Source organism: Lytechinus variegatus, chromosome 18 (genome assembly GCF_018143015.1).
Source record: "Lytechinus variegatus isolate NC3 chromosome 18, Lvar_3.0, whole genome shotgun sequence".
Taxonomy (NCBI): Eukaryota; Metazoa; Echinodermata; class Echinoidea; order Temnopleuroida; family Toxopneustidae; genus Lytechinus; species Lytechinus variegatus.
In genome coordinates, this window is record NC_054757.1 from 9,677,743 (window position 1) to 9,749,831 (window position 72,089).

Here is a 72,089-nt window from a genome sequence, read left to right on the forward strand (position 1 = left end):
TTTCATTAGAAAAATACACTAATAACTTTAGCTGCACTGAGCTGTGTCATTTGATAGAGAAGTTTAACCAAAGTTGTTTTTTTTATATAAAAACGGAAAAATAACAAAGCATTCATTAAGGTAAGGATATAATCCATTAATGTTTACAAATAATTATTTCTATTTTGTGACGTCACATGCGAGAAGCGGTTTGTGACGTCACATGCGAGAAGCGGTTCCATTGTTATGTAATATATATTCCATCACCTTTGTGATGTTTGAGAAATATTTGTTCTTATAATAAGTGAATGAAGATATGCTTCATAGTACACTTAATGTCCATCAATGGTATTTGATTTTCTGAGTAAAATAACATTAAATTTATATCACCTAATATTTGTATTTATTTGTGCATGTAACGTCACAAAATAACACATTAAAACCACCACAACTCTGTTGTACTTTGATGGATGTTTGCCAAATCTTATTATTAATATGTTTCTCTTGTTTTTCTTATTTTTTACAATAAACTTGATCGATATGAAGGTGAACTTTACCTCTAAGGAGGAATCTAATCTTGATCATAAAAATGGTGAAAGTTTGGGGGAAAATTCGGAAAAGCAATAAGAAAGTTATCGCTGTTTAAAAATGGAGATCCCTATTCAAATTGGCAACTGGGTAAGTAAATAATGAATAATGGTAGCCCATAGGCCATGTAGTTAATTATCAGGGATTTGTGGTTTTCTCCTTTTTCTCTGGGGCAGTAATGAAAATATAACCAAAGTAGTATATTGTTTTATGCCCTTATGAAAGAAAATTACAATTTGAAGTAAAACTTTTAAAGAAAAAAATAAATTTTGCCACTTTATGTATTGGAGTAAATGGAAGAGTAATCCTTGACCATATATATATATATACCATATATATATATATAAATATATATATATATATATATATATATATATATATATATATATATATATATATATATATATATATACATATATTTATGTACATATATATTTATATCCTTGACATACATCACTTTGTCCGATATTGTTAAAACTTTCACCCATGTGACATATCTACTCGTCTTATTTTTCTCATTCCTCTTAAAATGACTTTTTAGTTGGGTAGGATACCGCTTTAAATAACATATCCACATGTAGATGAGATCCTCCACATATCCACTCTCGTTTTAAACGGTTACCATGGTTACTGCATTATGATACTCAAATTAATTCTGACTCCTTTATACAAGCAAAGTTATTAGAAGAAAAATCACAGTATGATCAGCTAGATCATACATTTATAAAAACTAAGCTCAGTTTCTTCAAAATTTTAATATGTACAACAAATTATATCTTCAACTTGCAGCCAATTATGTTAAGCATTAATCAAGACGAAAAAAATCAAAGTATATAGTAAATTTTGATATGGGCATTGGGAGCATTGAGGCTTTGAATATTTATGCAATCGCATGGAGTCTAAAATATTGCTGGATTATTCTATCCGATTTGATATTTTCTCCTTGATTTATACGGTTATTTCTTTCATGAAATTAGGCTGAAAAGCATTCTTATAAAAATAAATATGTATTTCATAACAAGTTATGCGTGTATATGAACAAATCATTTTTTTTACTTCAATCAATAAGAGCATATGATGATAAAATATCATAATGAGAATAATCTCTGTTCTTCCACCATTTCCTTTAATTCATCATTATTTGTCAAAATATAACTTCAACAAATTCAGAAGGGGGAAGGGTGTGGATCGGTTCGTTCCAAACCTTCTATTCTAGTGTGTAGAAAATGGGTCATTTACTACTAGAAATTTAATATTTTGATCTATATTATGGCGAACCTGCTTTTGGGATGGTATTGCTCGTCCGCTATAGGCTCCTTAGTCCTTAGCATTCATGAAACATCAAGAAGTTTCAAATGAGGGTGGGGCATCCCTTTGCACACCTGGGCCGCCACTGACTAGTCTCCAAGCGCAGACTCATATTTGTCACTTAACCCAAAACCACATACATTCGTAATTCCGAAACTTCGTTATTCCGAAGGTTCGGATATTACGAAGCTTCGTATTTCCGAAGGATCGTAATTCCGAAGGTTCGTTAGTCCAAAAACAAAATGAGGTTCGTAATTCCGAAGGTTCATTAGTCCGAAAACGATATGATTAACGAACCTTCGGAACAACGAACCTTCTTTCGTTTTCGGAATAACGAACCATCGGAACAATGAACCTTATTTCGTTTTCGCATAATCGAACCTTCGGAATAACGCCACTAATGAACCCTTTTACGTTTTGGGATTAACGAACATCGAGGTATAGGCAATTTACGTGTTTCGGAATTACGAACCTTCGGAATAACGCCACAAATATTCGGATTAACGAACCCTTTTACGTTTTAGGATTAACTAACATCGAGGTATATAGGCAATTTACGTGTTTCGGAATAAAGAACCTTTGGAATTACGAAGTGTAACCACCAAAACCATGTCTAGAGTGAGGACTATAGACTCCAAACTCTGTGTAAGACAATACATAGTAAATCTAGTCTTACTACTTCAGACTCTACACTATGCAGTAGGCAAATTTGCAAAATTCAAGGGTCTGCGCCTGCAGTCTAGCTATTGACACCAATTAATTTGGGGTCTTAATTTCTTTTGAAGTCATATATATTTTGATTTGGAAATTCACTATGAATTTATTTGAGCTTGGGCATCCTTCGTAGCTGGATGTACGCCAGCGCCATGAAGCCCATTCCCATTAATATCAAAGCCATGATGTTCTGCCATTTACCCCACGTGGTGTAGTTGATTCCTTGATCTTCCAAGTACAAATAACCCGGAGTGCTGCATGGAAAATAAAAAAAAATAATTATATAAAATGATAGTAAACTGTTAGAAACAAAGGGCCAATGCATGTACTATTATTATCATTCTTCCTGCTATTTAAAACGATACAATGGAAAGGGTTGTGGTAGTATAAGTAGTTGGAGTGGTAGTGGTGGTGGTGGTGGTAGTAGTATATAGTAGTAGTAGTAGTAGTAGTAGAGGTAGTAGTAGTAGTACTACTAGTAGTAATAGTATATGGTGGTAGTGGTGGTGATGGTGACAGTAGTCGTAGTAGTAGTAGGAGGAGGAGGAGGAGGAGTAGTAGTAGTAGTAGTAGTAGTAGTAGTAGTAGTAGTAGTAGTAGTAGTAGTAGTAGTAGTAGTAGTAGTAGTAGTAGTAGTAGTAGTAGTAGTAGTAGTAGTAGTAGTAGTAGTAGTAGTAGTAGTAGTAGTAGTAGTAGAACGTTGTGGCCCAGTGGATTAGTCTTCGGACTTTGAAACAGAGGGTCTTGGGTTTGAATCCCAGCCATGGCGTAATTTCCTTCAGCAAGAAACTGATCCACAATGTGCTGCACTCAACCCAGGTGAGGTAAATGGGTACCGGTAGGAAGTAATTCCTTAAAAGCTGTGTGCGCTATGAACGCCTAGCTTAGCCGGGTAATATAGGAGCGCCTTGAGCACCTAACAGGATGGATATGTGCGCAATATAAATACCCTATATTATTATTATATTATTATTAGTAGTAGTAGTAGTAGTAGTAGTAGTAGTAGTAGTAGTAGAAGTAGTAGTAGTAGTAGTAGTAGTAGTAGTAGTAGTAGTAGTAGTAGTAGTAATAGTAGTAGTATTAGTAGTAGTATATTGCCTGCAGTCTCATGGTGATGATGATGTTGAAAACTGAAATTTTCAAATAGAATCAACGAATAAACCCTTTTTCGGATACTCACCAAAGTGTCCTATTACGTACTGTATCACATAATGTCAAATCGGCCATCTCATTAATCAGTAGTGCCTGAGGTAAACAGAGAAATATATTTTATTGTAATTCAAGCACGACATATGTTATAAGACTTATAAGATAAAATACACAGAGATATACATCCAATAAGATCCTGATTGCTTCCTAAAACACCGAGTTAAAATCAATAAACAACAAATATTTTGACTACCCCCCCCCCAAAAAAAATCCAATTTCGATCTCTGTCTTTCTGTTTTCACCGTTCACCCCATTTTCTTCCTAATTTGTGTACCTCTTTGAAATGGTTTAAATGCGACGATTCCATTTAATTCATCATATATCAATATTTCTTGCAAAGCACCACTCGCTACGATGATGATGAAGCCATTATAAGTCACGGGGCGCTTTTCACTTACGTTGATCCCATATCTGAAGATACTGAGGTACTGAATCCATTGAAGCCAGACCGGAAGCGATGCGATGTTTACGAACAAACCACCAAATAACTAGATTTAAGGAAAGAATGAATCAATAAAACAATTTGCAAATCTACGTGATTTTAAAACTATATAATTATTTTTTTTCAATGGTATGAATTAACCAAGTCAACGATATGTATTCCAAAGTCAATAATAGATTTCTTAATGGAGAAAGAAGAGAATGCTTCCTAATTACAGATTAAGTTTTTTCGTTGCTGTTTTTTTTATTATAACGAAAATATTGCAATTGTTCCTCTCATGCAGGACACACAAACAAAAATATCATGTACTGAATGTGCGAAATAGTGATATTCCATTTATAATAATAAAGTGATGTAATATAAACATTGTAAATATGATATGATATATTGCAACTTTCAGATCTTAAACATAAAATGCCTTTTGCAATTGCAATTCTATCTATCTATCCATCTCTCTATCTATCAATCTATCCAGCTATCTATCTATCTATCTATCTAGCTAGCTATAAACCAATCTAGCTAGCTAGCTATCTATCTAGCTATTTATCTATCTAGCTATCTATCTAGCTCGCTATATATCTAGCTATCTTCTATCTATCTATCTATCTATCTACCTATCTATCTATCTAGCTAGCTATCAATCTGTCTATCTAGCTAGCTAGTGTTGTAGTTATCTATCTAGCTATCTTCTATCTATCTATCTATCTAGCTAGCTATCAATCTGTCTATCTAGCTCACTAGTGTTGTAGCTATCTATCTAGCTATCTTCTATCTATCTATCTATCTAACTATCTATTTCTATCTATCTATCCAATTACCTATTTCTATCTATCTATCTATCAATCAATATATCCATCTATCTAGCTAGCTAGCTATCTCCTATCTATCTATCTAGCTGCCTAGCTATCCATCTATCTATCCAACTATCTATTTCTATCTAGATAGCTATCTATCCATCTATCTATCTAACTGTCTAGCTATAAATCAATCTATCTACCTAGCTATCTATATATCTGTCTAGCTATAAACCAATCTAGCTATCTATCTAGCTAGCTGGCTATCTATATAGTTATCTATCTAGCTATCTATCTAGCTAGCTGGCTATCTATATAGGTATCTATCTAGCTATCTACCTAGCTAGCTAACTATCTATCTAGCTAGCTAGCTATCAATCAATCTGTCTATCTAGCTACCTAGCTCATGTACTGAATGTGCGAAATAGTGATATTCCATTTATAATAATAGTGATGTGATATAAACATTGTAAACAGGATATGATATATTGCAACTTTCAGATCTTAAACATAAAATGCATTTTGCAATTGTTATTCTATCTATCCATCTATCTATCCAGTTATCTATCTATCCATATATCTATCTAGCTATCTTCTATCTATCTGTCTAGCTATAAATCAATCTATCTATCTAGCTATCTATCTACCTATCTATCTATCTATCCAGCTAGCTAGCTATCAATGAATCTGTCTATCTAGCTAGCTAGCTAGTGTTGTAGTTATCTATCTAGCTATCTTCTATCTAGCTAGCTAGCTATCCATCCATCTATCTATCTATCTATCCATCTATCTATCCAACTATCTATTTCTATCTAGATAGCTATCTATCTATCAATCTATCCATCTATCTATCTATCTGTCTATCTATATATCTAACTGTCTAGCTATAAATCAATCTATCTAGCTAGCTGGCTATCTATATAGGTATCTATCTAGCTATCTACCTAGCTAGCTAACTATCTATCTACCTATCTAGCTAGCTAGCTAGCTATCAATCAATATGTCTATAGTGTTGTAGTTATCCATCTAGCTATCTATCTAGCTAGCTATCTATCAATCCATCCATCTATCTATCCATCTATCTATGTATCCAACTATCTTTCTATCTATCTATCCAACTATCTATTTCTATCTATCTGTCTGTCTGTCTATCTATCTTTCTATCTATCTATCCATCCATCCATCTACGTATGTATCTATCTATCCAACTATCTATTTCTTTCTATCTATCCAACTATCTATTTCTATTTATCTAACTATATATCTGTCTATCTATTTAGCTATCTATCTATCGTTCCAACTATCTATTTCTATATATCTATCTGTCTATCTGTCTGTCTATCTATCTATCTTTCTATCTGAGTGTGTTCTCTCTTTCTTTTTCACTTATGACGTAAATTTAGTTAGCAACCGTAACATGAAAACTGCTTTACAAGAGGGTCTTGCACAATGAAAACACGATTCAAGTACGATATTCCGATTTTCTTTCCTCTAGAATTACGGAGAAGCAGGATGAAATGTGTTCTTACCATCATGAGGACAAAGCACATGGCAAGCATGAGGGTTGCGATGCTGACAATATCTGCAGATGAACTGATAGCAACAGACAAAGAACTAGATGCGAAGGATATCGATAGGAGACTGAGTAAATAGAAGAAATATTTGCCGACATCCACCTGAAGTCCTGCAATTAGAATAGAAAAATATATTAAATAAATGAATAAGTTAATTTAATAATATTCATCAGACAAATATATTAAGTGAATAAATGAATCAAATGAATAAATTAAATAGATAAATTAGATAAATAAAATGAATGAATAAAAAATCAACTAAATAAATCAATTGAATAGATGAATGAAATTATTAAATTAAGTAGATGAATTTAATGAATAAATTAATCAAATAAATCAAATGAATGGATTGAATAGAAGAATGAAAAAGATAAATTAGGTAATTAAATCAAATGAATTAAGCTACATAAATTGAAAATATATGAATTTAGAGTAATTAATTAAATGAACTATATAAAATCATTTATTTGAAATAAACAAATTAAAACAAATGAATTGAAATATCAATATATCTCTATCTATCTATCTACCTACCTATCTATCTATTTATCTATCTATCTACCTACCTATCTATCTATCTACCTATCTATCTATCTACCTACCTACCTATCTATCTATCTATCTACCTATCTATCTATCCATTTATATATTTATATGTATCTATATCTATCCACCTGTACTTTCGTACATACACAGCAAAAACTGTGGTGTTAACCGGTGTACATAGGTGACCACAACACTTATTTTACACCGGTGTTAAATTGGTGGTGTTAGTTTTACACCTATATGTGTTATTACAACACCTTTGGTTGTTACATTTATACTCTTTGGTGTTATATTCAATCTTTAGGATGTAATTTTAAGTTTTTAACACCTCAGGGTGTGGTCCTCTATTAACACCAATTGGTGTCAGTTTTAACACCACAGTTTTACAGTGTATATATAATATATTTTTTTTACTTCACATTAGCAATCTAGATACTTGAAATTTTGTCTGTTGATTGAGTAATCTATCTATTGCATTTATGTGCATGTACATATTTATTTATTCATTCATCTATTCATTCATTCATTTATTTGCTTATTATTTATTCATTCATTCATTCATTTATTTATTGTTTCTTTCATTTGTGTATTTTCTCCAATTGATTAATTAATTCATTTATATATGTATTTATTTGTTTATTCATTCAATCATTCATAATGCAAGGTTTATTCCTCTCGATCCTTAATTGCATATAGATCAGCCCTCATTCTTACCTATCATGAAGTATGTAATAACGGAGTAGAACAGAGACGGTATGAGACGTAAAACGACGTAATCAACAAAACACTTGGCGAAGAAGTACACCGACACTCGATAAAAGCCACTCGCCGTTTCATGTCTGTGACGTCATAAAAGAAAACAAAAGCGAAAGTAATCAGTATCGTGAGACTTTCAGCTCGAAATTCATCCTCATGAAAATATCCTTGAATAAACCTCATTTTTAAGTAACATTTTTACGTCATGTTTTACCCAATTGATATTAAGCTGTAGATTTTGATAAATTCAATAACGCTTTATTTTTCATGCAGATTTTTTTTTATTTGGGGTATAGTATTTCAATTTTCCACTGCGTTTTTCACTCTCATATACTTTTCGTAATTTTGATCCATATTATGCATTTTTTCTACATTCTTTAAAAAATGAATGAAAAAGTAAGAAAAGGACAAAACAACTCACATGAACATCACTCTCTCGTGAATGAAGACCTCGATGGAATTGATATTAGAAAACACCATGTTCATGCAGATGAAGAATGTAGCTCCAGCTCTAAGTTTGCAAGAAGAGAGAGAGGACAATAACATGATTTTTTAACATGACCTTGAAATGATCATAAAAAGACGTGACAGAAGCTTTAAATCAAACAATTAAACAATAAATGCCTATTTTATTTTACAGGCAATAATATATATACCAAAAAGTGGTATACAGTTAATAAATGTTGAAGCCATGTACTGTGCATTTACATCGATGCCATACTAAAATGATTACACGCTGATATTGGCTTAAAATAGTAATTACCGGTATAAGAGCTCGACTCAATAAGAGAATGATGGACAAAGTGAGAGAGCGATGGGAGAAGAGAGATGGAGAGAGAGAGAGGGGGGGGGGACCAAAGAGGGAGAGGGGAAAGTACGCGAGAAATTGGGAGAGGAGAAGATAAGCGAATGCTAAAAGTGGAATTTGAATGTTTCCCGCTCAAATAATAAATGTTGAGATTTTGTCATTAAATCGCTAATTGCGATTGGAATTTGATTGCTTATGTTGCTGTTTTTATAGCTTATGTTGTTCTTAATAATGCGATTATCCTTTTTTTTAATCCTTTACGTATGCTTCAATATTCTTTCTATCCTTAGTATTTCAGGGGTCCACATTTTACAAGCTTTGCTTTTCAGTGGACCCCTCCATTCTTCTCATGATATATAATTATACTAATTTAATTATATTTAATCATATTTAATTATACTGATTTAAATTTGACATGTATGTTAATTTCTATTTGAATCACTTATTGAATATGTATATCATTTATTCAATGTTGAAATTTGTTCATGCTTTTATTTAAATTGAATTAATTTATCTTGTACTTATTCGTATTATGTTGAAGAATGAAAAGTAAATTGAATTGAATCAATAATCGACACATTGTTTTTATTTGAATTGAGAATCGATACCTGTTTTGAACACCCGCCGAAGTTGTGAGGTCCATGTCGAAATAAAGAAGTCCAACGAGGAGAGACATGACAATCAGAACGACGTACTGCAATAAAACAGATGGTTTACTTGAGAGAAAGTGGGAGGAAGATGGGGATGGGCATGGGGGTGGAGAGGGCAGATACGGGCACATGGGAGTAATTCATCTGCGCGCAAAGCGGGCAAAGATCACATGACTTTATTGATTATAATAATAAAAAAATAGATCAAAATGTTTGTTTATCAAAAGAAAACGATAAAGATCATGCTATGTTCACACCTTTTCATAATTAAGGCGTTTGGGGAGGCTAGACTGCATTTTTGTATTTCATTTTAATTATTATTACCCACAATGCAGTTCTGGTTTTTTCTGGCAATGAACTGGCCGAAATTATGGTTAGTCTTATTTCAGGCCATTTAACTTTTGATTGAGCTGGACAAGTACCTGATTAACATATCAAGTCTTAATGTACTGTTGATTGTGACTAATGTCAGTGAATTAAAGCAAAATCTATCGAGGGATTGATTTTTAATGGTTTTTTGATGAGCTATAACACGTGAGTGAATGGAGGTCTGTATATGAGCCCATACAAGACAGGGTAAACTATCAGGGACAGATAGAGTGAGCTCTAGGAGATGAGGAAAAGAGCGAACAGGAAACAAACAAAAAAGGTGAAATGTGATATGACCAATAATGTCAAACTCTATCACAAACATGAAGAAATAGACTTTTAGCCTTTAGAGGTGGGGCCTAAACATTTTCGCTCGCGATTTTTATTTTTACCCTTTATGTCTTCTTGCGCGCCCGGCTAATTACGCCTCTAGAGGGGGTGCAATCAATTCATTTCAATTCAGGTTTATTGCGAAAAAACATGATTGGCAGTCACAGACTGAATTGTACATGTTTACACAATACCAATATATAACAATAATCAAAATTACTAAGATGAACAATGAATATACAAATTAAAATTACATATGTGCAGTTATCTAAAAAATTATCTTTTTATGAAGTTTGAAGTCTTGTGGAATCTAGCGGATGAATTTCAAATGTGTCCAAGCAACAATTAGGTTTATCTAGCATTATTGTGTATCTAGGATATTATGTGAAATATGAAAATTATGATATCATGATCACTCACGGATACGGCCATAATCACTGGGTTACGCAAAGTGCACAAGTATGTCCTCTTTGTTACGAGTTGAAGCTGAAATAAAAATTTAAAAAAAGTTGAAGAGTGGTATATCATTAAGTAGATAAGTGGTCATTAGGGGGTACTTCAGAAAGGTAAAAGTGTGATAAACCCCTAACTTTTGCTGAAATTCCTTGTTCTTTTTCTCCCCCAAATGTTGTAGGCCTGATATAGATCCCTCAGCTGACGTATATATATAGGACCAACCACATCCCCCCAAAACCATGCAGTAGAGAAGAAAAACAAATGAAAAACTACATTCATTTCGTGGTAAGCATTTAAACCTGTTCACCATTACCTTCATGGACGGCAGAGCAGAGGATCGTCCTATGTTCGTGGGGGGCGGGGGGGCTCACTGACATCTACTGTCACATCCCTCCCCCCAAAAATACAAATAATAATCCTTCGCTCCGCCACCCATGATTGCCCCCCACCCCCACAAGAAAATTATCCCCACTGCGACTATTTTACCACTCTCGCATTCAGTATACACTCAGTGTTTTTATGTTCTTATTTAGAAGACTAATTTTTCACTATCCCCTACCCCCCCAAAAAAAAAAATTATCCCCACTGCCACTATTTTACCACTCTCATACCTGAGTCCAGAATGAAGTAGGGTACTCTATCTCCGCGTTCAAAGACTCTTTCTTGGTCTTCTCTGAGCCGAGTATCTTGGTTGTGTCGTCCTTCATGCTCGCATGAAGGTTCGATTCTTCAAAGATCTCGGCAAGGTTGCCTCTCTCTGACGACATTTTTGTCGTGCTGGTTCCTATATACGCATTTAAAAAAAGATTAATTTCTCGAAGAAAATTAGTGAGATTGGGCTGTGTTTAATCGATTCAACAGATTTCGTTCTATTGTTTGGGATATAACATTAGTTATGTAATAATGATCATAATAACGATTTTGTTGAACGGTGATTGATTGCGATTATTACGCGCAATTTGTGAAGAAAGAACAGTCTTTATCCATCTATGATATGACATTTTAAAAAATGCCTAAAATGTCCCCTGGTAGCTTTAAAGTCCTTAAGGCATGGTCACACCGCCCGGGAAAAAAAATCATCACCGCTCGCTACCGTTCACCAATTTCGATTTCGATTGTTTTTTTTTTCCGATTTTCCCCCCCAATTTTGTGAGCTAAATTCGACCCTCTTTCCCTACCGCTCCACGACCGCTCCAACAACGCTCGGGCGCGCGGCGTGACCATGCCCTTACAAACAAATCAAGCGAAAACATTTTTTGACGTCTCATTGCTGTAATTGAATTGACTGTACCACTATTGGGCTTGCACACCGCCTATAGTTAAAACTTGCTAAATCCAGTTTAGTTAACAATGGCTTTTGTTCAAAATGCATTCATGGATGCAATCAGGCACCCCTGGATATACTTGACTGGGCTAACCAGTGTAATTGATCAATCAAGGGTCAATGTGGGTTTCAATAATGTACCCCCAATAGGAGGCTTTCTTTTCAAGCCAGATAGGGCATGGTTTTGGAAGGAAAATGGCAGAAGCAATCGAGGTATTGAGGAAGCAGGATGCCTCACCAGTGTCTAATTAAGTCTCAAGTGAGTTTTTGGTTATTGCTTTTTACGATATTACTGCATGGTCATGTGTTTTAAGGCGACCGCACACCTTATGACTGGTTTGCGACCCGATTTCAGAATAAAATGTAGTAGAATTTGATGCTAATATTGAGACTTGGAAGAACTTACTGTGCAATGTTCTAAATCATCGTACGAATACCTATGATCAAATCTGTGACTATGCTATCATCCGTCTTAGAATAAAAGCGAATTTAAAATCTAGTCGTAATGACGTCATAGAAGTCGTACGATTGGTTACGATTCGAAAATGATTTGGCCTTTACTTCAAAATAAAGGCTTGCAGTCTTTTAAATGGTAATAATATTATTCTCTCTATTAATTTTAACCTGAAATAAAATGATATTTTTCATTCACATTTTAAGAAAATGAACAAAATGCAATTAGTTCCAAAATTGGATCGCTAGCAGTCGTAAGGTGTGCGGTGGCCTTTAGTCTTGCACAATAATTATCGATGCCCATGGAATTTTAGTCAAAATTTCATTAAAAAATGACTTATTCTATGCCTTTGAAGTTCTAATTTTACAAATACATTTTTCCACATTGCAACATCTATTATGGATCGGTTAGCATTCATTTTGATTTATTACGGCATTTTAGCAAGCACTTCGCGGATGCTTTCTATAAAGCAGATAATCTATTGTCAAAAGCTCTTCATAACAAAGCAGCCTTTGTCGAAAATCGATGACTCAAGACAGCAGTGTCGTCCTAGATTCTTGTCAAACAACATATTGCAATTTTTGTCCAGTCCGAATCTTAAGACGATGTGCTGTCCCGATCCACCAACTTTCGACAATGACCTTTAATCTGTCCATTGCGATTTGACGGGCATTTTCAATAAATTCTGAACGTTAATTGTAAAAAGCATCTGCAAGGTGGATGCTATTTCAGTCTTCCAACAGACAAATAAACAACCAATATGCTGTTTGAAATTATTAAGAAATAATTGGAAATTTTAAATGAAGTTAGTCACGTACCTTCTCCATCTTCAGAGGTTTCTCCGTTTATCACATCCAGGAAAAAGTCAGGTGGATTGTTGTGAGACTCGCATTCATAACCTGAATGACGAAAGAAATTGGTAAAAGTATGCCTTAACATACTGGCACACAGCAAAAAATGTGGTGTTAACCGGTGTACATAGATGACCACACCAGTTATTTATACCGGTGTTAAACTGGTGGTGTTAGTTTTACACCTATAGGTGTTATTACAACACATTTTGTTGTTACATTTACACTCTTGGGTGTTATGTTTAATCTCTAGGGTGTAATTTTAATACCTCAGGGTGTGGTCCTCTATTAACACCAGTTGGTGTCAGTTTTAACACCGCAGTTTTTACAGTGCAGATATACTGTTTTAAAAGGGGAACCTAGAAGGGGATAAAGATGCCGTCAAGAAAGATGAGGGGAGAAGATGGGGGATTGAGGAGGGTGGGGGTGAGGAGGAGAGTTACACTGCAAAAACGCTGGGGTTAATTTAACACCAGCCTCGTATCTATATCGGTTCACACCAGAGAGGTGTTGAAACAACATTGGTTTGGTGTTAGGCTAACACCAATTTGGCATTCAAGCAACACCAATTAGTGTTAATCCAATATTATATAGGTTTGATTATTAACTGGTGTTTTTTTTTCAACGCTTCTCTGGTGAGGACCGATATAGATACCGGGCTGGTGTTAAATCAACACCGGTCTTTTTGCAGTGTAGGTGGAAACGGAGGAGAGAAGGAAGATGGAAAGGAGATGAAAACTAAAGAAGGGGAGGAGAAAGAGGGGACAGGGAGGATAATGAAGAGGAGGAGGAGGAGGAAAGGAAAAAGAAGTAGGAGGAAGAGGGGTAGGAGGAGGGGAGGAGAGGGATTGATGGAAAGTGGATGGGGACAAAGAGATAGAGGAAGAAAGAAGGAGATCTATCACGGCATTGGACGGTGGAGAAATGTTAGATGTAAAATACAATCTTGATATTTTTGCCTTGCTGAGTGGGGACATCCTTGAACACTCGGACACCCCCTCCTCCTCCTCCTCCCCCCCCCCCCGCCTCGATCAGTCGACTTAGCCTCACGTTTTCCAAGCAGGGACGATAAAAGAGTAATAATATTCAATCGAATTCTTGTACTTCGTTTTGTCTTACCTGTCATGTCTACGTCACAATTTTCTGAAATTGTGTGATGAATTTATGTGATAATCAAATATAAAATAGTTCATCAAATAAAAATTCATTGGATGTTGCGCTGAAGGTATTCTTGACGTCGTTTAACATTGACATGAATATGAAACTTTGCCATCCTGTGGTAACTTCCATGGAATCCTTTGAATTTGATTGGTTGTAGAGCATTGTTGTCATGGCAATGATAAGAGTAACGACAATAACAACTTTTTATAGAACTGGGTCCTGGTCTTTACATTCTTACCAATAGAGCTGAAGTAAGGCAGAGCTTTGTTTGCTGGGCCATGGAACACCGTCTTGCCTGCTGCTACTAGGTGCATCTGATCAAAGAGACGAAAGATTGAGAAACGAGGCTGATGGATGGAGAATATGATGGTACGACCCCGCTTCGATAGCCTTTGGAAATAAAAGAGGTAAACATTTCTTTTGAAATACCGATGTGAGTTACCTGGATTATGATTGCAGTGTTTTTCAAAATGAAATCAAACAATTTTCAGTCTTTACCATTTGATGATAAGTTTTGGAGAGCATAGCTCGGCCAGCTCTGTCCTGGGGATGTGGAGAGGTTGGGGGTGGGGGTATATCATGCGATCTACAGCAGTAGTAGTCAGAGCCAGCGGAACATCAGACTCGTACAGGAAAAGTGGAGGGGCACCCTTTGTCTGCCAAACAATAGGTACCCCTTCACCTTCCATGTTTGAGCCTGACGTTCCGCCGCCTCTGGTAGTAGAAGTAGAAGTAGTAGTAGCATAGGCGGCGGGGACAGGTCCCCCCTAAATTTGAGGCGGGGGGAAACTGTCCCCCTAGATTTTTTGTTGATAACCTTTTTTTTTTTGCTTGTCAATTTTTTTACCTGTGTCCAACCCAGAATTTCAGGTGGACCCCCTTAATTTTTGTGGCTTCCTCCGCCAATGAGTAGTAGTAGTGGTAGTAGTAATTTTAGTAATAATATTAATGATAATAATTTCTTTAGCAATCTTCCTTTTTCAATTCATATTCGCGGAACCTTTTTTTTTCGGGGGGGGGGGCAACAGCCCCAAAGCCCCCTTATCGTAAATTGTATTCCACCTACTCTGCAAGTAAATTAAGGACGGAGTTTGCAGTGCTGGCGTCTAAGCCTGTTGTAGGTTCATCTAAGAACAGAACACTTGGCTTGATGATTAGCTCCATTCCAACATTGGTCCGTTTTCTCTCCCCTCCCGATACGCCACGGATGATTGCATTGCCAATCTAAGATAAAACATTATCATCAATATCATTATCATCAATAGCAGCACCAGCTTGGACCAGCTTTAACGTCGACATCGCAATTGCATTCAAGATCACTGTCAATATACTGTAAATGTATATCATGTGACTTCTGTTCGATAATTTGTATTTGATCGTAATCCTTTATGTTTTGATTTGAAATCAATAAATATAAACTTGTATATATCGACAAGCTCATTCGTAAACACGGTCACCATCTTCGTCATTATCATCATCATCATTACATGTACATGGACCGCGGAACCGGGGAACGCCCCCCCCCCCCTTCGGTAAACTTGTACAAAACTTTAAAAATCATCATCATTGTCATCATCACCACCACCACCATCAACAAGACCATCGCTATCACAACAGTTACCAACACTGCACCACCACCAACATCATCATCACCACCGCTACCAGCATCCATAGGCGGCGGAAGCGGGGGGGGGGGCCTCTGTTGCACCCACAAATGTAATAACGCCCACAAATGTAATAACACTTTACCCACAAATGTAATAACGCCCACAAATGTAATAACACTTTACCCACAAATGTAATAATTTTTGATCGCCCACAAATGTAATAATGACTTTACCCACAAATGTAATAAATTTGAAGGGATTTTTGGCGAATCCGTTCTAAACTAAAATCCTATAGTAATGCGTTCATATAGCACAAAAGTGCAAAGTCCTTTTTTCAGACCGGGTTAATAAAACATCAAAGTACAAGTCCGAAGTCTTTCTTCCAGACCCGGTTGTTTCAAAAATTATAATATAAATCCAAAGTCTTTTTTCCAGACCCGGTTGTTTCAAGAATTTTAATAAGTCCAAAGTCTTTTTCCTGACCCAGTTATTTCAAAATTTATAATATAAGTCCAAACTAAGATACGATAATGATATTCCTGTGGCTTAGTCTTTTCTCCAGACCCAGTTAATTAAAACTGGTGGAATTAATGTCTTTGTTGTTGTTTCAACTAATACGGTGTATATTGTGAATATATGCACTAAGAGTAAATTGAGAATCAAGCGTAGTCTTTTCTCCAGACCCGGTTACCTGTTATTTAAACATTATGAATAACAGTTTAAAAACAGTATAAAGACCCCATAATCTTATTAATGCTGGATATAGCGTAGCCTTTCAGCCCGACCATTTTTTTTAAAAAAAAAACGCTAATAGTAAGAATTAAAAAAAATCAAAGTCTAAGACCAAACAAACCTTCAACCTAAGAACCTGTTTTAAAAGAGGTTTAGAGTGTTGTCTTTATTCCAGACCTAAAACAGTTACGAAAAAAATCTTCTAACATAAGACCTTATATTCTTATTCTCGTGGAATAACACGAGTTTAAAACGTACTCTTTCCTCCAGACCCGGCTATTAAAAAAAAGTAACTGAAAAACTTCGAATCTAAGACCAAATTTCCAAAGTTTCACCCAGTAAAAATATGTCTTTTTTTAAAATAATACTACTACCCCTACAAAACATTGTAATAACGCGTGAGTAAAGCAGACATCCTTTCTCCAGACTTGGTTACTATTTGAAAAATAAAATAGTTTTTACAAATATTCTAAAACGAATACCCAATAATCTAATTACTGTGGAACAACATGAAGACCGATTGTCGAAGATCGACTTTCCTCCAGACACAATTATTTCAGGAATAAAAAATCAATAAAACTCAACCCCCAACAACGAATCTAAGAACCAACAATCCTCCAAATTAAGACCATGCATGTAGAGAAGCACATGTTTAGAGCGCTGTCTTTATTGCAGACCCGGTGATTTAAAAATGATTTAAACAATCCTAAAAACAAAAGACTCATATTCTTATTCTTGTGGAATAACACGAGTATTATGCTTAGTCTTTCGTCTGGACCCGGTTATTTAAAAGATAAAGAAATATTGAAAAAAATGACAGCTGAGACCAATCTTCAAAATTAAACCCACTTAAAATGCTTGGGCTTAGAGTGTTGTCTTTACCCCTCACCGACGTATATTATAACTTTTGAAACGACCGGGTCTGAAAAAAAGACTTTGGACTTGCATTATAATTTTTGAATTAACCGGGTCTGGAAAAAAGACTTTGGACGTATATTATAATTTTGAAACAACCGGGTCTGGTAAAAAGACTTTGGACGTATATTACAATTTTGAAAAACCGGGTCTGGAAAAAGACTTGGACTTGTACTGTAATATTTCATTAACCAGGTCTGGAAAAAAGACTTTGAACTTTTGTGCTATATGAACGCATTACTATAGGATATTAGTTTAGAACGAATTCGCCAAAAATCACTTCAAATTCATTACATTTGTAGGTAAAGTCATTATTACATTTGTGGGTAAAGTGCATTATTACATTTGTTGGTAAAGTGTTATTACATTTGTGGGCGTTATTACATTTGTGGGTAAAGTGTTATTACATTTGTGGGCGATCAAAAATTATTACATTTGTGGGTAAAGTGTTATTACATTTGTGGGCGTTATTACATTTGTGGGCGATTATTACATTTGTGGGTGTAACACCCTCCCCCTAAAATTGAGGTGGACGGTCCCCCCATAATTTTTTGTAGATAACCTTTTTTTTTGCTTATCACTTTTGTTTCCTGCGTCCCCCCCTAAAAGAAATGTTTGTGGTCCCCCTAAAATTTAGGTTCATGACCTTTTCTTTTTTGCTTGTCCCAAAATTAAGGTGATCCCCTCCTAAAATTTAGGTTGATAACCTTTTTTTTTTCGCTTGTCAATTTTTTACCTGCGTCCATCCCAAAATTTCAGGTGGACCCCCCTCCCTTCAAATTTTTGGCTTCCGCCGCCAATGCCAGCATCACCTCTATACACATCATCACCATGACCACTTTCACTAGCATATTCTTGTCATACCGAGGTTTTTTACCTGACTGCTAAGAGAGCACGAATGCATGTGAGCAAGCAACCAGGGGACCCACGGCTTAAGGACCTCTCCGAGGGACCTGGTAATGAGGATGAAAGCCTTACCAAAGGGCCCCAGCGCACCACTTGGGAATCGAACCCGGGTCACCGGAATCCGAAACCCTTGCTCTGCCGACTGAGCTATCCACTCGTCATCGTCGATCATCACCATAGTCGTCACCCCCCCCCCCCACCACCACCATCATGAATAACCACCATCATAAGCAATATCACCACACCACTTCTTAAATCTACTACAATCTAATCATTTCACCTTGCTATCTGCTACTCTCGAAAGCCCGAGTTCAAGCATGACTTCTTCGACCCTCTCTTGCCTCTCTGTCTTTGAAACTGTCTTCGGCAATCGAAGCGCTGCAGAAAACTCCAGATTCTCGCGAACGCTCAACATATCCATAATGATATCGTCCTAAAATAAAGCATTTTGAAAAAAAAAGTTAGTGAAAGAGAAGGAGGATGAAGGACAAGGAGATAGACATAATCATGTGGACAAGGAGATAGACATAATCATGTGGACAGAGACAGACAGACAGATTGATAATAGATAGATAGAGTAATAGATAGATAGATACATACATACATACTTACTTACATACATACATGTAGACAGACAGAGACAGACTGACAGATAGATAGATAGGTAGATAGATAGATACATGTAGACAGACAGACAGATAGATAGATAGATAGATAGAGAGATAGAGAGATACATGTGGACAGACAGATAGATAGATAGATAGATAGACAGACAGACAGACAGACAGATAGATAGATACATACATAAATGTAGACAGACAGACAGACAGACAGATAGATAGATAGATAGATAGATAGATAGATAGCTGGAGTAATAGATAGATAGATAAATAGATAGACAGAAAGAAAGATATCTAGATAGATAACTGAATATATGAAAATATAAGTTTTATGATGGTGACAATGATAGTATAGAAATGATCTGATGATGTAAGCCTGTCCTAAAATTTCATGTGAAAAATAAATCACAGAGATGGATTTTTTTTGGGGGGGTGACTAAAAAAAAAATATATATATACTTCAAATGTTTTTCACCTGCACAACATATCCCGAGATGCACCTGAAATCGTCCGGTTGAGGGGCGCCATCTATCAGGACTTTTCCAGACAGTCCACGAGGGTCCTTCCTCGCTGCCAATACATCGAGTAGTCTATCACAAAAAATTATATTTGAATTTATATGAATATCACTAAATATATTTACGCGATTTTGTCTTACTCGAAAACGGATCATGCTCAGTTTTTGTTTCATTCCCTTTTCGCCTTTCTTCCCACTTTTTTGTGTATATTTTCTATCTCTGAGTCTTTATTGATTCCTTTCTTTGTTCGTTTCCTCGTTTCCTTTGTCTTTAATATTTTTTTCATTCCCCTTTTCAGTGTTTTCTCGTTAATTCCGCCACTTTTCCTTCAATCGCATCTTCATTCTGTCTCTTTCTTTCTTTCTTTCTTTTCTCTATTCCTTTCTATTGTGTTTATGATTGACAGACCGCTATGACTTTCAGAACAAGACTGATCCCTTGTATAATAATATATGCATATAAAGGATTATAATTTTTGTATATATATATTTGTATGAGGATTGGGATCTTTATAAGATCTATTACATTGGGTTTACTTACGATGTTTTACCACTGCCTGTTGGGCCAAGTATAGCATTCATTCCTGGTCGAAATGCACCACTGAAAAGGGAAAATGGATTGGTTTATTAGTTAAGTCATCATCATCGCCGTCGTCGACGTCGTCATCATCATCACCATCATCATCATCACCCCATCATCATCATCATCATCACCATCATCATCATCATTATCATCTTCATCATCATCATTTTCATCATCATCATCATCATCATTATCATCTTTATCGTAATCATCATCAACATTATCATCATCATCATCATCATCATTATCATCACCATCATCATCATCACCATCATCATCATCACCATCATCATCACCATCATCATCACCATCATTATCATCACCATCACCACCACCATCACCATCATCATCATCACCACCACCACCACCACAATCACCACCACCATCATCAACGTCACCATCTTTATCGTAATCATCATCCCCACCACAACCAGCATGGTAATTATGTAGTAGCATTGGCCTATTACTAACGCACAGTCTAAGATGTATGCTTCTCATGAAATATGTCATTTCTTTTTTCAAAAGTGAGTTCAATATCTTAACGATTTTTGTATGCATGACAAAAAATACGATATAATATATACTGAAAATCTGAATCATTGCAATCATCACTGTAATTACATTATAACAAGTGACGTAATGAGCAAAAAAAATTGAGGGGAGATATTTCATACGGGGCAACATTTCTAAAAAGCTGCGAGAAAGCGAAAGGAGAGAGCAAATATTTTGACTTTCTTAAATCAAAATCAAATTTTTTGATAGATTTTGACATAATATTCAGAAAATAAAGCATATCATATTTCAACATTCCATCTTATTTATTTGTGTATTCATTTTTTATTTTATTTTTTTATATGTATATATATATATATATTTTTTTTTTGGGGGGGGGGGGGTACTACACGCCAGTGATTATGGCTCGAACCACCGGTAGCTAGGGAAAGGTCATGAACCTTTTTTAGTCACTTCTCCGTTCAGTTTATTTGTTAATGGTTAATACTAATTTTGTTTACATTAATATTCGCGTGTTAGCTTATCTAAGCAGTGGAGCAAGTTTATCAGGCTTTTGTAATTAACATAATATTAAAGATAACCGAACGATTGCAGTTCATCTTTGTTTGAATAGACCATTATTATCAGACGGCTCAATAATTTTGATACGTCAATGGTGCTCCTTTTGAACATGTTATATATATACAATAACCATCACGCTATTATATCATCACGCTATTCTGAAGTAAAGCCCCATTACCCTAAATCTAGCTTAAATATTATATTAGCTTAAGATGTAATGTATCAAAATTGAAATTGAAATATTAAAACTACTGATATGACTTCATGCACACCCCCGGATATATTATGTTTGTAATGTTAACGATGATGTGTATAATGTTCACACCGGCGAGTTCGACTCGAGGGTAATATCTTACAATGCGCCGCAAATGATTCTATTGATCTCAACTATATGGAAATCCATCATTGTCATATTTTTCCTACAGGAAAACTTGCACAATGTCCTTTGAAAACAGAGAGGAGCATATTGAATTGTCAATAAAAAGATAAATTCATGAACATACATCATATCGAGAAAAACATATTAAACATGTATTTTAGATGTTGACGTTGCTGGCTTTCCATAACTGTGGTTGATTGAATCAATCACAATTCTTTGTAAGACGGGCTCAGACCGACCAAAGCAGTTTATATTTAAATGTCCCCCCTCCACCCCCATACGCGCAAACATACACACGCACTCACTCACACACACAAACATTCTGGAAAACAGGGGAGTGTTTCATCAACATTTTTGTCCGACAAGTAGTCAGATCTGACATCTTTCTCTGACTCTGATTGGCTGTGAGGCACTATTACTATGGTAACTGTCGGATAAAATGGGACCTGTTGGATAAAACGTCCGACAAGTCCTTTCATGAAACACTCCCCTGTTGTTATGCCCCCCCCCTACTTGGTATTAGTCCGTGTCCTGTACAACAAGGCTATCAGCTGCTTTCTGGCACTCATAAGTGTTCAAAGTTCAACCTGGTTTGATATTCATCACTAATATATATCTTCCGATGACACACGCAATTTGACATTCTGTAATTAATCACGAAACCACAACAATTAAAGAAATAATGAACATGAATTGAAATTAAGCTGATGGATTATTGTATAAAAATATAAATCGATTCTTCTTGTTTTTTTTTCAATTTCATGAAAAGTGTTTAGTTCATCATGGTTTAAAAATCACATCTCAGATATTAGAGGATACAACGTTGAATGCAAACAAGGAGGAAAAATCATTCGAACTTGGTTTCCAAAGCCTTGGACAGGCAAATTTTTTTTTAAAAGTGTCTTGTTGGTATAATACCGCGGAATAGAAGGTTTATTACTGCACACATTTCTTTGTCATGTTTATCTGTCCCTATAAATCTTCGCCAAAAAAAATAATCAAGGTCTAGGGGGGAGGGTGTTCTCTTCCATTTTGGGGGTTTCCATCCCTGCCCCCAACCCAGACACATAATGAAAGTTTTTTTTAACACATTCATGACAACGGAATATCCACCGGTAGTGGAGATGATGCACTTTATGTGTGGAACAGTGATGGATCCAATGACCGGGGTAATGACAATAACAATAATAATAATAAGTAAAACACATGTGAAGCACTATATAAATTTCACAATTATTATCATTATAATATTTTATCAGTATAGTAAAGTTACTTCCTTGGATATAAAAGGAAATTTTGAAAAAATGGTTGTCATTTGACCTGATTGCTAAATGTTGGTTAGCTACCAATCCATTCATTGACTCGCAATAATAGTTTGTTTATGCATCATGTTTGATCTGCCGAGTCATTATCCTTAAGAACAAATGTATTATATAAATGCATAAGTGCAGCAGTCAGGGTAGTACATTAATAGAATTTCAAATTGCACACTAAGCGCACTATTGACCGTTGATACAATTCTTTTAAAGTAGAACAAGCCAGTATTTGAAGAATTGTTCTGATAGAGTTTCCAATTCATACCCACTTACAATTTATGTTGAAGGTTATTTACTTTATATTGCACAGTTTGATTCATATCTATTTGACTAGGGCCCCGTCTTACAAAGAATTATGATTGATCCGATCAATCACAACTATGGACGGCCAGCAATGTCAACATCTATTATGCATGCTCGTTCAAAATATATTTTAACTATGATGTATATTCATGCGTTCATTGTTTTCTTGAAAATTTACTGTGCTTCTCTTTGTTTACAAAGGGCATTGTTCAAATTTCCTGTAGAAAAAATTATGACACTGATGGATTTCCATAGAGTTACGATTGATTGGATCAATCGTAAGTCTTTGTAAGACGGGCCCCTGGCATAACAAACTATACATTGCATGAGGGAGGATATATATCCCCAATATCACTGATAGAAAATGTTCGACATTTAAAGTTTGCTTCTTCTGATTAACCCAAATTTTTGTTTCATGCTTTTAAATTGAAATGACATGATATGAAAGAGTACATCAATTAACATTCATAGACATTGGTATTTTGATACATATTCTAGACCGGTATCATCAAATTTGACATATATTTTGTTCTATCCTGTTTTAATTGTTACCGAGAACCAAGAAGTGTCATATCGTGAAGTAACATGCACCAGTTTTGGACATGTCCACTCGTATAAGTTTCATTCATTTTAGATTTGAGTTGACTTTAAAAAAATGTTCACAGTATTCATGAAGTATAAAGATATTTTGTGAATACTAAATGACGGATCATAGTCATAAATTGGGAACAGGGACGGTCCTAAAACCAAGCCTTCTGGTACACCAGAAGAACTTGATTAACTCCTCTTCTTATATTTATTCCTATAGAGCAAAAGTAAGGATTTAAACGAAACCAACATATCATCCCATTCGACAGATGACGTCACTAATGACAAGACCAATAGAATTGATGATGATGGTGGTGGTGGTGGTGACGGCGACAATGATGATGATGAAAACGATGTTTGATGGGGATGATGATGAGGATGGTAATGATGATAATGATGATGTTGATATATTTTGATGTTGGTCATAAAGTTGATGATGATGATAATTGCGATTCTGTTCATGGTGGAGACAGTGATCACTACAGTTATAATCAAAGTAATAACGGTGAAACAAATGTTGGTGGCCTATCACAGTCAGCCCTCACCTGACGTTATCGAGGATGACCTTCTTCGTCATCTTTCTATCTTTCTTTACGTCGACCGTATACGTGACGTCATGAAATGAGACGACTGATCCAAGCACGGATATACTCCTGACCCTCTCAGCCACAGAGCTGCTTGGAGTGTCTTTGGCAACATCTTGTCCTGTCATGGTATCTCAATTGCCAGGTTGTGCGTAGCATTTAGGGGATAACGTTGTGGAAACTGGAATGAATAATTAAAAAATATTGTATACAATGAAAATAAATGTGATAGATACATATTCGTCATGTCTCTTTCATTACTAACATCAGTGGCGTACACATGGGGGAGGGGCTTTGGGCGCTTCCCCCATATTTTATTACGACCAAGAAACAAAGAGAAAAGGAAAGAGAGAGGGGTGAAATATGATTTCATTTTCTGAATATTTTGTCGAAATCTATCACAAAATTTGATACTTGTTATAAAAATGTCGAAATTTTTGCTCACTCGCTCCGCTCATTATCGTCGTTTTTTTTGCCCGATACGCCATATCTGGCCCCCTCAAAAACTTTGGCCCATTACACCACTGATGAACATAAGATTCTTATTAAACTAAAATGAAACATGACGCGTGTGTACAATATGAAAATAAAGCTGCAATAATAATCATACCATTGTATATTCATTTACTAACTTGTAGCTTCAATGGTACCCAGAGTATCTTATGTTTACCACAATACAATGAAAATAATTGTGATAGATACTTATTCGTCATGTCTCTTTCATTACTTACATCAGTGGCGTACACATGGGGGAGGGGCTTTGGGCGCTTCCCCCATATTTTTTTACGACCAAGAAACAAAGAGAAAAGGAAAGAGAGGGGTGAAATATGATTTAATTTTCTGAATATTTTGTCGAAATCTATCACAAAATTTGATACTTGTTATAAAAATGTAGAAATTTTTGCTCACTCGCTCCGCTCATTATCGTCGTTTTTTTTGCCCGATACGCCATATCTGGCCCCCTTAAAAACTTTGGCCCATTACACCACTGATGAACATAAGATTCTTATTAAACTAAAATGAAACATGACGCGTGTGTACAATATGAAAATAAAGCTGCAATAAAAATAATACCATTGTATATTCATTTACTAACTTGTAGCTTCAATGGTACCCAGAGTATCTTATGTTTTCCACAATGACCCTGTCTGCAAAACATAAATATTGTTATAATATAGATAGCACATACTCAATATTTATTACATACGGTTTGCTTTGGTTCAATTCGTGTTCGGAATTAGAAGATGTCTAAGTTCCTGTATGTTCAAAATATCAATTCAGCTGTAAATCCATATGTAAATAAACTCATTGTTATCTCTAATAAAGGTAACAACAATCAGTTATCGCAGTTGATATTTTATAAGATATTCTTCCAAAAATTTTTTTTAGTGAAGTGCTGACGTAAGATGGCAACATCAAAATGAGATATTATTTGGAATACAAGGTTATGTGTGACCTAGACTATATCAGCTGAATCGTTTATAATTTCAGATACGAGTAGGGTATCTTTGTTTGATCACACAGAGTTGGGTCATTTCAAATAAAATACTAATGAAATAACAATGACAATTCAGGATGGAATTAATCCTAATTATGTTAATTGGAAATATATGAGAATCTTACCAGTATAGAACCCTCTGATATAGATATCTCTCGTGGAAAGACAAGTCTTGATTATGGATTAGGTTGAAGAAAATTGTCTGGTACTTCTTCATACATTCGTACAAAGGTCATCATGAGGAGAAAGAGAGAGAGAAAAAAAGGAAGAGAGAGAGAGATAACGTGTCTGGGTAGCTGTGTTTCATGAAGCGATTGGTGAGTGATTTTCACCGGACAGCTGTTATAAGCTACTGAAATCTTTGCATGTGACTGGCCAAGAGCAGATTTGTGAATGGAAATCATTAACAAAGTTGCTTCATGAAAAGTTTGCAGTGGGTTATTGTCCTCTGTAAAAACTGTGGTGTTAAAACTGACACCAATTGGTGTTAATAGAGGACCACACCCTGAGGTGTTAAAATTACACCCTAAAGATTGAACATAACACCAAAGAGTGTAAATGTAACAACCAAAGGTGTTGCAATAACACCTATAGGTGTAAAAATAACACCACCAATTTAACACCGTAAAATAACTGGTGCGGTCCTCTATGTACACCGGTTAACACCACAGTTTTTGCTGTGTCGTTTCACCACGACCAAGATCAATCGACGTGAAAGATCTATGGCAGGCCAACCTTAACAGAATTTGCTACCCCCGGGGCTACCCCTGGATCACGAGTCTTCTTGGTCAGTTCATGGGGTAACGACCGGGATATGAAAATGCTGCGAAAAATTGCCATAATAGAGGTAACAAAATGCCCACCGGCCACAACACCATCTCTATCACAAATAAGTAGATAAATAAATAAACAAATAAATGAATAATTTAATAAATAATAAAAAGAATAAATAAATATATATATAAATAAATAAGAGGGGGTTGAACTGGAAGTGTCTGGGGGAATAGTTGAACATGCATGAATATATTCGAGGTCCCTGCAGGCCTGCACATACACATTTATGGAGGAAATCGAGGACATTTTTTTTGTCAGAAAAGTATCTCTATTTTGGAGGACCCTTATGTTTTGTGTGTTTTTTTAAAATGAATTTCGGGAACCATCAATTATAAAAATTATCCCATACAACCGAGGACATCTTACATCGTTGCAGGTTCTCTTTTCTCTTGGTATACCCCTTGATGCAAAAGCATATGATTTGAGACCGTTTGGGATTGCTCCGTGTACATAGGCGTGCTGTGTGTCCTCGGTATACAACTCTAAGTTTATGTATGTGTTTTGTTCCATCAGTATGCGCACCCAAACAATTACATCCTCACACACCCCATCAACCCACACGAGCTACTCATCAGTAGGCCTAGAGGCATTTTATACATCTCTCTAAGCTAGCACTTCTTTGCTTATTTAAAAAAAACTGAGAAAACTGTATACATGTAGTTTATTAAAGCTACTCTTTTAGTTATTTCCAGATGTCCCCATGAAAAATTGTTGTCCAATTTCATTCAGTTGAAATATTTTACTCATCTCTTCCCATAATCGCTTAACTTCAGGACAATAAAAAAATAAATGAGAATTTCAATGACAATTACAAGGGGCTGTTTACACGAAAAGGGAACTTTTTAAATTTGGTTTTGAGACAGGTAATTTGTGTTCCTTTTGTAAAAAGAAGTTGAGTCATACATGTAGCTACTTGGAAGAATTGAAAGAGCGCCCTCTTTACGTTATAAGAAATGAGACTCTGGGTTGACCATAATTCTGAAGCAACGATATTCGGGAATTTCGTCTTGCGTTTGTGCTCATATCAGGCTCAGGTCACAACCCCCCCCCTCCAAAAAAAAAAAAAAAATTACCCTGCTCGGCGACCGGGCGGGCAGTTTTTAGCCGATTCCGCTCGGGTACCGAACGGGGGTCATCCGGGCAACGACTGGGTGTTGGTGCATCCCTCGATAGCCGTTCAAGATTAAGCTCGGAGCTCAAATTCAAGCGACGCCTGCTCATTTTTCACTCACCGCTCAAATACGCTCGGTGCCCGGGTATTCGCCGTCCGCTCGCCGCCGTAATCGAGCGGTCGCCGTCGAACGATTTATGGACTCGTTTGGGTCAAAGGCTGTCGAGCGGTCACCAGCCGCTGGCCGCTCAGAGATCGTTCGATGATCTCGCGGCGAATTCAAGATCGGCCGGGCGATTACTTAAAGATATAGGCCGGTGGGATACCGCCCGGGAATCGGTGGGTCGTCAGCCGATCACTGCTCGGACGCCAAACAGAAAAGTCCCCCCGATTTGACCCACATTTGGCCTTGAGGAATTGGTAATCGACAGAGCACTGCTCAGCCACCGATAAGTCTCTTTACTGCCCGCTCGAATGAAACAAAAGTCGTTTGGCGATGCCTACATTCCAGCGGCCGGCGCCCGAGCAGCCTATTAATCGGTCGGTCGTCATTCTGATTTGTGCCTAAAGCCTAATTTGGTGAACTAATTGATTAATGAAAATTAATAGACAATGAATTTATCATACTGCGTCTCTTTACCGAGTCGCATAAACATGATGGCAAATGTAGGAAATGTATTTCATCAATTATGATTAAAGCCCCTACGAGCTGCACCCCCTTCCTTTAAAAAAACCTCATGCACCTGATTTATTCCATTCGCGTTAGCCCCAACATTCTCTATTAGGTGAACGTCCTCTCCCCCGCTCCCTCCCCTCTTAATAAGGGGGGGGGTGAACTATGTGTGAATTTTCATTGACTGTGTGTTATAAATACATAGTCTTAAAATATATACGCTTTCAGATATATACTACTACTTCAGTACAGAGAATAAATTGACCTATAATCTTGATAATTGTATTTTTATAGAGAAACTAAAATATTTAGAGAGGAAAAGAAATTGTTTTGCAACTTGGTGACATAACTAATGCGATATACATTCATAAGTAGTTATTAAGTATGTATCATTCAAGTGGGTCTATATTACTAGACTAAACTAGCATTATGGGCGGGATTATGGGTCAGGAAACTTGGGTGGGTGTGTGTGTGTGTGTTTGAGTTTTGTCAGACGTGTATCAATCATAAATGATTATTTGCTTCTGGGACCGACCTTTAACGTCACTATCCGAAAGACGTGACCGGGGCTCGAACCTCTGCATCAATTTGTAACTTCCCCACGTAGCTTGGATTACAGGCGCACGCCACAACGCCCAGTCAGACTCATACTGGTCAGGTATGAGTATTTGAGGACTCGAGATGGCACTGTTGGTTCGTATCTACTTTAAAGAAAAAAAAAGTCCATGCCCTCCATTTCTAACCCATTCTTTCTACCTTCATCTTGTCCTCACTTTTTTCTCACACATGTTTTTTATTGGTCATTGAAAACAAAATCAGGTGAGTTTTTTTTCATATATAAGGAAGGGGGTGCAGCTCGCAGGGGCTTTAAACATATTGGTGAAAAAATACATATTGTACGATCATTCCTACATTTGCCATCGTGTTTATCTGACTCGATATAGTTTCTATCAACAACGGGCGGGGAAATCATTATTTGTTTTCTCAATATTCATTTGTTAATTTATTTATTTATCTATTCATTTATTTATCTATATATTTTATTATATATCTATGTACTTATTAATTCATTCATTTATTTACATACTCATCTAATCATTCATCTACCTATATTCATTCATTCATGTTTATTTGTCTTTTTTTTAGTATTTGGGGGCAGTTATTAGGGGCAGTGGGGACACTTACCCCTCCCAACCACAGTAGATCGGGGAGTTAAAAACTTACAAATCACAGGATTTCATAAAGACTTCATTCGAGAATACTTTGTGATTTTATGTCAATTGTGGTTTGGTTGAATTCCATGCATTATAGTCATAGCAATTATTCTCCCCTGGATTATAATGAAAAAAAAAATGAAAAAGGAAACGAATGAAAGGATGTGACGTCATACATATGTGGTGGATAGAGAAGAGAGTGGTGGCGTAATGAGCAAAAAAAAATAGGGGCTTGATATGGCGTATCGCGTAAAATATATAAAAAGTGATGCGGACGAGCAAAAATTTTGACTTTTTTTGCAAAAATTCAGTTATGTGAAAGATTTTGACAAGATTCAGAAAAGTAATATCATATTCCACCCTTCTTTCTTTCCTTTTCTCTTTTTTTTCTTGGTCGCGAAAAATGTGGGGGTGGGGCAAGAGCCCAGAAGCCCACCTAGCTCTCAGTCTGATTGCCACGGGAAGAGAGAACTCAATTGTGTTGCTAGGATGAGAACTAAGAAGACTTGAATGACGTTTGTAATGCAATATTGATAATTATGTTCATGTATAGAAAGGAAATGTGTTTTCCCATTGCAGACGGACAGATTCATACGTTGTCGTTGATATTTGGTTAATTGATTTTATATGAACACTTAGAAGAACATTATCAGCGGGGAAAGGATTAAAATAAAAAATGTTTGTTAATTCAAAGAAAGTTCATCGTCCGGTAATAAAGAAAATATAGCCTCGAGAAGTGTGGTATGGTATAATATGTTTGCCGTATGTGCGATATAACGTAGCATGTTTATTCCTAACGAAGTTTTGATATGATCCACAAAGTTATATATATTTTTGGTTAGTTTGATTTCTGTGACGTCATTCACGAGCTGATGTCCCATAACATGCATAATGTACTATGAATTCCAGAATTCAGAATTCGTAGCCAAAATTACACACATTATTTCAAACATAGTTCTGGGAAACATATAAAAAAATAGATATCATTCCTAATGATAAATAATTTTCCTGTATAAACTGAAGGAATTTATAATATATATATTATATACATATATATATATGCAGCAAGGTGTATATAGCTCGCAAGATACGTCAGAAAATGTATAGATTTTTTTTTAATTCAAAATTTATTTAACTGTCCAAATATTGAATAAGTTCACTCGTTATTGTTAACTCTTTTGATATTTCCTTTTATTTCAATGCAGGATTTCAAAAATAGTGTTGATTGAATGCCTCGCTAACGGGCATAGGTGTAGTGGCAGGAATCGAACCCCTGACTTTCATGTAAATGTGGCTTAGCCCACTTGGCCACGGGACCTCTATTATAGAAAAATCATTTGATAGTGTGCCTCCAGACCCAGTACAGCCCGGAGTAGATACCTATGATCACTGGTGTATAGATGGGGGCTTGGGGCCACTCCACCCCAAAATCTCGATTCTATTGTTTTTTAAAGCCCAAAACATTCCCTCGCTTGTGACTGAGAATTCCCCCCCCCCCACACAATATCTTTTATCTACCCGTGGTCACTCCAGCTGTTAGCTGTTCTCCCAGCAGCGGGTCCTGCATTATGTAACATGTTCAGTTTAGTTTAGTTTTCAGTTCAGTTTAGTTTATTTCACTTCCTTTTTCTGATAATAAACATAAGAAACATATATATACATATGTATGAATGTACATAACAGGAGTGTCATAAGAATACTTCAATAATTAATTAACAAATTCGTAGGAAATAGTCGGAGTATATATAATTTTTTTGGTTCCAAACACATTTTGATGATTAGACACATTATAGATTACAATTAGCACGTGAAAATGAAAATGAGGGACTTATTAAAAAGCAAAGCTTGTAATGGTAGGTCCCTTGAGGTAAAGTTATAGTAATCTTAATTGTATGTAATGAAAAGTAGAGTAGGACAATCTAGACCATACTGAAGAACGGCAAAAAAGATTTGAATAACAAGGAAAAAAGGGGGGCTGTGGCTACATAAATTAGGGGGGAGAAGGGAATATTAAAAATCTGGGGGAAAAAAGAACAAAACAAAAAACGATTATGTGTCCAGCATAAAAGGGAAAGGGGAGCTCTAGGGGAAAGAGAAGTAGGTTTGAGACTCAAGTATCGTGGAAAAGATAAACAGTTCATATGTGTTGTACTCATTAAGGAATGACAGTTTTAGGTGTTTTTTGAAGGTGTTTATATTTCTATTTTGTTTAAGGCTTTGGTGAATACCACTCCAGTATTTGGGACCTGTGTAAGTGATTTTTTTTGTGTGTGAGTGTGGTTCTAGTCAGAGGGGGGATGATATTGATTTTGTATAGCTTGTCTTGTAGGGTATGTATGGATGTCAGTGTTATTTGGTAAAGAGTGAAGTAATTGCGGTGGGAAATTTTTTGATAGCTGGAACATAAAAGTTCCAAGGTTCAGGAGATAGAGACCGTGGATTTTTAGTATTCTATTTTTTTAATAACGGGCTTGTATGAGAACGGTAATGGGCATTTTCAATTATTCTAACAATTATGTTATTATTACCATTCTCCAATATGAATGCTGAGCGCCTAGCAAGAAGGCAACAGGTCCCAATTTTTGAAGTCTTTCGTTTCACTCGACCGGGTATCGAACCAACGACCTACCGTTCGTGAGGAGGGCGCTCAACCACTTAGCCATCACGTCGGGTTCCTTCAATATTCTTTTACCTATTGAACCACAGTGCAGACTAAAATAATGTGCACTGCTATACTGCACAGGAAAGTCATTAAAAGACAGGTGCACCCCAACAAAAAGTTGATTTGAATGAAAAGAGAAATATCCAACAAGCACAACACTGAAAATTTCATCAAAATGGGATGAAAAATAAGAAAGTTATGATATTTCAAAGTTTCACTAAATTTCACAAAACAGTTATATGCACATCGTGGTCGGTATGCAAATGAGGAGACTGATGACGTCATCCACTCACTGTTTCTTTTGTATTTTATTATGTGAAATATGAAATATTCTAATTTACTCCTCATTGTCAAGTGTAACAATGATTTATTCCGCCCTGAACATGTGGAATTAACATTGTTTAATACTACATGGCTCAGTTAAGTTTGTCCTTATTGTCAAATCTGTAAAAAATGAAATATTGCAGAATTCAAACAATAAAAAACAAAAGAAATAGTAAGTGAGGGACATCATCGACTGTCTCATTTGCATGCAACTAAGTTGTGCATATCACTGTTTTGTAAAAATAAGTGGAACTTAAAAATGTCATAACTTTCTTATTTTACATCCGATTTTGATGAAATTTTCAGCGTTCTGATAGTTTGATTTTCTCCATTTACCCAAATCAACATTTTTCTGGTGTGGACTTGACCTTTAAAAGATTGCGACTCTTCAGTATCAACAGAATAAAATGTGGAATGTTTACATGTTTGATGTTTATTTTCCATTCTTGTGGTTTGGGGTTTAACGAGCCCCGAAACAGAAAGAGGAAAGGCATCACAGACACCGATCCTCCTCACACACACACCCACGCAGATGTGTCCCATCATAATTAATGAAGACTGTTTTAATCAACCCATTGTTTTGTGGGTTCGAAATAACAAACGAGGGAAAGGAAGTGGGCCAATTGGAAGTACATTGAATGGACGATCAACTTTTCTTTAGTGGTTTGTTTTGATCTTTGGAAAGTATTTTTGGTCAGAAAGTGACACTTGATGACCCAGATTTAACAAAAAGGACGTTTATCTAAAGTCAGGTGACATCTAAAGACATTATTATGTCGTTTTACTGACAAGCATACTGTTACATAAGATAGCTGTTGTAATTTGTCAGACATGAATGTGTACATACATGCAGTTAGCAGCGGAATGGGATCAACTTAAGATTTTGACGATTTTGACAGTACGCCAGACGTAGCGTACTGTATGGGGTACACGAGGTGAACTTTATAAAATAAAATTTAAAAAAATCCGTGCGAGCTGAGTTAGCGAGCAAATACATTTGACCTTTTTGGTAAATAATACAAGTCTTGAATAGATTCTAACATAACATTCAGAAAATAATATAATATTTCACACTATATCCTTTGCTTTTATTTCTCTTGTCTCCTTTTTCTTAGTTGTGATTTTTTTTTTTGGTGAGGGGGAGGGGGTTCACGCTCCCACTCGAACTGTACGCTATATAATGTAACGATGAATACACTGGCTACATTGAACCCACAAACCAGGTATCTATAAGCCAGTTCGTAGTTCCTTTCTGCGCATGATCAAAAGATTCTACGCATGATCAGAAGAAGGTCATTTGTACTAAAGTGACATGGTGCTTTAAAATGTAATGAGATAAGCACCAACTTTGATGTCTTGATTATTCATATATTCTTTTGAATTGTCGTTTTCATTTACATCCACAAAAAACAACAATGCTTCCACAAACGACTGGTATTTCACAGTTTGTCAAGTACATTGTGCAACATGCTAAGATATGCATTCAAAGTAGGAATGCAACAAATACCTTCATTAAATGTTCATTGGTGTGCTATTCTAGTCACCTGGTCTATTCAATTTCTTCATCCTGCTATGTAAGGCAAGCTTACGTAATATCTTGCTTTGAAATCTGCCTATCATGATGAAAGAAATGAAAGGTCATTTGACCAAAATTGCCCATGAAGTAACTACGAACTGGTCTATTGCCAGATGAGCTGGTCTCTTTTTTAGTTTTTTACGAAGATGATACCCCCGGTTAATATGACCATCGCATAGAAATACAAAATAGGCTAGAGGTGGTGGAATATGCATCATACATTGGCTTACAGATGGGGAACTTGCCCCATAAAACAAACAAGCAAATTCAAGACCAATGCAAACAAAAAAGAGAAAAAGAAAGAGAGAAGAATGAAATCATGATAACATTTCTGAATATTACGTCAAAATCTAATTTTTCAAAATTAGATTTTCTTAATTAAAAAAAATGTCAACAATTTTGCCCGATACGCCATATCTGGCCTTCTCAAAATGTTTGTTTCATTACGTTACTTCTTAGGGCGTAGCACGTTTTGGAAAAGGCTTCCTTAAAGGTCAAGTCTACACCCAGAAAAATGTTGATTTGAATCAATAGAGAAAAATCAGACAAGCATATTGCTGAAATGCCATTAAAATCGGATGTGATGTAAGAAAGTTCTGACATTTCAAAGTTCCGCTTCTTTTTCACAAAATAATATGCACGATTCAGTTACATGCAAATGACATTCGAATATGATGTCCCTCCATCATTATTTTGTTTCCTACTGTTTGAATTATAAATTGATTCCATTTTTCACAGATTTGACAAAAAGGACCAACTTGGCTGAACCATAAAATGTTAAGCAACATGTTCAGGGGGAAAAATAAAACTTTGTTTCACATGACATATAATGAAATACAACATACTTGTAATATATATTGGTTCCCTGGATACTCAAATGCACCACGGAAGTGACCTTTTTATTTTAATTTAAGATATCACTTGTATATCCAATAATATCTTATGTTTATTGTAATTCATGTTCAATTAAGTTTTTCACTGCAAGAGGCGATGTTTTTTGAAAATATAGTCCATCTATCTATATATCAATCAATCAAAAGAAATAGTGAGTGAGTAATGTCATCAGTCCCCCATTTGCATACCGACCGGGATGTGCATATTTTTTTGTGTGAAATTGAGCGAAAATTAAAAATATCTCAACTTTCCTAAATACTTTACAACTGATGTTGATGAAGCTTTTAGTATATGCTTGTTGGGTTTTTCACTTTTGATTCATATCAACTTTTTGTTTGGGTAGACTTGTCCTTTAATGATTGCTGGCAAATTTTCGATGAAAGTCACTTTCTTCAAAAGTCATACTGGCCCCTTAAGTTTGTGTATGTGTGTGAGGGTGTGTGTGTGTGTGTGCGGGGGACATGTGCACGTCTATCAATCTCTGGGATCTTTAATGTATACAGACATGAAAATTTCAGATGCTGAGTGTTCATCATAAGGAACCGATGTCAACGCTTATAATGCAACTATATTTCAATCCACACTGTCTAACGCCACAAGTCTGAATTAACAAATTTCTGTGATTTTGCTTTCCCCCAAAAAATAATTAATACCTGGGGAGCGTTTCATGAATATTTTCATCCGACAAATTGTCAGATCTGACATCTTTCCATGATTTTGATTGGCTGAGAGGCACTGTTCCTATGGTAACTGTCGGATAAAATGGGACTTGTCGGATAAAACGTCCGACAAGTCCTTTCATTGAACCCCCCCCCCCCTAGGCATCGTGTATCAAGAACATATTGATTCGCCTGACAAAAGGTTAGAGTAGATATTCATAAAGTTACAAGGAAGTTGCCGCGGTCGTTTCACTTGAAAGGGAGAAAGAAATGCGAAACAATCCTTCGAACTTATCTGTTGTTATGACCACTTTAAATGTTAATAATGTTAATTGTATCGTACGTAATGAAATGTCAAGAAGAAAACTATAAAGAGATTACACGAAGGTTAGCAAACATCCATAAAGGTCAAGTCCACCTCAGAAAATTTTTGATTTGAATCAAAAGAGGAAAATCAGACGAGCACAATTTCATCAAAATGGGATGTAAAATAAGAAAGTTATGACATTTCAAAGTTTCATATATTTTTAACAAAATAGTTATATGAACGAGCCAGTTACATCCAAATGAAAGAGTCGATGATGTCACCCACTCACTATTTCTTTTGTTGTTTTTATTGTTTGAATTATGCAATATTTCAATTTTTACGAATTTGACGATTAGGACCTCCTTGCCTGAAGCACAAAATGTTAAAATACTGGATTCCACGTGTTCAGGGAGGAATGAAACTTCATTTCACATGACAATGATGAGAAAATCAAAATATTTCATATTTCATATAATAAAATACAAAAGAAATAGTGAGTGAGTGATGTCATCAGTTCTCTCATTTGCATACCGACCGAGATGTGCATATAACTGTTATGTGATATGAAGCGAAACTTTAAAATGTCATAACTTTCTTATTTTACATCCGATTTTGATGAAATTTTCAGTGTTATGATTGTTGAATTTTTCTCTTTTTATTCAAATCAAGTTTTTGTTGGGGTGGACTTGTCCTTTAAATATATGGAATAGAATATAATATAGATGATCGTGCGCGATATTACCTGTAAAGGTTATATCCTCCTCACAACATCATCAGAATTGACAGGTCCTTCAGAGGTCACAATCCTTCACACGGTAAAAAATCGTAATTTGAATGATGAGAAAATAGGCTAATGGCGATTTTTTTTAGCGCGTGTGAAACCAAATTAGAACATGATTAGAATCACCAACGCTATAATCACAATCACGAATTCAAATTCTACTCCGGAGGTGAATATTCAGTTAAGTTTCACTCAAATTACGGTGAGAATTTTGCGTGTGAAAGGCTCGTCCTCCTCAATTCTCCTTCCTCATCTTGTTATTTGTCATCATATTCTTCTTCTTCTTCTTTCTTTTCCTCTTCATCATCATCTTCATCTTCTTCTTCCTCTTCTTCTTCTTTTTCTTCATCATTATCTTCTACTTCTCCTCCTCCTTCTTTTTCTTCATCTTCCTCTTCTACTTCATCTCAGTTTTCTTTCTTCAATTATTTAATATACTTTCTTGTCATTTCTTTTTAAACAAAAAAAATTACAAAAAGCTGGCTAGTAAATATAGAAAATGACATTCAACACAAAAGAATTAAATTGTTTTTGCAAAAATATTTATCTTTGAATCGTCACAGTTCAGCATGCCGCTGAAGATTTTGATGTGTCTAGTCGCATGCAGAAATGCCAGTTTCCATGAGTGCGGATTGATAAATCTCAATTCCCGAATAAGTTCCTTCTGCAGCGGCGTCTCTTCCAACTTACAGTCAGCCTCTCATTGGTCAATGTCAGCGGTCACGTGGTGTCCGACAAGAGGGATGAATTGGTATGAAAGTCACCTTGTCTACGTTGAATGAACTGTGACTGATCGGATGGAGCGGCCAGCAAACATGTAGGTCAACCATTCGGAAAATGGGACGGGAAATTTACTTTCTCAGAAAAGATGTTGGGTCAGGAGGAAAATGAGAGGAAATATAGGGTTAGAGGGAGAGACAGACAAAAAGAGGGATGGAAAAGAAAGAAAGAGACAGAATGGAGGAAGGAAGAAAGAGAGAGATGGAAAGAAAGAGAGATGGAGAAAGAATGAAAGAAAGAAAGAAAGAAAGAAAGAAAGAGAGAGATGGAAAGGAAGAGAGATGGAGAAAGAAAGGAAGAGAGAAAGAAAGAGAGAGAGAGATGGAAAGGAAGAGAGATGGAGAAAGAAAGAAAGAAAGACGGAGAAAGAAAAATAGAGAGAGGGTCTAATGACGAATGTAAAAGAAATGTGAATGATTTTGAAAATAAGCATATCATAATTATTTTGAGACATGACTTAAAACAACGTCCGTTTTTATTAAAACTTATTAAAACGTAGTTTAAACAAAGTGATTTATGTTCGCGGGAATGGAGGGGGTGAAAACAGAAGAAGGAAGTGTTAGAAAAAAAAGAAAGACAAAGAAAAGGAGAGAGGAGAAACAATAGCCAATCTGGAGCTCGTTAATGAGCAAAAGAATAATGAAGAGATGGAAATCTGGGAATAATAGATTACAAAATAGCAAAACTAGCTTCAGCCAGCAACGTGACCTAAAACGTACAAACTATCAAGAATCTTGTGGGGAAATCTGAAAATTTGCAGCGTTTGGAGATAGAACGCGTCACGACCATTAGGATTTCTTTCCTTTGTTGCCATCATCACCAGTGATAAAACAAACCTTCGAGACTGATAATTATGAGTGTAAAATGCAAATTTTTTTTGTTTAAGAAACGGGGAAACAAGTGTGAACAATCAATCCGAAGATCGGTGGGAGTTAAGTACTAAGACTGACGCTGGTCCGTAAATTATTCATTCTTTTCGAATGCAATAAACATCTTTCATAATCATGGTTAAATATTCTCCCTCTGCGGACGTCACAATGTATCATAAATGCAAGCTAGTCACGATTTCTGAATGTTGCTATACATTCCAGGGGCCGCGGAACGGTTTTCAAAGTGGCGGGGGGGGCTGACCATGCAAAAAATCACAATCCTATTGTCATTTTTACATTTTTGTACACGGTTTTGGAAAAAAGTGGGGGGGGGGCTGAAGCCCGCGGCGCCTGCATTCACACCTGTAAAACCGACTCCAGACCGATAAAATCCATTTCGTTATTTCGAATGACGCGCCATTGGTCAGGTTGAGAGACAGTTCCGTTGTTATGACTCCATCAGTGGCGTAACGAGCCGACAATTTTAGGGGGGGCAAACAAGGCGTAATGGGTGAAATAAAAAAAATGAAAATCTAGTTCTGTGATAGATGTAGACGCAATGGTATTTCTCAATTTGTTCGCGAGGTATCAGATTGTGTAATCCTCGACGGTTTCCGCAAAACATGAAAGTTCTAATTGTGGAAAAAAAAGATTTTTCGTGTGATTTGAGTTGCATTTCTTAAACAAGGGATTACGTTTACTCGACCACACAGGGCAACTTGATGGTGTGTGTGTGTGTGTTTTTCGTGAAAGAGTCTGGATATGATGTTTCGCGGGGGAAAATGATAGTGATGTTCCAGTAGGCGGCTACCCCATGCGATTTATAAAAGTTTTTTTTAAAGCCCCCCCCCCCATATGACATGTATAGAAATCCAAATATGAGAAAGTGGAAAAAAGGAGATTTAAAAAAGGAGTTACGGGTCAGGTAAGAGTGGGCCGTTATCCTTCTATTGAGAGAGAGAAAAAAGGAGTCATTTTCATGTCGTGTTGCCCCTCCCCCCCTCGGATGTATCTATCTCCGCCCATTTGCAGGAGTACACTCATGAAAATGTTGATACTTTACATGCTTAAGGCAATATCAAATTATCATTTCCACATCTTTTCTGTACATACAAAAAGAGAACATTAATAAATATATCACATTCTAGTCAGGGTAATGGCCGTGTAAACTGGAATATCGGCGTTCCCGTAAACAAAATATTGCATTAAAAATTACTTTCAGTAAAAATTTACTTCCAGGATAAAGTACAGCTTATAGGGCAACATCTGCCTTCAGTTGAAATCCAACATTGTTATAAAATGACAGAGGAATTAGTCGTACAAAGGGGATTTGGGTTAAAGATGGCACGGCTATCATTTAATTATTCGACCGAAAGCTGTACGTTGAGCGGCGACATCGGGTTCACTGGAAATCTTCCCTCAAATATGTCAGAATGGATACTGTAATACGCCGATGAGATGAACTTTCATTTGGCCAATGGAAAGGTAAATGTTTCTTAATCGATGCTGCGTGCTTACTCTACGACGAAGCATCTCGCCCTCCGGCACCCGGATGTCACCCATCCAGTCTGTTGCGCCTTTTTTTTAAATCTGCGCGTGCGACTGCCGGTGTTCACACTTTAAAGATAATATTACATTCTTTTCAACAATTTACCTGGTTTTATGATGATAATAATCCGATTTTATATAGTGCGAATACATCAAAATGTGTTTAGGTTTAGCGGCTGTTGCGCACACTCTAAACGATATTGGGTAAAAGTGCTCTATGAGGGTAAGTATAATTATGTCCAACAAATATTGGGCATTTCTTTGGGGCAATTTTATTTTTCGAGTGTGATGAACTTTTTGCCCAATCTAAAGTAACTGCTGCTTATTTTTTAACCTTACTGGGCAATTGGGTAAAATACTGACCCAAAGTGGTTGGACACATAATTACCCTTGTGCTGGTAAAAATTTTACCCAATGTTTTTTTTTTACAGCGCACCTTTTTTTAAATCTGCGCGTGCGACTGCAAGGGTTGGTGTTAATACTAACATTTTAGTGGATTCCTCCATTTTCTCAGAATTTTATTTTATAATATTCATGATATTTTGCTTATGTATAATACTTTGTTTTGTTTTACTTATATAGAAAATATCATATATTGTACATGCTTCAATTTATATTGTCTGTATAAGTTCATTGTAATTATTTCGACCACTTTACTTTGTTCTGTTGAAAATGAAATAACTTGAAATTGAAATCAAGAGATTATATATCAAATTTTTCAATAATTTATCTGATTTTATGATAATAATACGAATCCGCTTACTTGTGCCTTATTTCATCAAAAGGACGTCTTGAAGCACTTTCAATGATATGAATGTTTAAGTTTAAGTTTAGTGTTCTGAAAAAGATAGCCACTTTATGGCAATGACCTCCTGTTGTCCTTGTATGTAGAGCTGCTATACACGGGCGATATATGCAGGGGTCCGGGAAATTCTGTACACGCCAAATTTTTGCCCAAAGGAGTATTTCGGTCAGTCAATTCCCCAATATCTGGCCGGTTTGAATGTTTACATGACAAATTTATTTCTAAAAGATTAAAATTAATTTAAAAGCATGTTGGGGCGATTTAAAAGGGCACTCCTTCCGCTTGCTGGCATTTCCCCCCCAAAATAATGCAAGGTATATTACATCATCCTATACTTTTTTTTCCTCGTAATACGCCACTTAATATCAAAATATGTTTCTCCAAACGCCGGGAGGAAAATTATTGTATGGCCTAATCTAAAAGGTATTTTGAACCACAGTATTTAGAAACCATTGAATATAGCAAAACGAAAGAAAAAAAGAACACTAATTAATTACATGACAACTGGAATATATTCTTTGTAGTCTCATACACACTATAGTGAAAATTTGGAAAGTTGTACGATTTTTATAATCCATAGGCCTATCAGCATGATCAGATTATGTGTAAAATATTCCAAGTGTGAACAGGTCTCTAAGCATGCTAAGTGCAATAAACTTCCAATGCTGAATATAGTGCTTTTAGCTGCTAAAGAGAATGCGTTCATTTTCTCGGAATATTATCCCCCTTTTTGTTATCACTTTTTAGTTCTCCTTTCAAAGTCTTTGAGCGTTTAAAATGGCTGGCTTGCCTTTTAAAAGTAAATTTTACAGAGTCCCACGCATGAAATATGTAAGATTTTCTTCAATTGGATTTGATTTCTCGAATTTTCGAGGAAAAAAATCCATCGAGGAAAGGTCAAAAGAGTGAAGAAAGACCCATTTCTATAATTCTCTCAGACATAGATTAAACGTTGCTCTACTACATGCACGGGCTCGCATGATAATGGGTTACTTGAAGAGTACTTTTGATTATTTTTATTAACAGAACAATTCAACTTTTCTCTTTCGCTAGATTGTGTTGATAATTGTATGCATGACAACGATAAAGAGAAGTGGCAATAGGGGAGAAAATTAGGTGGAATCTCGCCCACCTTTTTCCAAGTGTAGGATGGTATTTGGGCTGACCCCTTTGTTGCGTCACTGCAAGTCTGCCGCCAAAAACAACGAGAACACCTGCAGAAATTGGCTCAAAATGCAGTGCTCTTCACGATGAAGTAACGCCACGAATTGACATTAAGACTATGGCAGAATGATGAAGTGTTTAATGTATTTAAGTGCATTATCATGATTATAGAACGAAGATGTGTTGAGGTATGGGGGCGTTTATTAGGCGCTATAATTATTGTTCCTTTTCTCTTTCATTGGATATTGGCAGCATAAGGATTGTATTTTTAATGCTACAATTTACCTATCAAATTGATATAAAATGGATATATTCTCAAATATTGTCTTTAAGTTCTTTACTTGCATACAGGAAATAGTAATTTTGAGGTAACAGTGACTTGCCAATTTAGGGATCTTATAGTGATCATTCATTTTCTTTCAAAGATTTTGAACGAAAGCTACTATGTACACAAAGTCGCACTTGCCGTTTGTCAAATTGATGGTTGTCGCAGCGCCAAAAGGAGACAATGATATTGATCAGGAAGCTTTGTGAACAATTCGAAGTTCAATACAGTCAAATTAAGGCATTTTTCGATTATTTCAATACCGCGTATATCGGTAGAATTTTTTTTATATAGTATATGCCTATATAATGAAGAAAAGGGTGATTTCGAAAAAAAAGTGCATTGGGCGTGTATTGGTAGATGCATGGGTGTGTTGAGTACTATGACGAACAAAATAAATGTCAATATTAAGCCGATCTCGCTGTGGTTTAGTAAGCATCAATAATATTATAAATCCATACGAATTCATTGGTCTAAAATACGATTCTAAAAAGAGATCAGGGTCTAGACGAAAATCCCTTAATCTAATCCGCTACATGATTGCTTTTTCTAGGCTAAAGGTTTCACTAAAGCAATCGAGTTCAGTGTTACAGGCCTGAGTAGAAGGTCATACTGAGTTCATTTTATCATTCATATTCTTAGTTTACTGATGTACTGGTAGATAACATCCCACTTTAATTTGGATGGCTGATTTCTCTACCATTTTATAGCAATTTTGGATTTCAACTGAAGTTAGATGTTGCCCTACAAATTGTACTTTAACCTAGAAGTATATTTTTACTGAATCTTTTTTTTAATGCAATATTTTGTTTACTGGAACGAGATACTGCACGTTTACACGGCCACTAGCCTGACTTCTAAGAATGTGAGATATTTATGGATTTTCTCTTTGTATGTACAGAAAAGTGTGAAAATGATAGTTAATGTATAAAGGTGTAAAAATCACAAGTTTATTTAAACTCAAATCATTCAATCAGCCAAAGGGAAAATAAGTGAATCTAGGAGAAAACGCGAATAAACGAAACTGAAGTCGAAGAAGTCTGATATTGCACTGATTTAATCTCTGTGCTACTTAGCTTTGCCTCATGAAATCTTAGAATGATATACTATTTACATAACTCATTTTAATTAGAAATACCTAAAAATCAAACGAAATATATTGGAAGGATCGAACTAAATAAGATAAACCAATAATGAATCAGATGAAAATTTTAAAGGATGTCTGGGTAATTACGTAATAATGGGAATGGAAACTTAAAGGAGTCAGGTGAGGGATGGAATGAGTGGAACACCTGAAGAGAGAATGGAGAAGGAATGAAGATGATAAAAGAGAATGAAAGGATAGGAATTCATTGTGCATGAGAGGGACAAATTGCAACTGAATATCATTAAACTAGACTGCGAGGGCAGTGCTGAAAAGAAATGCAAATGAACTCAAGTCTAGACGGAACATAAACGTAAAACAGCTGAAGAAAACACAAGTTAAATGAAATAAACAAGATAGGAAAATGAAAAAATAAACATACTGCATCAATGTTGCCTAAAGCATATAAAGTATTAACAGTGTACTTTATGTTTTATTTCGACTTTGAATGATGTATTTCTTTCAATCATAAAAGACCAAAATGGTCGGGGGGCATTTGATATTGCGGTAGGGGGACGCGTCCCCCTGTCCAGCCTCGGATTTCTGCCCATGATGAAGGGTAGTTGGCAGTACTATGTTTTCTATGCTCTCGAACCCGTCGTTGGGTGAAAGCTACCTACTATCATCGCGTCATGAACGATGAACCAAGACTGACTCTTTGCTTGTTTAATGTTAGTGACGATATGATCTGATAACAACAAGTTAATGGGAACTTATTTATCAAACATAAACTAGGAAGAATCGCTGAGAAAGTTGGTTTTCAACTGCACAGTCGGCGGGGACCGATAGTATTATGGAAATATTTTGAACGATAGAATGGGCTTTATTGATGCCGCGATTTTGTTTTAGATGAAAAGAGAGACTACGATATCTCGTCTTAAGTCAAAATCATTTACCATTGTAGTAGGTGTCGGGTGCATGGTTTCATCCAATATGACAAAGGAAACCTTGTTGAGCTTTTTAGTTTTAAAGCACAATAGATTAAATAAACGAATCGATTTATGAAATCTTACAACGGTATATATATAGCCATTTAAACTTTCCCTTGACGTGCTTACGTGATTGTATAAACCATCTTTAATCATCTCTATACGTGATTGTAATCATCATAATTAGAATTGAGAAGGTACACTGTAACCAGGGGGCCGTTTCAATAAGCTGTTCGTAAGTTAAGAGCGACTTTGAGAATGACTGGTGAATCTTTCTTACACGCTCAACCATCGCCAATGGTGTATACCGTTTACCAAAGAAAGGATCACCAGTCGTTCTTAAAGTCGTTCTTAACTTACGAACAGCTTTATGAAACACCCACCATGTCCTTTGCCAGTGATAATGGAACAAACACTCCTATACCGGCAGTAGGCAGGGTTACATATCGAATGAAAATATTTTAACGATAACATTAAAGGGATGGTCCGGGCTGAAAATACTTATATCTTTAATACATAGAGTAGAATTCACTGAGCAAACTTCCGAAAATTTCATCAAAATCGGATAACAAATAACAAAGTTATTGAATTTTAAAGTTTGGCAATATTTTGTGAAAAAAGTCGTCATGAATATTTTAGGTTTGGCTAATGATGTCAAATCTCCACTTGTTCTTTTGTGTTTTATTATATGAAAATAGGTTTATTCAATTTTTTTCCTCCAAGAACTAGAAAAATTGGATTGACATCTGATTTAGTGCATTAGATATTGATTGCTGCAACTTATTTCATTATAAGGGAGACATATTATTCACACAAGTATATAATGAAAAAAATATGATTTTATGTAATAACATAAGAAAACGGAAAGTGGAGATGTGACATCATCAGCCCACCCAATGAATATTCATGACGACTGTTTTAACAAAATATTACTAAACTTTAAACTTCAATAACTTTATTACTAGTATTTGTTATCCGATTTTGATGAAATTTTCGGCAATTTGTTCAGTGAAGTCTACTCTATATGTATTAAGATATGAATATTTTCAGCCCGGACCATCCCTTTAACGCATAATACGTTATAGTACGTATACGAATTCAGAGTATAGGAGATGTGTGGCTATACGGAATGAAGTATGAGGAATGAGAGAAGCATGGTAACCCTACCCCTGCCCGTTTGACACCTTTAAGGGGAGTTGGGCAGTATCCTTGCATTAAGTAATTAAGTAATTAAGTATAAGTAAGTAAGTAAGAGAGAAAGGTGACATATTGATGAAAGAGAGATGGAGAGAGTACGTCGGGAGTAAAAAAGTAGGAGTGTAAACATTACTTTGTTGTAAATAAATAATATAAGTAATAAAGATGATTCATTGCTTTGATGATACATATTGTTGGAACGATTCACAGTCTGTGTAAAAGAATCGGTAAGTGTGTATGTATATACACAATAACTGTAATTGTATCATTCTAGTCACATACAAATGTCTAGGGTAACATCATACATTATTTTGATTTTCCGGACTGTTTGCAAAACACATACAAAAACACTTGAGACATCAAATTATACTTCATATGTACACTGTAAAAACTGCGGTGTTAAAACTGACACCAATTGGTGTTAATAGAGGACCACACCCTGAGGTGTTAAAATAACACCCTAGAGATTGAACATAACACCAAAGAGTGCAAATGTAACAACCATAGGTGTTGTAATAACACCTACAGGTGTAAAACTAACACCATCAATTTAACACCGGTGTAAAATAACTGGTGTGGTCCTCTATGTACACCGGTTAACACCACAGTTTTTGCTGTGTATGAGCCATTGTAATCTTTAATTGTAATGTTAAATATTTACCGCCATTACCGGTATGATGTGTTTGACTATTTATTGTTATTAATTTATGTGTAATTGAATGTTTTTACATCGTTCCTATGCAGGACCCTCTTATAAATCAGCTACCCTGGTAAAAGATAACTGAAATAAATAAATAAATAAATAAACAAATAAATAAATAAATAAATGAATAAATGAAAGAATGAATGAATGAATAAATAAATGAATCAAGCAATCGATCAATCAAGGAAGGAAGGAAGGAAGGAAGGAAGGAAAGAAGGAAGGAATGAATGAATAAATAAATGAATGAATAAATAAATAAATAAATAAATGAATAAATAAATTAATGAATAAATAAATAAATACATGTTTATTGCAACGACCCTGAATATATTTCCGATCGATTCCAGCAAATTACCAAACTTACTTTGTCTTGAGGATGTAGCAGTATAATCTCTTGAAAGGGCACAATGGGGGCTAAGAAAATCTTTTAAGTAGGAAATAAACAATATTTGCCGGAATTATATCCTTTAATCCAAAAGTAGACCTGTTCTAGATATTACGTGAAGCTATATATTCAATAACAAATCATGATAAACAAAAAGATTGATATGATGCATGCGATACCCACACAATAAAGTGTTTTTATCAAATTTACTCAGAAAAGGGGATATCAATTTATTTTCATAAAAAGAAGATGAATTCAGTAAGAAAAATAGAAAGGAAAAATACGAAAATTGCAGGAATCTTTACAATGTTATCTGAATTTCAAAGTTATGCGTCACGCAAATAAATGAGAAAAAATGATGCGATAAACTCAATTCTGTACTTTTACTAATATTTTACTCCTATGATTCCATTGGCTGCCTTTGACTACATGTATAATGTCTCGTGTGGTGATGTCCTCAGTAGAACTGCTCCCCAGGGAGTGGAGAACGTGCATACATTGTGTGCGGGCATGTCAGGATCCGATGACCTAGGTTATAATAAATGCCATGTAAAGCGTTATATGAAACTATCGTTATTAACGGGAGGGGGGTGAAGGGTCCCCCTTATGAGATGGCGGCAAGAGCACATCTGGACTATGCGCGCGCGTATACACCTATATGAAATAGGCAAAAAATGGGCAAAAAGTATATTTATCTCGTAAAAATGACGAGAGTCTCTATCTCCTATATAGATTCTCTGCCTGCATGGGATTGTTCTTTCAATCGGCTGCGTATAGCGAGTCAGCATCTTCGAGTTGCATCATGGCTTTGCTATGCATGGTAATTTGTCAAACTTTAATTGGTGAAGGAGTTTGCCAAACTGCAACACTGTATTCAAATCGGTAGCGAATTCATGGACAGGTGGGGTACGTACCCTAGGCACCACTGCACAGCAAAATCTGTGGTGTTAGCTGGTGTGTATAGAGGATAACACCAGTTATTTTACACCGGTGTTAAATTGACAGTGTTAGTTTAACACCTATAGGTGTTATTGCAAAAGCATTGGTTGTTACATTTACACTCTTTGGTGTTATGTTCAATCTCTAGGGTGTAATTTTAATATCTCAGGGCGTGGTCCTCTATCAACACCAAATGGTGTCAGTTAATTAACACCGCAGTTTTTACAGTGTGACTATCAGGGGATGTACACAATCGGGAGGGAAGGTGAAGGGGAACATTTTAAAGCCTCGTTTAAATTTGAAGAAGAAAGTTTGATTTGACTATACGGAATAACCAAAGATTTACAGACATATTTTTTCAATAATTGCCACCCCTCCCCCCCCCCGGCATTAGACATAAATATTCGATGTTGGAAAGCGGATGGAAGGGATGCTACTTTATATAGAGCTCACCCTCGGCCCCAATTTTCCTAAGATACCCCATTGATTCAAATATATTATGTATAGCTGTATTATATTTTTATCTGAAGAGAAACTAAATGTCAATCAATCTGCATATTTTAAAAGGGCTGTCCTCACCTTGAACCTGTGACCCACTTTCCGGTCATGCCAATGTTTGCTTTACGTCAATTGCTTAGGTATTTGGTCTCTTTGATTTTTCCTTTTTATCCCAAATATTTGACAAATCACACTTTTTTTCATTCTCCTATCCTGAAATCACAGTTTTCTTCATTTAAGTCTATACCTCATTGACCTGGTTTACCTCATCTAATATCCTCATTAAAAAAGTGGTTAAAAATTCAATTTGATGATTATTATATACTGTGGTTTTTTTTTATTTATACCAATCCAAATATTGTAGTATAGTTGTTCATTCTGTTGCCGACAATCTAAGTAGGCTACTATTTGCGGAAAGATGCCAGGAAGTCATGTAGCTTAGACCCAATCTCTTGATGAGGATGGCGGAACAGTAAGTTTGATAATAAAAGATAGAATATTTGTGAAGAATTAACTCAAATAATAATGATAATAATAACACTTGTACATTCACATTGCACAATTTCTGTTTGTATAATATATTCAACTGCGCATTACAATAATTTAAGGTAAAATAGTTAACAAGATAATAACACGAAAGTACGATTAAGCTCTAATTACTGGAAAAGGGAAGCCTAACTATCTCTACATAATTATGTATAAAAGTGAATTGATTGTTGATACTCTTAAAAAGAGTGTAGGTTTTGAGTTTAGTTTTGAAGAAGGTAATAGATAATGCATTTCTTATTTAGGAAGGGAGACTATTCCAGAGTTTGGGTGCAGCACGAAGAAAGGCACGTTCACCATGTGTAATTTTTTTCTAATGGTGGGTGACTAAAACTACATTTTATACTTTCATGGTTAATGTAAATAATTCTACTTGCTTATATTCGCTGCCGCGCTTCACCCTTACTGCTTACTTTATCATATAAGTCTTTACAATAATGCAGAGCACTGTTCTGAAATCTGCTTGTTTTACATGGAATCTCCCTATATTTATTCATATGTCGTAAATTGAAAGTGTTTGTTTTCGGTGGAGATAACCAGTTTTTGTACAACTGATTCAAATTAGAAATGAATCAGTTGTACAAAAACTGGTTACCTCCACCGAAAACAAACACTTTCAATTTACGACATATGAATAAATATAGGGAGATTCCATGTAAAACAAGCAGATTTCAGAACAGTGCTCTTCCAAGTCTGATAAGATTATGAAATAAGTACCATGGTAAACAAATTTGAAGTTTATGTAACGAATGTGCAATATTGTATTATCTATCATTTCAATTTTTATCCATTTTAACTACATTTTTAATTTGTATGTTTGTAATTTTAATTTGTATATATCTTAGTATAAATTTTGATTATTGTTATATATTGGCATTGTGTAAACATGTACAATTCATTCTGTGACTGCCAATCATGTTTTTTGCAATAAACCTGAATTGAATTGAATATGGTTACCCCTGCACTAACATGGCAGCTGCGTTCCAAGGAATAAATACCCGTCAGATGCCCAGGCACCAATACACCTCACCTGGGTTGAGTGCGGCACAGTGTGGAAAAAAAATCTCGAAGGAAGTTAATGCCTGGAGAAGAGTTCGAACACACGACCCATTCATTAGGAGACTGAAGTCAAAACCACTATACCATGACGTCTCTACATATCAACTTTTTTTTTCAGTTTGAATAAGCTTTAGACGTGCATCCTGTTTGTATTTTGTTGATTTGGTTGTGGGGTTTAGCCTTGAATATTTTCCGTTTGTTTTGTAGTGTTTTTTTTCACATGTGACTTTGTTCTTTTGTCCTTGTGGATATAAAGCTTTAGAATTCAAAGAATCAAGAATTTAATTTCCTTTTGTCCTTTTCTTCTACATTCTCTTGACTTTCCTTGCAATTTGCAAAATCGCCTTAAGCGTAAAAATATTTTGCCCCCGCCAAGTGTCCGTTGCATAAATCTTCTTAGAAAATTAAATTTGCAATAACAGTTATAAGCTACTGAAAAAATTCAATCTGACTGGCTGACGGTAAACTTGTGTATTTGTTTCTATATGATGAGTCCATGTGAAACGGAACCCAATTAGGCTCTATATCATTCTTCAATCTTCCACCTTCATCCCGATTTTCATGGATACTTTTGATTTGAAAGCTTTCATTTCTATTTTTATTTATTCATTATATCTATGAAAAATAACAACCCGTTGAAGCACGTACGTATACCGTGTTGAAATAAAAGTGACGATAAGAAATTTCAAACGAAAATGACATCGCACATCACACACAGACTGTATCATTTGACTATACATGTATAATATTCATCTTCATAAATGTGAGAGATTTATAGGCAATTTCACTAGAAACAATTTTTTTTTATATCACGTGATTGGTATCTTGAATACAATTTTATATCACGCGCCTTATAGTCTTGAAAGAAAAGGTGGTTAAATAGATGGTTGTAAAATATATGATTCCGGCATTTTGAACAAAGAGAGCAAGATCCCAATAAACAGCTGAGAAGTTTTATGATAAAAAAACACATGATTAATGTACATATCGACCTCAGAATTACAAAGAAAATATGGCATATCAGATATTCCACGGGCTGATATAAATAATTACTTAACATAATATATCATGTCCCCCACAAATCTTAACATTATCATTCGTATGCTTATAAGTAAACTGCGGTAGCTCGATCACGTGTGTGCCTACCAATACTTTATGAATAAATCAACTCATTTCACTTTCTGTGAACCCAAAAGGTTTTAGCTGTCATGAACTTCAGGCGACCCCCTCGTATTTATACCTGAGTGACCGAGTCTTACACTTTGTTGAACTTATGGATTTTTGGTATTTTGAAAGCCGCCATTTACTATCAGATAGAAGCTTAAAGTGACTACTCAACTGCCAAAAGCGAAAATATGCGTAAATCGTATTTCTGGAGTATAATTATAAACTATATAAATTATTATATTTCTTGGAGTATATAAACTATTAAAACAATCATAAAAGCGGGGAAAGTATGAATGTGCTTCATTAGATTCCAATGCATTGGGCTTTTATATATATATATTTTGTACAGTTTACTTATTTTGTATTTTAGCTAAAATTGTGTATGAACATAATACAAGTATTTATCATATTAATGTTGGGTATCAAGAATTAATGATATATGTTGTAATTTATAGTTCAGAAAGAACAGAGGCACATCTAATCTTAAACAAAATCAGAACTTTCATGTTCAACAGTATTACAATGGCTAAAATTATCGGGGTTTTTTTTCGTCACGGAAATCATCGATCCACCCTTATGAAATACTACTCATCTAAAAGTTCTGAAGAAATCGAAGCATTCTTCTGACATTTTCCGAGGGGGACGGCCACAAGTTTTGTTTTTAAATACTTTCTACAAATAAACTTTTATCTTATATAACATTGACCGTAACAGGAGCTTTAGGCTTGCATCAAATGGTAAAGGTCAATCAAGTCTACAATGGAACGCTTGAAAATTACACGAGTATACTCAATCACGTTATTGAATATTGTACGGGTTAATATAATACTTGCTGCGCCGCCTACTTGTTAAGTTTTTGGCTAAAGACAAGGGAATCCCTTTTTCGGGGGTGAGTTTATTTCGGTCCCACGCCTTACGTTTCACGCTGGCACCAGACCATGCAAGCATTGTCCTCGATACACTGAAGACTTCCAGATATAGAACTGGTAGTCAGCGGGAGGCAAAATGAACTTGAAGCCTTCCGGGTAACAAAAAAAAAACACCACGATTTCTAATAAAGATCTGAGTAGTCAAATACATGAGACATATTCGAGGAACAGTAAGAGAAAGAGAAAAAAAATCGATCAGGAAATCAGTTAGTTTGATTCTCTTTTGTAAAAATTAATGTTTGAAATTCACTTTCATAATACAACTGAAAAGTATGTTTTTTAACTTCTTTTTGTATTATGGGTGTGCTATTCATAGAACGAAAAAATCAAACCTCACCAAAATATGAAAAACAAAAATGATAATCAATGCACTGTAACTAAGCTCATTAGCTCTGACGTATATTGATTCGAGTAAATCATTAATGAGAAAATAGTTTTAAAAAGGCGTCATCATGACGTCATGTACGTTGGCGAATTATACTTGATTCATACATTCTCATGACACTGTCTTAATATGAGCGTCAAGAGCGTGTTAACAATCAGAAAAGAGTTTTATCATTTATCTACATTATCTATTGGCTCAATGGTGCTTTATTCATTGAACTTTTAGAATGTCAAAATTATTCACGTTGTATACATGGGTTTACTCCGAGGCTTTTTAAATAACTCAAATTATTACTTCGACTATACTACTTATGCTACTTCTAGAACCCCTCTGTTCCTGGTCACAAAAGACCCTCATTTTGAAATTCCAACTGAAGTGCATTCCTCAAAAATATCTTGCCCAGTCGATCAGACCAATCTTGTGATGACGTCCTACTGCTTTAGGTTCAATATTCTGAATATTAAAAAAAAGGAGAAGCATTTATGGATGAGGCTTTATCATGGAAGTGTCTTTGTTCGATTCAATTTCTGATCTACCTCCTTCTGACATACTCCTATAAAACCACAAACACATAACGTAAACCCCAACAATAACTTGAGGTAAGACCAATATTGATTTCTTTTCAGTAAAGTGCCAAAATTTCCGCCGCTCAACGGCAGACATAATATAAAAGACACCGTATAGGCTGCACAAAAAGAGAGAATGAAAATTCTTCACATTCTTCAAAGACGACTTAAAGTCTTCATTTTGTGAATGGTTTATGGAATATTGGCGAGGCAAATACAAACCTCGCGTCAGTCTGAAAAGGCATTTCTTTGTATCACTTGTCCATATTCTTACTTTAAAAAGCTCTTTTTTTTCATTTTACATGTATGAACAAAAGCCAATTCTTTTTATACAATTCATTTTTTTCTGCTTGCAAGATTGTCTTTTTTTGTTATCAGTTCCGTCCTTCCAATGTTTTCTCATCTGATCTCTCTTTTATGTGCCTCAATTGCGTGTTGGTCTGGGGGTGGGGGTCATTATTTTCTTCTAATGAATTTTTAAGGTCACCGCCCCACTTTCATGAATTTCTGCATCCATTTTTTTCGATAAGAATGTTCCCCCCTCTTTTTGTACGATTTCATTCACAAACTTGAAAGATATTTTTAGGTGCTTGGAGAGGGAATTATGACACGTCAAATGTGTTTGAAGAGTTTAGTTGCAAAGGGGTTAGGTCCACTTTGGACCATTCCGAGAAAAAACATGTTTTTTTATTCTCACTTATTGAAACATTCTTATGAAAAACTAGATTGTCATGATATACTACCCTATCATGTGAGCATAAAATTGGGTGTAAAAGAAATCTATACCTGTCTTCAATTTCTTTCTATATATTTAAAAAAAAGGTATCACTGTGGACCTAACCCCTTTTGCAAGTAAACTGAAATGAATCCAATCTCTTTTGATTAAAAAAGTGATTTTTCTTTGCCACTTTCATTCACGTTTTCATTTGAAATTTCAAATTGTCTTTGGTATCATCAGAGTGACTAAAAATTAAGAGGTTTAGAGACAGAAAATAATAAAAATTTATGAAAAATGGACCTAACCCCTTTTCACAAATGAGTTCTTCAGAAGAGTTTAGTTGCAAAAGGGGTTAGGTTCACTCCAAGAAAATAATTTTTTTAATTCTCCCATAATGCAATATTCTTATGCGAAATTTAATTTTCATGATTTGGTATAAGAGAAATCTTCCTGTCTTCATATTTTTAAAGATATTCTTTTCCCAAAAAAAGTACGTGTGGACCTAACCCCTTTTGCAACTAAACTGAAATGGACCAAACTAACCCCTTTTGAAAAAAGTGATTTTTCTTTGCCATTTTAGTTCACTTTCAACTTTTCTTTGGTATCATCTTATAGAACTACTAAAAATCTATACATTAAGACATAAAAATCAAATCAGATGAAAAATGGACCTAACCCCTTTTGCAAGTGAGCTCTTCATAACAGCCTATTTTAATGAGATATCTTCAAAGTTCAAGGCAATAAGGCCTAAACTGCCCTTCCACGGAGCCTGCACCAGGGTTATCGTAGGCAGATTAAAATCCGACACGGATTTCCGTCACAATGACCAATAAAATTGATTTTAAAAAAATGGGCTCACAAATCATTTGACTTGTTAAGAATTTTGCCCACAAAAGATATCTTACATCAGTCCTGGTCCGGATTTTACCAGAAGTTAAAGAGTGACGTCACTGTCAAATGAATTCGGTCGGAAGGGAACCATCTTGTCGTTAACGTTATGAAACCTGAAAACGGATTACACAACATTATACTGCAATCTGTTAAATAACAAGGAAACGGTTCATTACATGCAAAAAAATGAAAATAAAGTAATTGGCAAAACTGATTTTTAAATGATTAAAATTTAATTGAATGAATAAACATTGAATGTATTGAATATCAATGAAGCAATGTTTTCTTTAGATAACATGATATTCTAATAATAATAACAAAATGAAAATATTCGTTTAATGTATTCAAATACATATACATGTATTTAGTTAAGAAAGGCAAAGATATCAATTAGTCAATGTAATGTTTATACCAAGACTTTAAAAATAACAATCGTACAATAATGATAAGTCCATTTATCATGTTTATAGTACTATATCCTTGTTGCCATTGTTGTAATCTTGCAATATACCACCTCTTAATATCTAATAATGCCTTTTAGCTTGAATAACGTTAACCTCAAATAGATTTTGAACGGAATATGGGGGTTGCCAAGCAAATAAACCCTGTATGTTAACGAGTGGTGAGCTTCCGTATATTTAGGTTCCTAGGTATCGCAGACATGATAGACAAACGTTAGGTTTAACTTTCCAAATGTTTTGAAAATAAATCGCCTCTACATTTTACCCACTAATTCCGAATATACCTATCAGTGATAGAAAATTCAAAAATGATCATGGCGATCTATTACAATACTTATGTTTTCACCTGCAATGTGCCGTTAGAAAATGACGCGAAGTATAAAGAAAATTATTGAGTTTAAATTGGAGGGATTGAAAGGTGGCGAGATAGTGGATGGTGATGAGAATGATATGATGATGATGATGGTGGTAATGATGATGATGGTGATGATTATGGTGATGATGGGGATGATGATGATGATAATGATGATGATGGTGATGATGATGGTGATGATGATGATGATAATGATGATGATGGCGATGATGATGATGGTGATGGTGATGATGATAATGATGATCGTGATGATGATGATGATGGTGATGAAAATGATATCATGATGATAATGATGATGATGGTGGTAATGATGATGATAATGATGATGATGGTGATGATGATGATAATGATGATGATGATGATGATGATGATGATGGTGATGATGATGATGATGATGATGATGATGGTGATGATGATGATAATGATGATGATGGTGATGATGATGATGATGATAATGATGATGGTGATGATGATGATGCTAGTGATAGTTAAATGTTTATCATCGCAAAACTCAATCGGTTTTGTCATGACGAACCCTTTGTGATTTTTAATGATTAATTTTAATAAAAATGAATTAAATATATATTTTAAAAAATCGTTTCCTGATAAAGAAATGAATGACAGTTTGGATGGACTGAGAACCAGAAATGAAAACGCCTTTGGAAGGGGGTTATATTAGTCTAATACAGACACGTCATATCTTACGAGTCTTATGGTAATACTCTCATCCGAGGGACTTTGCAATGCGATGTATGTCACAATTGCTAACTGATTGGTTCTTTTCGGCAATGTCCGTGTGATTAACACCAAATATCCCGTTACCTACGGGAAATATTGTTTTCTTCTCTTAATGGCATCAAGTTGTTTATTTCTACAAAGTCAACACGTAAACAAAGTCCTTGACAACAACCATTATATATACAATTGGGAACAAAGTTCCTATGTAAAACAATGGTGGTTCCCACGAGCAACCCATTCTGTTCTCATTGCCAATCGGAGCGCAGATGCGTTCGGTGCGCAACTCCTTCTTCCGCTCTACGCCAGTGTAACATCCCTTGAAAGTGGTCTCACTCTGAAAACACAAAAACGACGAAAAGAAAGCGGAAGTAAAAACAAGCCGAACCGTCCTATTTTTCTGATAGTTCCCCGACAATGTCACAAAAACTTAATGAGAGAAACTTGCGACCGGATCATGTATGCGTGGGTGTTAGAAATAAATTGGTTAAAAGGCAATTCAAATAGGAAAAGGCCTACATTTAATGCATCAAAAAATAATAATCATACTTATGGATTTCCAATATGATGCGAAATTCATTTATGTTTGCATTTTCTGTTTATGGAATCGGGTATCAATTATAATTTTTAATGAGACTGGAATCAATAATACTCATTTTTCAGTAGTAAACATATAAAAATTGAATCAGTAATTATACAAAATATTTTTAAAACATGAGTGCATAAATATTGACATTGATGGTATTTGGTTATATAATCACTTTTTGAAAATTATATATAATGAATGACTATTTATTTAGGTTTTTTAATTGTCATTTTGATACTTATATTGATGAGTCTTATACATAGAAGAAACTCATTCTAAATGGAGACAGATTTTGGTGAAATTAAAAACGTTTATTTATGAAAAATGAACAAAAGTGGATATACCTTTTCATTTAATTCTTCACATTTAATACTCATTTTTCAATAATAAATATGTAAGAATTGAATCAGTAATCAAACAAAATATAAAAACATGAGTGCAGAAAGATTAACATTTATGGTATTTCGTTATAAAAAACTAACAATCATTTTTGAAAATGATATAAAATAAATTACATATGTAGGTTTTTTAATTGTCATTGTTATTACCTATATAATGATGAGTCTTATACAGAAGAAAAACTTTCTAAATGGAAACAGATTTTTTTAAGGAAATTAAAAACGTTGATTTATCAAGAATGAACAAAAGTGTATATTCCTTTGCATTTAAATTCTTCACACACACACACACATACACGCACACACATTGACCTCGATATACTTTATTTGTATTAAAAGAATGTGAATACTAAACGTATTTATATATAAAAATGGGGGAAATTATTGAAGTTGTGATTTAGGTTTTGTTTAACTCACATTTCACAAGCAAATGTAAAAGCCTATCCTGAACAATTAGATGAAATCAACATTTCTTTCAAAAACGAATTCATAGCTTTATAAATGAATCATATACAATTATATCAAAGCATAATGATAATTCACCTGTCAATGCCCCTAAAGTAAGGAGTTTGTGACGATGGTTGAGTTTCTACTCTTTTCATGTTTTCTGTCACGGTCGTGAGAACCTTATGTTTTTTATTTTCAAATCGTATCATACCCTAATTAGAATTTAGAGCTTAAAGTTGGAAGTGTATCACACGTTTCTTTCATAAAAATAGATAAAGCGGGTAAAGGCAATGTCTTTACCTTGTAATTTATATTTAAACGAAGGATCTATATTAAGAAGCTTGATGAATGCTTCTTCTTCGGACCAAATTAGGACAGGGACGGGTTTCTTAAATTTTCCCGCTATCAAATAATTAAAGGAAATAGTCCTTAGAAATCATCACGATATATATGTTCTATATGATTATTTCAATATGTGAACTTTTTTGAGCTGGTGCACATTATGTCTGGATCAGTGATGGATCTTATGACCGGAGTAATAATAATTACAATGTAAAACGCTTAGAAACAATAAAGTATGAAGCACTATATGAATATAACTATTATTACTATCATTATCATTATTATTATCATCATCAATATCATCATCATCATCATCACCATCTTTATTACTTTTATCATTATTATCATTATTATTATTTACCAAAATTATCTACCATGATTAAATTAAGTAAAAGAAACATGAATGCAGGTTATGTTGGCAGGAAGTGAGTTCTTGGAATAAGAACGAAAACTGATGTAGAGACGTGTTTGACTCTGTTACGGTGACTCAATCATACGCATGGGATCAACACTGTCCCCATGCAGGTGATCCGGACTTTTCGCATTTACTACGGGAAACTCTCTCCAACGCTTCGATTCCTTTGAAAATGCAAGTCAAATCACAACGGAGAGCTGGCAGTCTTTTGTCGTAAGTTGATGGACCGGGACAGCATCGGAATCTCTTGACTCTGGACAATGACATATTTGCAATTGTTCGTCCAGTGCAAATCTTCGGTTGATCGACTGTCCCAGTCTACTAAGGATTAGCTTTCGACAAAAGCCTTTCAGCTCTCCATTGTTATTTTGCGTTGTAGAGTGTCTCAGTAGTAATTTGCGAAAACTCTCTATAAGAAAGTAAGACCGTTCTCGGGTATCTTTGTGTTCGAATATGTCATTGACCTAATCAAGTCCTTAATTGTGCAAATAATTGTAAACGGTCTGATTGATTATCAAGATAATGGTTTTCAATTCGCTTAAGTGGCCTCTTGAACCTAAGGTGAAACATTTTTGGTTTGAGTTTGACAAACTTTTACTGGTAATTCCCCCAATAAAAGATTAATGGAAAATACTGCTCATAAAAAAAACGCGTAAAAACTATCAATATTAATATACTAACAGCATTATTGTGGAAGCGTTGTGGTGTAGCGGTTCTGACTCTCGCACTGAAATCAGAATGTTGTGTGTTCGAATCCTACCTCGACCAAGCGCGGTGCTTTGACAAGGCCTCAATCCACACATTTCCAGTCTCCACCCAGGTGGACATCCGGTATAGGATGTAAAAGCCTTATAAGCCTTGCAAATGAATTCGGAAATTCTTGTTTGAATGCTTCCCAAGGGAGTATTGTGTACACCGGCAAGCCAGGATTTATTTTGTAAAAATCTATTTACTTTCTATATCTATTTATGTATTAAGTTATTTATCATGCTTAATTTTCTCTGCACAACTAGAGTTAGAGTCTTGGAGAAGTTTCGTCGCGACGTACCGTTGCGACGTATTGTTTGTTGTATGAAAGCAGCTATTAATGTTATGATATCATATAAAAAAGTCGTTTTAGCGGGAACTTCCGGCCGGGTTGTAATAGATATATCGCTTTAATATTATGCAGGAATGTGGCTTTCATTTAGTTTATATGCGGTTCCCACTGCTATATGTTTTATCTGAAAAAGATACTCATCCTATCTTTATTTTATTTTCAACAAATAGGTTTCACGGTTTAATCAAGGGCAGGTAAAACATTTTATAATTTATCACGTGTTGTGAATTTACTGAACCGGTAGCAAAATGAAAGAAAAAAATTGGGGCAGACATGGCACATGAGGCAAACTTTCTAAAAAGCTGCGAGTGATTGAAGCGAGTGAGCAAAATTCAGCTCTTTAATACAAAAATCTTATTTTGTGATAGATTTGGACAAAAAAAATCAAAAAATGATATCACATTCATCCCTTTTATTTTCTTTTCTTGTATTCCCCATATTTATACGCCAGTGTACCAAACTACCCCTGCAATCACAAAGTGACATTTAAACACGTGTAATGTGACTAATTGTTTGTTTGAAGAGAGGAAGGCCTTTCAGAGCTATTAGGCATTTAACCCTGCAGTTATATCCGCAAAGTAGTAGTTTACTTTCAGTCTTAGATAAATAATTAAAAAAAGTTCGGCTATGCTATTAAAAAATGCATACTTCTGCAAACTAAGAATCATTGGTCAAAAGTTAATCACGTGACGAATTGTAGTTTCCAATCAATTGTCACTCGCAATGATGGTACTTTCGCTATTCTCATTTCGCATTATAGATGATTATTTGGAATAAGCACGAAATGCAAATGCAATAATTGCCTTTCGATTTCTGGTCACAATATTTTTCAAATTTTCCCATCACACACAGTGACGGTAAAATTCCTTTGTGGTGTCATAATTGCTTAAAAGTTTAAACACTTTGCTAGAATTGTTTAAACTTTTAAACGGCGTTTTTACGATTTAGTTTTATTGCCACTGTCATTGCCATCACAAACAATCGGTTTGAGCGCATTTTTCTATCTAAACCATGATTTATACCATTTGCAATCCTTTCTTGTAAATAAGAATTAATATTGTGTACTTCCTATGTAAATAAGTCAATGATTTTAGAAGACTTGGACGTACACACTTCCATCGGCTTCGTTTCGGAAAGATAGCTACATCCATCATTTCGGGTGTAATAGTTTGCCGTAATCTTTGTTTTTCAGTTCCCGAATAGGTAGGACAGGTAGAACATTTTCATCGATTTTTTCAAAAAGGCAACTTCGATGAAGACCCATGTACCAAATCCTTTTTATAAATTGACTTTAAGTGGGTTTCAAGTATAAAATAAAAAAGAATCACAAAAGAATGACAAGTATTTAAAAGGGAAACCCGAGAAAACAGAATGTTTTAATAAGTATTTGTGTAATATGACTTTCGATAAATCGCCTTGCTAACGGATTTCATTGAAAGTATATTATCCTGAGATAACATACAGTGCCAATATCAATTAAGGTAAAGGTTGGAATCACTTCAAAATATTTTTTTTATTATTATGGTGCAGTTATTTGTTTTCCACTATATTTTATTTTGTACAGCTTCAATGTTTTATTAGACACACATTCAACAGAAGCGTGGCCAGGTTTGAAACAAACAGAACAGTTGAAATCGTAGAGGCATCTTATATCGTAAGATAATCCGGTTATTCTCTTCTGCTTGATGTAAGATGCAATATGTGATCTGATTTAATTTATATAGTGTACCTGTTCTAAAACGGCCGGTTGTCACTGGAATGGGGTCGAACGTCAGTCTAAATGGATAACAGAGAGTGACAGTTACACATTCAGCCCAGCAACATCCTATTCATGTATACACGCAGTTAAACATGTAGATTCGTATACATGTTTTAATGTACAGTTTCACATGGACACCACTCTATACACAAACGCGCACACCCTCACGCACACACACACACACACAAACACGCACATCGAAATACGCACACATTTTTTCATACGTAGTTTTCAATTTTAAGATGCATATATATATATATATATATATATATATATATATATATATATGTATGTATGTATGTGTGTATGCGTTGTGTATAACACATACATGTATATATATTTATGTATGTATGTGTGGGTGTGTGTATATATATATATATATATATACATTAATTTCTCCTAACTCCCAATTTCACACAATGGATATTTGATATCCATGTTTTAATGTACAGTTTCACATGGACACCACTCTATACACAAACGCGCACACCCTCACGCACGCACACACACACGTAAACACGCACATCGAAATACGCACACATTTTTGCATACGTACTTTTCAATTTAAAGATACATATATATATATATATATATATATATATATATATATATATATATATATATATATATATATATATATATATGTATATATATATATATATATGTATGTATGTGTGTATGCGTTGTGTATAACACATACATATATATATATATATATTTATGTATGTGTGTGTGTATGTGTGTTATATATATATATATATATACATTAATTTCTCCCAACTCCCAATTTCACACAATGCATATTTGATATCATTCAAAAAAGTTCATTTAATTTTCTTTAAAATGATACCATGCTTGTTATGATCATGCCATCAAGAAAAGAGCAGGATTAAAAAGTGTCGGATGGGGTCTGAATTGAAAAGCTGCAAAACGAGCAGAAATAGTCATGAAGGGTCAATACAGAACATGATTCGTTTGTCTGTGTCCATAGATATGAAAATCCATTCAAATCAAGCCCCTGTAGTACACTAGTGATGGTTCTCTAGATAGTTTGAAACATTGAGTCGTGGTTTGAAATACCCATGCATTTTGCTTGTTTGTTTCTTATGTGTTTGCTTGTGCATAGGTGTGTTTGATTCCATGTTAATGTTGATGTTAGGGTGCATGAAAACAATAAAAAGAAACCGCTGAGAAACTCACTCATCACCACTGAAAAAAGAACAGTGACTTTCAATATTGTGTCATTTTGCAACTTTTGAATTTTGACCTTGCCCCACATTTCGAGGCACTGCACCGCCATGTGAACCATAATCATATCATGTAGGGTATCATTTTAAAGAAAAATAAATGATCTATTCATTGACATTAATTACAAATTGATATTTACTAAAAGCGATGAGGAATTATCGATCAAGTCAAAAGAAACAGCTGAAAAACTTACTCATCACCACGGAAAAAAGGACAGTGGCTTTCAATAAACTGTCATTTTGCAACTTTTGAATTTTGAACTTGCCCCACATTTCAAGGCATTGTACCTCCATGTGAACCATAATCACATCATGTAGGGTATTATTTTAAATAAAATTGAATGCTCTATTTATTGATATTAATTACACATTGATATTTTTTCAAACCGCGGAGGGATTATCGATCAAAGTCAGAATTCCAAACTTTTATTTATACACACATATATATATATACAAATTAGATTGAAATGTATCAAGTTCAGGGAAAGTGCTGCGATGTTTCAACTGAAGCAGAGCGTTATGAGTTTCCTGATGAGCCGTCTGTGACCGAGGCGCGAAACCATTGGTAGACAAGAGGTGAGGAAAATTCCAATATATATATATATATATATATATATATTTATATATACATATCTATATATACACACACACACATATATGCTGTCCTATTGACACGATAGGAAACGAATTTTTCTATCTATTACTTTATCTAAAAGCTCAACACACAGTTTTCCTTTTCGCTCTTGCACTCAGTCGTACTTTCGCTGCAAGCCAAAAGCCTCCTCTGGTGTTATTGCTCACGTATACTCTCTGACAGTGTCTGTCTGGAAAAATAAAATAGAAGCAGCGAAGTGAGAGTTAATCAACTGGTTTTCGGAAACATACGGAAGCTCGGACTTCCGTGAAAGGCTGACATTTTTCTTGGAATCCCTACAGCAAATTTAGCCATAAATTTTTCATTTGAAGGCGGGAAGAAAGCAGAACTTGATAACCGGATCTTCTTATCTAGGGTCCGGTAAAATTAAATTTTAAGACTGAAATATTTCAAAATTTCTTCATAGTATCCGAAAGCCTTGCTTATACAGTATATACTTTTTAACATTTGGTAAAATTTGATAAAGGCTTGAATGAATAATTTTTACACATCAATGCATAAGTTATCAATTGAGGACACTATCGCCTTGATAATTCATTTTTGGAAAAAAAAACTTGTGGTAATATCCTGCAAATAAATTTGTAATTTTGAAATACGTTTCCCCTTCTCTTCGAGATTTTGTTCTTTGAAGATTTTTTTAAACTCTGAAATTGTGATTATGTATGATTTCTTTAATCTCATTGAATACCTGTAAATATTATAAGTTGATCTAATTCTTTAAAAAAATACAAAAAAATGTTCATTGCGCGAATTTTAATCACAGCGTATTATGAGGCAATATTATAATTCTGATCCTCAACGTTTTTGGCGCATTATGAATTTCTTTCGGTCATACCACGCCATGTTGTACCACGTCACCAATTGCCAATCAAACAAAATGAAAATAAACAGGTAAACGTCCGGATGTTTTCACAAACTCCACTCCATATACTTTATATTCTATGAAGAGATTACGAGAATAAGAAATGCCTTAATCAATATTTCACACCAGACCTGAACATCAGACGCCATTACCAGTTGTTTAACAAAAGCCAATTAAGCTCTGCTCTTAAATTCCTAAGTGATGTCCTCTGATGGTCGTCTGGGTGGCTACTTGCCTTCTTGTTGAATTCCAGACCAATGACCCCAACAATACCCTTTTCACTGTTTATCTTCTCGAATAGTGTCTAAGGAAAGCAAATCGATATTTCTTTTATTGCTGAATTAAAGCCACAAACACATCGCCTCTTTGAACAGCACCAACTCGAGAAGTCATTCCCTGCCCATGATGTAGTCTTAAACATTGACCCCAAAATGATTATTTTTTACACATTAAAACATTCATACCTCAAAAATATTCTACTAATAAACAAGAAGGTTACAGTATGTTTCTGTAAGTATCCCTGGATTTCTATATCGAGCAAACTGAACATCATATTTTTCTTTATCAACATTCTAAAAAAAAGGGTTTCAATCTTTATTTTTTAAAATGTTATCAAGACTACCCTAGAGCACATGGAAAGTTATAATTCTGTAAAAAAAAAAGAAAAGGGACGAAAGGAAAAAAGAACACAATAGGTAGACGAAAGAGAAAAAAAAGGAGAAAGGAAGACTTAAAAGACATCATAATCTTTAATTGTTATTTGTTTTATTGCATTTGTCTGTTTTTTCTTTCTTCACATTACTTTCGCTTTTTCTGATTTACTCGACTTAAACTGACAATTGCATGACGTAAAAAATGCAGATGTGTGTAGATGAACACTCCCCCCCCCCCACAAAAAGAAAATAATGATAGGTCCTGTATTAAAAGTGAAGAAAGGACTAAAAAGACATCATAATCTGTACTTGTTGTTTATATTATTTCATTTGTCTATTTTTTCTTTCTTAACATTACTTTAACTTTTTCTGATCTAATCGACTTAAACTGACAAAGGGCTGACGTAAAAATACAGATGTGTGTAGATGACCCTCCCCCCCAAAAAAAAAGCAATAATGATAGATCCTGTATTAATGTATATGTGGATTATGAATTAATACTCTGACCCCTAGTGAGGCAATGTATAGGCCGAAAAATAAAGCATGTAGCCTTCATTTCTGTTCCTTAGCATTTTTTGCGTCGGTTTTACCTTATTTTGGTTTTTTAAACTTGTGCTCTTTTTACTGATTTTATTGTTTTTCTGTTATTTCTTTCTTAAAATATATATATATAAAAGAAACTTGAAAAAAAAATCTGAATAATCGAGAAAAACATACATAATAAGAAAAGTCGTTACTTTTAATTTAGAATACAAACGCCGCTATAATACGCACCAACCACCCAAGCAACCAGACTACATGGGGAGAGATATGCAATCTGATTGAGCCGGTAGGACAGTTACCCTTTAAAAATCTACGCGGCCTGGAGGGATGCGAGCGTTTCTTGAACGCGCCGAGAAAGTGCAAGTGAATCTGTGTCAAGAAGATGCTTAGCATACAAAGGCTCCCTTTGATGCCCCGTGGTAGTTGCTTAAACATGCTATTAACCCTGGCGTGTAGCAACCTGCACTGCATCCCTGGAAAGCAATTCTGAGAAAGGAACTAGGGTCGTGGCCTTTAATTGGGCACCATCCGGAAGACACGTCAAGTGGCTCCGACACGAAATGCGTCGTCTTCGCTCATACAAGGCACCCAACAACCCGCTAATGCCGAGCGATACAAAATGCCTACTCTTTATCAAATTTATTACGATGGAATGGGCTATGAGTTCAAATCAGTGTCTTTCGTCCACCATCTCCATCTATCTCTGTCACCCCACCGAAGCTCTCGTCGCCCTCATTGGTCGACGGCAGTCCAAAGTAGAAGCCGCGGAAGGCCGGGATTCTTAAAAGCGTCGCCGAGCTGTGAGTCATTGGACGTTCACGACCATCTCCACCTCTCAGTGTCTACAAAAACATTGCAGATAACCTCCCGCTGCGTTCATATTTACCAATAAAATGCGACGATATACGCTTGTATGGATGAAAAGGGATTAAAAAGGTCATGATTCATATACAGTCCTCATGTGATAGTCTCGCTGGCTCCGATGACTCCACGTTGACCCAGATGTTTAGTTTATACCTGAGGAAATTTCGTCAGTAGTTGTCCTTTCTAAACACCAGAGCATCGATACAGTCGGACGTCCGCCTACCAAACTTTTCGATTTTCCGGGGGTGTCTGCGGTATTCGAGAAATAGGTGGGCAGTGTGCTCGGCATACAACACTCATAGCTAAAATTAAACACCGTCTCTTGACAGGTAAACATTGGTCAGAAGCGTGTTGCGTATAACTCCTGCAATTTCTGTTGGCAAACGGAAGAACAACAAAACTTCAATTGACTGTTAGCCTTGGTTGTGTTTTTAATTGAGGGGCTGTGCGGCTTGCACTAATTGACGTGTTTTGTTTCCTCTGAGGAGGGTTCCCCGACCAGTACCAGGCCACCAGGTACAAAAACAGACGAACTTACCATCAAATCATTCATTCATACCAGAGCATTCCATGACGACTGGATCGATAAGCGCTTTGGTGGTCACAGCTGTATAGATACTCAGATAGTATCCCAAATCATTGGTTTCTGTTTCCTTCTCTCCTTTACATCGGATCGTGGGCTCTCTTATCCTGAATCCTTTTTAGGATTATACGATTAATTCTGGTTTCCGAATGTATATGAACTTGACAGAAGATCCGTTTGACCACTCGGCTAATTTTGGCAAACTATTTCCGAATTGATCTACCATTGATTGATCTACCAGATACTATTTTATAGTATTTTTAATACTAAATCGTGTATAATATACACTACTGTGTTATATTGCGTGGTAAAAATCGACGTGGATGCTCTCTGATCATTTCCTCACCTTCAACCATCGGGTCGTCTTCGGCGGAAAGGACCATCGGAACACGTCACATTGACAATTGTTCGAGAAAAATACATCGATCGATTGACCTTGGAGATTTCTATCAAATCGTGAATCTGGATTTGTGAAAATTGAAATAAAACATATTGTGGAAAGGAGTCACGTGGGTGTCTATTGAATGCATGCGAATACAGGCAGCAAGTGGTGGGGGAATATCGTCGGAAGAGAGCTCTAATATCAGCTGTTCATGATAAGATACACTCAAAGGGGGAATTTAAACGTGCTATACTGCTGTGTAGTACTACCAGTAACTACCCACTAAATATTACACTGAGTGTTGGTGTGATCGAGTTTTCAATTGCTTCCATTAAAACACAGTACCATCAAATTTGTGTTCGATTTTCAGAGGGAGTGGAATTCGAAATAGTAGGCATGGGCAATGAAGCGCATTGCCGGCGCCATTCCGGCGGAACCGGGCATGTTCTCATGTCGACAACTCTCATCATCATCCTTTCCCATGCTACGCTAACGTCCACCTTGGCGAGCTGCAACGCCGATTCGTCAGTCAGTCTCGCGGATAGGACGCAAAACGCAGAAACTGTGTTAGCAGGGACTCTCTTGAAGCTGGACGGCGAGAGTACGTTTATTTTCAAAGTTCTTCAAGTTCTTAAAGGGGACGGAGGGCTCTTTAAGAAGAAAATCAAGATAAGAGTATCTGACGCCACGGGGTCACGTGATGCGAGCGATACGGCGCCACCTAAACCGTCATCTACTAGGGCGTATCCCGTTGCCATGACGTTACCATCACCGCTGTCTCGTCGTTGCCTGAGTGAAGCTGATTTGGGAGAGAGATACATTGTGTTTGTTCGGAGAGTGGAATCAAGCCGGAGAACGTTCGATCTCCTGTTCGATGGCATCCCCCAGACGAGGAAAGCAATTAAGGCAGTCAAAGTCGCCATCGTGGATGATGTCACGACAACCAGGCCGACCACGCCCATCCGTGTCTCGTCGTCGATATCGACGCAGACGATTGGAGGGAATGAAATGACTACGAGTGACAATCAGCAATCTACCAATGCTCAAGATTCTGGCGGTAAGTTGACGACACCCCCACCCCTTATCTAAGATATCATCCTGAATTCTTCTTTCGAATCGTCTCGATATTCAGATATTCGACTATTTTAAGACATTCTCTTTCTAACTCTTTATATAAATTACGGAGATAATCACCTTCCTCCGCGTAAAGTGAAACAAAGAAAATGTGGGTGGCATTTTTGTAACATATTCTAACACCCTTTCACCTTTAAAACGATATGATTAGAGGTGATAATCTAAATCACATAATCCTCTATTAAAATAGAGTTTTATCAGCAGCAACGCGTTGATTGTGAATCGAGATCCTAAAATCAAACCGATAATACACGTCAGCACATCAATACATCACAATCATCATATATACCCTCTGAATTCTAAAAAAAATATATTTTTCATACTATCTGAAAATAGCTTTGGTTAAGTTATACAATAATGATAATATCTTTATTTTTTTAGAAAACTTTGTTACCATGGTTTTCATTGACTGATATTCCAAATGAGTGTGGCTTCTGTATAATTACGTAAATATTCAAAAATAAAAAAGTATGTATGTTAATGTCAGTTATTCTATCTATATCCAAGAGTGAATTTGAATAATTTGATTGGGCTCTTATTTTAAAAAAGGTCATTGTTTTGTAAATACTTTACCTTTTCCACTTCGCTTATGACTTAAAGTGGGTATTTCATATTTTCATGATTCATCAGGGATTAAGTTTGAAGTTTTAAGTTAAATATTCTTCATTTTCTTTTACCTTTATATTTTAAAAATTAAGTCTTATTCATATTATCGATTTGGGGCTAAATTTCAAATTTCCAAATTTAATATTTCTTTCTTTTGGTGTTCAAATATGAAAATATTCAAAATAAATAAAGAACGAAGATCAAAGAAAGCTATTACAAATATGACAAAAGAATATGAATGAAATAAATTTTTAAAACCCAGTATGAAATTAAAAACTTTTTAGTATCGCTATATTACCTTCTCTATTTATTTTTTCTTCAAAATAATTACTTTGTTACGTATACAATAAAATAAAAACAAGCATTGAATATATTTATTCAGAGAAAATAGAATGAATATTAAGCAAAAAGTAAAAAAAAAGAACAAAAAAATATATGATGACAAACGTGAACAAAACACAAACCTTCCCATTTAACGGAAACATGATAGATTCAAGATTTACCAACGAAAAAGAATTCTCGTCAATAATGAAATATTTCTATCAAATGCAAAGTGATATAGTTTTCTATTTGTAAAAAGTATGAATGACTAAGAAACTAAAAAAACTAAGAACTGTTTATGCAAGATCATAATTTTTTGTGTGTGGAAATATATATATTCTCGATATGCGTCTTAAATAAGGTGTGTAGATGAGAGTGGAAGTGAAAAAAAATGAATAAAAACGAAAACGAAAGATACCCAGACAGAGAAACCAGGATGGGGCGGGCGGGCAGGGCCACGGAGAATTGAATATGAATTCATATTTAGATACAGACGTTGTTCCCACGCATTCATAGTATAATGAGACACACGCGCGCGTTTAATCAGCGAACTAGTGATCACAACTTTTATAAATGGGTAAGCAATCGATAGAATTTCATTCATTCACGCAAAGGTGGTTGCTACTACACCTCACACACGTGCGGATCGGACATCCATCGCTTCGTTCGACTTTCGGTGCCTCCCTCCTCCTTATTCACTTCTTATTCCAGTATTCACCAATGCCAACTGTCCAGAAGTAATTTAATCATCGACAAGCAACTTATTCTGTAAATTTGGCGGGGAAAATTGCAATTCCGTGTCGTCTGCTTTTACTGTGGAGGCTTGTTTCCTGTTAATATTTGACCTTCACTGACTGTATAATTCAGTACTATTGAACTTGAAGTATTCTGTTCTAAAGTTTTTGTGATGGCGGGTCAGGAGACGAATAACATTAATATTACCCCTACTTATACGACTGAAACCCCAGGTAAGTTCTCTTATTTTGACTTATACCAACCCATATATGCAAGGGTCCAGTATGAAGGCATGGGTGTAGCACGAATACTTAAGTCGATTTTTATTTCCTCAAAGTTAGACGTCCAATCTGCGTTCAATGTTAAACATTTTTTACTACCATAAAGTTAATATATCATATTTTTGCATGGAACTGTTTACATTGTAGTAGTGAAACATATGTATTTCTTCTTTTTATAAGTTTTTAAAACATATCTCTCCAATACTATATGACATCCGTGATATTTTAATTTTGTCACTCAATTATCCCCATATTTCTTTATTTGGGATGTATTTTGTGGGAAAGGATTTCATTTTCATATCAAAATTGCCCTTTAATGAAATCATTCGCCAAATATGCTATATACATCTACATGATATATTATGATGCGGTCAACAAAAGTTTATAAATATATTTTGACAAAACAATTTGAAAACAAAATGACGAGGAAAACATTGAGTGCTACTTTTCTGAACATTTTCTCAATTCTTACTGGTGTCCATGAAGGCGTCCAATTACCATAACATTCGCAACTTATAACTGAAGCACTTGACAAATATTTGAAATATTGTATATGTAAATCGGAAATTTAGTATTTTGTAGAGTGCACACTAAAGTCTAAAGATATGTTTAAGTTCATTCTACCTTATTTTGGAAGCGATATCAGAAAATGTATAAATTTGACAACTCTACACTATAATTACGCTGCTTTTTTTCTTCTTTTAGAAGATAAGTCCGAGTTGTGGACACGCTGGATTAGGTTAAATCGGATTTTAGCTCTTAATCTCCCGAAATGTTATCTAATGAATGTTAATAGTTATTGTTATAATTGTTTGATAATGTGCATACTGGCTTATAGATCCATTTCATGTGTCTAGAGGCTCTTTGGAACTTTTTAAACAGGAAGCCACTTCTGGCTCACTACCATCTGCATTTGGGGATATCCTCAAGAGGACCTTCTCGCGTTGCATGCAGGGCTCTCTGCTATAACGGCGCATCATTCTGTTTGGCATTCGTTTTTCGTTGCCACATGCCAACCCGCCCTGAGAAGGTCTATTTGTGAATGAGCTGTAGCTAAATAACCCTCAACAGATCAATAATCAATATTCTGTTCTTTGTTGAGGCGGAGGTACAAGAGCTTGGCCGACAATTTCGAAATATCAATGGTTTCCGGTATTACCCGGCTTATGACAATCATTTCGTTATAGCTCATTGTCCCTTTCGTCCGTCACGATTGATCAATAGATTAATTGATAATTGTGACTCCAGATATCCTATGACTTTAAAAGCACATTACGAATTTATTTTTAGACGAACCATTCTAGAAACTCCTGATGTCGCCTGAGCTTTTGAAAGAATCGCATTCCTCTTGGACAAAAATTAATGGGGATCTTTTTACTGTTGAATGCATCGCGGCACTGGGAAAAGGAAATATACATAGCAGGCGGATTCCATTCATTCGACGTCATACAAAGAATTGAAAGAACTTTGTACTTCACAAGTTTTAACATGCAAATAAATTTTACGAAGCATGAAAGCCTGTTAGATTCATTGCAAGCTATCCGTTGGTAGCGGCATGAATTGACAGTGGTTCATGGGGGATCGCAATAGATCACGACTAAGCATACAGAAAATCATATTCATAACCATGGGACTATCTGTACTTGAACCTAAAGCTTTGATCAGTTGATGTTTCTCTTGAAAGCTCGATATTTTGATATATCATTAATATTGTTTCTCACTGTAACGTAGCCATATTTATGTTCGAGATCACCCAGATTAAGTTCATTTTAACATGACCCGGATCCTTCATCTAATGTGCTGATATATCTCAATTTGACGGAAACATTAAGCCTGAACCGGCCAATAATATGAAATATGTCGGAACTATCAAAGACCATTTTGATTGTTTTAACGCTTTGATTGGAAGCATTTAACGCATTGAAGATTTTATTAACCAAATCGTGTGATATTTATTGCTATACCATGTCAGCTTATGAGTACAAAATGGGTCATATCCAATGACGAAATACTCGAACAAAGTCTGACATGTAGGCAAACACGTATACACAATATCGAGTATTATAAATTAACCGAAGATGAAGTGCATAG

The 72,089-nt window shown here is 35.3% G+C and overlaps 2 protein-coding genes across 2 annotated transcripts in view; one reads left to right on the forward strand and one right to left on the reverse strand.

Annotated features, from left to right (window-relative positions):
- Positions 1-2,324: 2,324 nt before the first annotated feature.
- LOC121431948 (broad substrate specificity ATP-binding cassette transporter ABCG2-like) lies at positions 2,325-24,607 on the reverse strand. The gene is made up of 16 exons (XM_041629741.1): positions 24,399-24,607; positions 20,152-20,211; positions 19,569-19,683; positions 18,754-18,906; positions 15,380-15,537; positions 14,552-14,703; positions 13,120-13,200; positions 11,135-11,307; positions 10,488-10,553; positions 9,327-9,412; positions 8,332-8,421; positions 7,869-7,993; positions 6,564-6,718; positions 4,197-4,286; positions 3,770-3,834; positions 2,325-2,843 (listed from the first exon to the last, which is right to left on the reverse strand). The coding sequence occupies exons 1-16, from the start codon at positions 24,563-24,565 to the stop codon at positions 2,696-2,698; spliced, it is 1,884 nt and encodes a 627-aa protein (XP_041485675.1). The 5' UTR covers positions 24,566-24,607; the 3' UTR covers positions 2,325-2,695.
- Positions 24,608-65,313: 40,706 nt separating this feature from the next.
- The window catches only part of LOC121431773, a 25,537-nt gene continuing 18,761 nt past the window's right edge, over positions 65,314-72,089 (forward strand). Inside the window, exon 1 of the mRNA XM_041629474.1 lies at positions 65,314-67,978. Within this exon, the coding sequence (XP_041485408.1) occupies positions 67,318-67,978 (661 nt within the window). The 5' untranslated portion in view covers positions 65,314-67,317. The remainder of the gene's footprint in view (positions 67,979-72,089) is intronic.

What these genes read in the sequence shown, in the direction of transcription:
- LOC121431948 (XM_041629741.1), bottom strand. Translation starts at nt 24,565, where the DNA reads ATGACAGGACAAGATGTTGCCAAAGACACTCCAAGCAGCTCTGTGGCT. An exon ending in GCCTTACTTCAGCTCTATTG is followed by an intron (nt 13,201 to 14,551) that starts GTAAGAATGTAA and finishes TTCGTCATTCAG; the next exon opens with GTTATGAATGCGAGTCTCAC. An exon ending in TGTGCTTTGTCCTCATGATG is followed by an intron (nt 4,287 to 6,563) that starts GTAAGAACACAT and finishes CCTTAAATCTAG; the next exon opens with TTATTTGGTGGTTTGTTCGT.